Source organism: Actinia tenebrosa, unplaced genomic scaffold (genome assembly GCF_029948245.1).
Source record: "Actinia tenebrosa isolate PJP-AT-01 unplaced genomic scaffold, QUT_ActTen_1.0 PGA_scaffold10__47_contigs__length_13832649, whole genome shotgun sequence".
NCBI lineage: Eukaryota > Metazoa > Cnidaria > Anthozoa > Actiniaria > Actiniidae > Actinia > Actinia tenebrosa.
In genome coordinates this window covers 6931936-7004024 of record NW_028292570.1, presented here as the reverse complement: position 1 = coordinate 7004024, position 72089 = coordinate 6931936, and the positions used below count along the sequence as shown (strand labels likewise).

The 72089-nt window shown below is 36.5% G+C and overlaps 4 protein-coding genes across 7 annotated transcripts; 1 reads left to right on the top strand and 3 right to left on the bottom strand.

Annotated features, from left to right (window-relative positions):
* Window positions 1–17314: 17314 nt before the first annotated feature.
* Window positions 17315–20371, bottom strand: LOC148912900 (uncharacterized). Of its 2 annotated transcripts, XM_089026268.1 has the most exons (5): window positions 19806–20371; window positions 18540–18880; window positions 18350–18447; window positions 17859–17968; window positions 17315–17767 (listed from the first exon to the last, which is right to left on the bottom strand). In XM_089026268.1, the coding sequence occupies exons 2-5, from the start codon at window positions 18563–18565 to the stop codon at window positions 17411–17413; spliced, it is 591 nt and encodes a 196-aa protein (XP_088882394.1). In that variant the 5' UTR covers window positions 18566–18880; window positions 19806–20371; the 3' UTR covers window positions 17315–17410. The 2 variants fall into 2 exon arrangements, with proteins under 2 accessions (XP_088882394.1, XP_088882393.1); XM_089026267.1 differs by having other exon boundaries at window positions 18350–18880.
* A 21931-nt stretch (window positions 20372–42302) lies between these two features.
* On the bottom strand, window positions 42303–59549 carry LOC148912897 (uncharacterized). The gene is made up of 12 exons (XM_089026337.1): window positions 59453–59549; window positions 59335–59364; window positions 58298–58342; window positions 57644–57706; window positions 44818–44874; window positions 44465–44506; window positions 43963–43995; window positions 43610–43676; window positions 43499–43523; window positions 43102–43395; window positions 42603–42695; window positions 42303–42330 (listed from the first exon to the last, which is right to left on the bottom strand). The coding sequence occupies exons 1-10, from the start codon at window positions 59547–59549 to the stop codon at window positions 43141–43143; spliced, it is 714 nt and encodes a 237-aa protein (XP_088882463.1). The 3' UTR covers window positions 42303–42330; window positions 42603–42695; window positions 43102–43140.
* Window positions 47749–49180, top strand: LOC148912899 (uncharacterized). The gene is made up of 2 exons (XM_089026690.1): window positions 47749–48001; window positions 48325–49180. The coding sequence occupies exons 1-2, from the start codon at window positions 47749–47751 to the stop codon at window positions 48804–48806; spliced, it is 735 nt and encodes a 244-aa protein (XP_088882816.1). The 3' UTR covers window positions 48807–49180.
* On the bottom strand, window positions 48330–57355 carry LOC148912898 (uncharacterized). Of its 3 annotated transcripts, XR_016119161.1 has the most exons (17): window positions 56279–57303; window positions 55956–56193; window positions 55626–55734; window positions 55372–55475; window positions 55174–55289; window positions 54911–54990; window positions 54079–54359; window positions 53709–53857; window positions 53262–53343; window positions 52639–52826; window positions 52387–52479; window positions 51896–52112; window positions 51722–51808; window positions 51271–51597; window positions 50740–51033; window positions 49092–50489; window positions 48330–48654 (listed from the first exon to the last, which is right to left on the bottom strand). XR_016119161.1 is itself a non-coding variant. In XM_089026689.1 (16 exons), exons 1-16 carry the CDS (start codon window positions 57218–57220, stop codon window positions 50098–50100), a joined length of 3696 nt encoding a protein of 1231 aa, XP_088882815.1. In that variant the 5' UTR covers window positions 57221–57355; the 3' UTR covers window positions 48330–50097. The 3 variants fall into 3 exon arrangements, 2 of the variants coding, with proteins under 2 accessions (XP_088882815.1, XP_088882814.1); XM_089026689.1 differs by having other exon boundaries at window positions 48330–50489; window positions 51274–51597; window positions 56279–57355; XM_089026688.1 differs by having other exon boundaries at window positions 48330–50489.
* Window positions 59550–72089: the final 12540 nt, after the last annotated feature.

Below are 72089 nucleotides of genomic sequence, written 5' to 3'. Positions count from 1 at the left end.
AAAAATTCCCCACACCACCCCCTTATTTATTCATTTATTCACTCATCCGATCCATTTATTTATTCTATATTCTATTCATTCACTCATTTACTGGTCTACTTACATATTCATTTTTTTTATTTATTAGCTAAGTCCATTAACTTTTGATTTGTTCATTCAAACAAATTCGGAATTTGTTTGTGGGTTTCCTGTGTTATTCAAAATGAGGGATTGATTGCCTGGTTAATTGATTGATTGATTGACTGAGTGGGTGAGTGAGTGAGTAAATAAATGACAATGCTGAAAAAGGAATAAATACACAAATAGAGTGTATGGATGGATGACTGGACTGATTCCGTTTTTGTCATTTATTTGTTTGTTTATTGAATAAATTAAAAAATAATAATAATATGTCTATGTATTGTAATGGGCTTCAAGATTTGTCATTTAAAAAAAACAATAACTTTCAGCTCATTATTATAAAATAATTTGAGCTCTGTTATTTTTTTAATACCTAATTTTTATTTTAAAATAGTATTCAAATTTTTATTCGATGTTTAAAAGTCATGTCGATGACGCAGTAGAAATTCCCGTCATGGGCTGTCATTCAAGGGTTCGGCATGAAAAACCTTTTTTTCATGAAAAAGATTTGACTAGAAATAAATATGACGGCTGACGCAGTAGAAATTCCTGGCCCGTCGATCTACAAGCTTTTATTTAAGGCGCTGAAATACGAGACACAAAACGTCTAACTTGTCGCGCAACATTGTTGCGGTGCAAGTTCGAAAACAATGTTGCTCGTTTTACACACTATGTTGTGTGACAAGTTGGACGAGTGATGAAAAACGAGCAAGGAATCGCAAATTTGTTGCAGAAAGTTGATCTACGTTCTACTTTTCGCAACACGTTTTCCCAACCTGCAACAAAAGATTTTGTGACAAGTTGGATAGATAGGGTGTAAAACCAGCAACATTGTTTTTGAACTTGCACCGCAACAATGTTGCGCGACAAGTTTTTGTGTCTCGTATTTCAGCGCCTTTACGTACAAACTATTAATTGGAGTTGTATCACATACGAAATTGAAAGAAAAATCGCACTTTAATTTTCTAATATAACTCCAGTTTCAAATTATTTGCTTCGAATACTAAAGTAAGAATTTACGGCGCTTATACCTATAAAAGAGCCTCATATAATATTCAGCCTTGACATTCAACTTCTTCGTGTCCCAATCTTGACGTGCATACTAGAAATAAATACGTTTTGCTACTCAAGCCAAATGTCATTTCTAGAATTTATAAACTAGTATAAAACTCGTGTGAGTACTCTTTTATGTAAATTATGACGCAGTAAATTCCTCGCCCACCCTCATTGAAGGTTTTGGCATGAAAAGCTTTTTTAAATAAAAATATTCGACTAGAAATACCGATGTTTTGCTAATCAAAACAAATATCATTTCTTTAGTTAATAAAATAATATATAACTCGTGCGAGTACTATTTTAGATCAATGACGCAGTAGAAATTCGTGGCCTGTTCCCATTCAAGATTTCGGCATGAAAAGCCTTTTTTTAATAAAAATATTCGACTAGAAATACATATGTTTTGCTAATCAAAACAAATATCATTTCTTTAGTTGAAAAAATAATAAATAACTTGTGCGAGTACTTTTTTACATCAATGACGCAGTAGAAATTCCTAGCCCGCCCCCATTAAAGGTCTCGGCATGAAAAACCTTTTTTTCATAAAAATATTCGACTAGAAATACATACGTTTTGCTAATCAAGCCAAATATCATTTCTTTAGTTAATAAAATAATATATAACTTGTGCGAGTACTATTTTAGATCAATGACGCAGTAGAAATTCCTGGCCTGCCCCCATTAAAGGTCTCGGCATGAAAAACCTTTTTTTCATAAAAATATTCGACTAGAAATACATACGTTTTGCTAATCAAGCCAAATATCATTTCTTTAGTTAATAAAATAATATATAACTTGTGCGAGTACTATTTTAGATCAATGACGCAGTAGAAATTCCTGGCCTGCCCCCATTCAAGGTTTCGGCATGAAAAACCTTTTTTCATAAAAATATTCGACTAGAAATACATACGTTTTGCTAATCAAAAGAAATATCATTTCTTTAGTTAATAAAACAATGTATTAACTTGTGTGAGTACTGTTTTACATCAATGACGCAGTAGAAATTCCTGGCCCACCCCCATTAAAGGTCTCGGCATGAAAAACCCTTTTTTCATAAAAATATCAGACTACAAATAAATATGTTTTGCTAATCAAGCCAAATATCATTTCTTTAGTTAATAAAGTAATATAAAACTCAAGTGAGTACTCTTTTATGTCAATGACGTAGTAGAAATTCCTCGCCTATCCATTTACAATCTTTTGTTTACATAACTAATTCGAGTTGTATCAAAAAACAAAAATCGCACTTTAAGTTTCTACTTTAGCTCCAGTTTCTAATTATGTGCTTAGAATACTACCAAATTAAGTTTAAAGTAAGGATTTAAGGCACTTACCACGAAAACAATTTATGTTCAACCTCGCTCAACTTCGTTCAACTTCTCTGTCTCGATCTGACAGATCTTGACGTGCATTTTCACCTCGTGCTGCACCAACGTCAATCATGACGAGGTCCACCAATGGCATCTTTGATATAACTCACGTGTTCGTAACCCAAAATTCCGATCATACCTAACTCATCAAAAACAAATGTACTGTGTCCATAGGCCCAGCACAAAAAGTGGTTACTAAACAATAGAAAACAAAATATCTAGAATAAATTAGTACTGTTTACTATGAAATAATGTTCACATGTTTAGAGTGAGCACTTTACCATTGCATTTAAATATAAGTATAAGTATGAATACAAGAAATGAGTCGAATACAAATTACTTTATTTCATGAACAATCTAATGTGATACATAGTTATTTTATATTGAAAAATATAATTAAAAATGCATTTAAGACATACAAATATTTAGCATTTATTAATTGTAATGATTTGTGAGTCATCGATAAACAATAAATTGGAAAATCTTAAAAATCAAAGATATAACATTTGTTTTTGATTGCCAATAAATTCATTAAAAATCAGTTTAGCATTTCACTAACATCATTCAAGAAACAGTGATTTTATTTAAACTGATAGTACTGCACTCCAAACCCATTGTTTTCTTTTTCTCTTGAATGATTACTACAGTTGGTCACAATTCTTTCACAGTTTAAATACAACCACTCTATATCATGAAAAATTACTATTAGCAGAATATTCAGAACTATTATAGCAGTATAGATATATAGTCTTCATACAGATTGATTATCACTGAAATGTGAAATAGTTTCTAAGCTAATAAAGATGCTAATATACCATAGCCAAATCCATTGTTTTCTACTGTTGATTTATGACTATTGCACCAAATATATCTAGTTTTGATTTCATTGGGAGATGAAAGTCACTCTATTATTTATATTCTCCCACAATAATAAAGTTCAAGATCATTTTTTTTTTAGAAATTATGTTTTCTAATAAGATCTAAACACTGTCTATTTTTATAAATGATATTCACAAAAATTATCAAATCAGGAAGGTTAATACTTCATTCCTACACCTACTGAGTGCCCCCTACTACCTTCAAGAGCTTTTTAGTTATTTTCTTACTGGCTACAGATGAAATAATTTCTACCATTAATTCATGTTTACAATAAAAACATTTTTCATCATCAGGCATTTTCTCAAAACCACAATAGCATACCTTCTCTGTGTCTTTATGAATTCTATCTGGAATTACACTATCATTTGTTTTGTGGTATTGAAGGATTGATGGTGTTTGGAGGGGGAGCCACATTTTACTGATGTAATCATGCCTTAATACTTGAAACCACCTGAGGTTGTAGTTAGTTTGTTTAGCATAACTTGCTATTTGCATGTGCTTAGCCTCCCTGCCCTGCATAGAATTCATCCCCAGACCTGTCCCATATTTCTCAAACATCCACTGAGCATGAACTGAAACCACCTTACCAATACTCCACTCACTAGGGGATGGTGTACCTGGCTGAAAAAGAACTAGGGCAATAAAATAGTCAGAGGAACTAGACTGAAGCTTGAGAAGTTTCTCTTGACTGAAATTATACATTGAGAAGAGAGAAACTGAATCTCTTAATTTAATAGCAATAAAGACAAGTGTCAACAATCTAGCAACCAGTGCAGGGCTAGGACTATTACCTCTGATAGCATCAATTAGGTACATAAAACCATGCAAGATCAGCTGCGAGTCCTTACCGGTAAAACGATAAGAGAAATTCTTATCTTTTTTTAAATTTTTTATTTTTATTTAAACATATTTATCATAACATTTGCCCCAAAAGCAACGAGACTTAACAAGGGGGCTTACGTCTATTTTACAATATAAATAATAAATAGCAAAAGCGGAAATTAGAAAATAAGTACAATAAATACACAATAAATACGAACTAAAATTAGTACAACAATCTTATAATGAGATAACAATAGGGGGGAAAAAAACTATGTAGCATCAAAGTCGGATTGAAAACGATTAGTAGCTAGAATATATTTTTGAACTTCAGAAAATAGTTTATAATTACTTTTTAAGTCTAATTCCTTAAAGCCATAAAGTAAACAATTTAATTTTTGCTTTTTTGAGAACAAATTTGTCCACAATGATCCACAAATCTGTGCAATTGAGGTAAGAAAAGAAGAACGTTGAGCAGCGAATCGAGGACATACAAAGAAAAAGTGCATTACTGTTTCATTCGAAGTCCCACAAACACATTTCGGAGAAGGCGAACAATTGATACGAAACAAATACTCATTTAAAGCACACGCTTCTAGTCTAAGCCGGGTGTGTAGAATAGACGCTGTTCTGGAAAAGGAATAATCAAATAATTTGTTATATTTTGGGGAAAAGAATTTGTCACAAATCTCGTTTTTAAAAGTTTGCAAAGATCCTATATTCCTAGTTTGTAGATCCAAAGAATTCCATAATTTCACAACCGACGGAAAAAAAGACTGTGCAAAACGTTCTGTCCTACAAGGAAAAAGACAGAAATTAGAATTTGATCTGAGAGCGCGTTTTGATTGCTGATAAACTGTGGAAGGAAGTAACTCGGAAAGATAGAGAGGGGTCGCATTTGACACAATTTTATAAAAATGTACAAGTTTATGAACTTTACGTCTAGAGCTTAACTCATCCCACGCTAATTCCTCACGTAAAAGTTTAGAACTAGTTCCTTTAATTGCACCAGTGACCACTCTGGCAGATTCGTACTGAATATGTTCTAACAATTCCACTTCAGCTTTAGAGCAATTATCCCAAATAACGTCAGCATATTCCAAAAGAGACCTAATTAAACTTTTATATAAACAAATGAGAGTTGATCTATTTAGTTTATACTTTAAAGATTTCAGTAAATTAAGTCGTTTATATGCTTTGTCACTTTTCTTTACAACGTGCTCTTTCCAAGTCATATTACTAGTCAAAGTTACCCCAAGATGCTCATGGGTTTTGACATCGTCAACCCTTCTTCCATCCAAAAAAAGGTCGGGGTGAGGGTCATTTTCACGTTTCAAAGAAAAAGTGATACACCGTGATTTAGAAGGATTTAATGTAACTTTCCATTTATGAGACCAATCACTAATGCTGGAAAGATCACGGTTAAGTCTGTCAGCTGATAAGTAGGATTTATCTACAATTTCAAAGAGAGTAGTATCATCTGCATATATATAAGGAAGAGAGTTAAGACCAGATACAATATCATTTATATAAACTAAGAAAAGAAGTGGGCCTAAGACAGATCCTTGTGGAACACCTGCCCCAATAACTCTCCAAGCAGAACATTGGCCCTCTATTACAACACGTTGTTCCCTCCTATACAAATAACTCTCAATCCACTGTAACAACATACCTTTAACACCAAGTGCCTCTAGCTTACAAAGTAAACCAGCATGCCAAACTTTGTCAAATGCCTTACTTATATCCAAGAAGACAATTCTGACATCTTTCCCCTTGTCCAAAGCTTGATAAATTAGATGTACAAGATGAGTAAGTTGATTTACGGTTGAATCACCTGGCCTAAACCCGGATTGATATTTGTACAAAAAATTAATATAAATTAAATACTCGTAAAGACGTAAAAACACAACCTTTTCACATAGTTTTGATAAAGAAGGTAAAAGTGAAACTGGTCGATAATTTATTTTCAACTGGCGATTATCTTTTTTAAATAGGGGAATGACGTTTGCACGTTTCCACTCCTTGGGATATTTACCTAGTGTAAACGACAAATTAATAAAACCAGTAAAGAAGTCATGGAAACCATCAGCACAAAGTTTTATAATTCTATTACCGATGCCATCATGCCCACACGCTTTGGAAATATCAACACTTTTCATTAAATTCAAAACTTCATCTTTCATTGCTATAACATTGGAAATCGAAACACCCGCCAAAAATGGCGGTAATGAAGGTGGTAAACTAACTATCAGAATCTGGTATTGATGTCTGGGAAACAAAAAAATCGTTAAACAGACAGGCCTTGGCCTTAGGATCAACAATAGGAACCTCATCTTCCACTATAGTGGGAATTGAAGAGGCTGTGCTACCACAAAGACGTTTAGTAATCGACCACCATTTCTTAGCATTAATCGCAGGATCACTTAGATCCTTGTTTGATTTTACATAATAAGATTTTTTAACAAACCTTATTAAAGACACGGTATAATTACGTTGACGGCGGTAGCGCTCCCAAGAGAGATCTGATTTAACGCTGTTATGAATACGAAGTAATCGATCACGTTTTTTGATAGATAACCGTACCTTATTATTCATCCACGGTTTATCATTAGGCCTAATTGTGACAGATTTGAATGGAATATGCTTTTCTACAATAGAACGAAATCGAGCAAACCAATTACCATAGGCTTCATCAATATTAGTAGCGTCTTCTAACAAACTATGCAAGTCAGCACGAAGCAATTCACCAGTAAATCTACGAGTATCAACATTACTAAAGTCCCAAACGTCTCTTTTAAAAGAAATAGAAGCGTGATTTGCGATATTTATTTTGGCAAAAATAACAGAGTGGTCACAATTAGACGGTGGGCTCAAAATTCCAGATTCTGTAAAAGAATTTGGGCAATTTGTAATGAAAAGATCCAAAATTGTTGAACTATTATGAGTCACCCGGGTTGGTTCAGTAATCAATTGTGTAAGACTATTTCTTTCAAGAAAGCTGCGAAGTTGAAAGCCTATACTAGTACTTTCTGATGAATGTACAACATCATAGTGAGCATTAAAGTCGCCAAGAACTACAATCTTATACCTTTTTGGCATTTGGTTTATCCTATCCAAAACTGACTGGAAATGATCGAAAAAGTTTGTTACAGAGGCAAGATCATTATCTGGCGGTCTATAACAAACTCCACACAAGAAATCAAATTGTTTCAGTTGGAATTCGATCCAAAGACATTCAAAACCGGCAATTAACAAGTCAGCTCTTTGTTTAACCAATAGAGAGTCAGATGTATAAAATGCGACACCGCCCCCTATTCTTCCGTGTCGATCAAGTCGAATAATTGTATTGTAACCTTGAATAAAAAGGTTGTCATTAGAAATACGATCGCTAAGCCAGGTTTCAGTCATTCCAAAAATACTAATTTTTTTGTCTTTAAGTAGAAAAGATATCTCATCTAGCTTATCTCCAGCTAACAAGCTCCTAACATTCAAGTGGCCCAAATTAAACAGATTAGAATAATTTGGACCCGGATTAGTTTCGATATCATTCGCCAAAATTAAACTCAGGAAAAAGAAATTAGATAACAACATACCTAAAACAAACACACATAAGAAATTTAAATTCAATGCAAATCTTAGTTTCGAAATTTTTAGTGCATTAAAGAAACCTATCGCTGCTCTATAAATTTCAAGATTAACTCCCATTATCAAGAAATAACAGAAAAATATAAATAAAACTTACCTCAAACTGCATCAGATTTCGTAAAATATAATAACTAGTAAAGCAAAAATAGAACACACAAAAAGAAGCTAATGAAATAATATAAAGAAACGAATTATAATGTTCTATAGAGTTCATAGTGTCAATAAGTTAAAGTCAGCGAGACTCATCTGGTAACCAAGACTTACTTGGGCATTGGAACACCTACATTATACTTGGTGAGATCAAAAAAAGAAGAGACCATGTATATTTTATCATCATCTTTTCGCTTAGCAAAGATTTTGCCATCAATGGTCCAGGCACTCTTTACATTTCCACTCCTTCTAGCTTGAGAGAATAGCACCTGGTTTTCTTTTGTCAAATCCTCATTGACATAGAAATTAGTTCCCCTCAGATTCCTTCTGTTCTTCAATATTGCAACCTTATGACGATGTGCCTGTAAGCGGACGATAATTGCTCGAGGTTTATTGGACTTTGGTTTTCCCACACGATGGGCTCTATCAATGTCGTTCGAAGACAGTTTTAATTTTATTTTTTCGTTACAGAAATTGATAACCTTATCGACGCAATTCTCGCCATCTTCCTCCAGAAATCCAGCTATTCTAACATTATGCCTTCGACTGTATTGTTCGTTGTCGTTTGCTTTCAGAGATACCTTATTTTGCTGTAGCGACAGCTCAAGTACTTGTGCTTCCAAACCATCAATTCTCTGTTCAAGACTTTGAATTTTCTCTTTGTAGGAATTATTCACCTCCGCCATAGCTGTAATAATCGCATCTCTAACGGTATTCATTATTTCATCCTTGAGCTCCGGAGAAAGTGAATCCATAACTCCTTCGGATCTAGCACAGCTCCTCGTGGTGATTCCTTCGCTCGAAGACATTTCAGCAAAAATTCAGAAGTTAACACCAAGTGAAACAAAATAACTCCCCAAGAAGCACTCAGCCACCAGAAACGAACGTTTACATAAACATATAAGTGCTCATTCAAGGGAAAGAAAACAGAAAAAAACAGGAGCTGAGTTAAACACGTCCGTACGCTCTGCTAGTCTGCTTCCAGTTTGGAAGTATATTCTCAGTTGGGCCTGTCTTCTACCAGCCATTTTAATAGCTGTTTCTTAAGCCTTGTAGCCTTTACTTTATGTTCCATTGCATGGATGTATCTACTAATGCTACTCTGTGGAAGTTCACCTGAAAGGGAAAGCTTAGTAGGGAGGTTGCTAGTACTTAGGGCAAGTTCTAACATGTAACTATGGAGTTTTTGGACAGCATTGTTTTTTAGATGCAAAGGCTCCAGTACTGCCTTCTCACACAGTTTACCTATAGGAGGCTCAAACTCTTGCCTTGAATTATTTTCAGCAATAAACTGTGTGATTTTATTTCGAAGAGTTGAGGCAGCATATTTCTTTTTTCTAAGAGTATTTTTTAAATTAGCGACTTTTTCTACCATGTCAACCCGGTCTCTGTATTGCCAGGGTTTCCACTTGTTGCCATCAGTGGTTCCAAAAGAGCCATGCAAGCTATCAAGATCATCAGTGGAAGCATTGGCAAAGCTAGAAAAAAACTTAGAAGAGTTAGATAGCTCACCATTTAGAAAAGCTAAAAACTTCATATGTGAAGGTAAAAGCTCAAAGGTAAAGGTTACATTGATCCCACATACAGAATAGCTTTTTTGTTCAATAGCAGAACATTGGGTCCCTAGCATCTTAGTATACTTAATAACTGCATCGTGGGTTTCATTGCAATTTGCCCCAAACAACAAGAAATTGTCATTTGGGCTAGCAACCCTAGGTCCTACATTCAAAAAGCTAACAAGCCATGCCATTGAATAAGCTAATAGTGTCTCTAATTGCCTTCTGTACCTACTTCTTTGGGGTATGTTGAGGTTTCCTTCTGCTGACAACTCTGACGGTGACTTCTTACGTGAAAATGCTGTCTTTTTAGAGAGAGAAAAACCTGCCTCTGGGGTGGAAGGTGGTGTTGGCAACTGTAGAGAGCTTAATCTTTCTATCTTTAATGAAAGAAGGATAAAAAGATAACATATATTAGTGAATATTTTTTAGTAAATAGATCTAAAGTTAAATAGAGTAAGAGTAGAGTGCAAACACCAAAAGTGTGCAACATAACTAGTACAAAATAATACAAAGTTTTTTTCTTTTCTATTGTTTTATTGGCACTACATAGAAATTGAAAGTAGTAGTGTTTGTACTCCTCAATACTAGTGTATGCATTACACATTTTTAGAGGCGCTGCTAAATAGCAATATAAATTTGAATACAAATTTTTAAGAGCATCCTAAGCCTGATTTAATAAGAACCATTACCGTGGGACTTTGTAATATAGTGGATCTTTAATGGAGTTTTTATTGTAGTAAACGAAATTATGCAACGAAGCAAAAATCTCCATGACTATGACAATATTCTTCGATTGCACGTTACGTCATCGCGGCCATGTTGGTGCCATTTAACAAAAGATTTCTCATTAGCATCTAAAGGCACCACAATGGCTGCCATGTTTTTGTCTTTTGACTATCTTGGGAATGCTTGCAACCCATCAATAATAGGGCAATACTGCACCAGATAAAACTTGTCAGTGTTACATGTCAAGACAATAAGCTTACTTGCTCGTTAATTCGCCTGGCTTTATTCCTTAAAGCATTTAATTGCTTTGATTTTGCTAAAAACTCTTCTTTTAATTCAGACCTCCTTCTAGCAAGATCACCTAAGGGAAATCGCGATTTTTGTGTAGTTTTGGTCTGTCTTCGCGGTGCTCTTCGCTTCTTGCTCCCCATCAGCCGCAGCAGCAGTGGATGTCACCTAAAAATTCACCAATTTTGTGACAAATTTTCAATTCCAAATAAATAACAGTCAATGTTCTCGAGGTTTGAAAAATATTAAATGGAGTCAAAGGTGTGGTTCTATGGTTTTAGTTTGTTCAAAAATCTAATAACAAAGGCAAAAAAATAAGGGAAATAAGAAGATACTCACCCTTCACATTGATGCTAGCTCCTTAGCTGTCTCTTCAAACTTTGTTCAAGGATAAAAATGCGAAAAAAAACGCAAAGATATAGCAAATTTGGTACCAAATAAAAGCTCAGGAAGTGAAGAATCGATTCGCTTTTGGCGTGAACTCAGCCATACTAATTACCAGGCCTCTATGGGCCATTAAAACTACAGGTATACCAGCTTTGGAATGATTTGACAATGGCCGAGGTCAATTATCTCTTCGAAAGACTGGGATCTAGTGTATATTGTTTTGGCTGATTCAGGCGTATCGATTTCCCAGCGTGTCTCCTCCGTTTCCAAACCATCAATCTTGAAGAAGAAAGTTGGGGGAATGAATATGTCATCAGTTTTTGTTTTGTTTCTTAAGTTTGCTTGCAATCTAACCAATTTTAAAACAACAACCCATCATCTGTGTAATGTAATGCTTCAGATCCATATCTCGAATATCCTCATTGGCAATGGTAGGTGGTCGTTCATCAACTTCATTTGACGGGTGACACAACAGTGCACGATGGCTGGGGAAATTCCATGGAGAAAGGGACCGTTGTGCAGGGCTGAGTGACCGATTATTCTACCAGTAGCCTTAAAAGTGCCTGTTACCTGTTACCTGTAAAGCTTGATTGTGGACGGGAATACAGTGATCTTTCTCTCCCTCAAAAAAAAAAAAAAAAAAAGGAGGCTTGGAAGTGGTGCGCATACCTTCATCTATTGTCTTGATAGCAAAGTGGCCTGAACGTGAGGACTTATGGCGTACCATGCCTCAGTGTTTCCAATTTTCGTTTGGAAACAGGACAACAGTGATTATCGACTGTTTTGAAGTGTTTATTAACAGACCTTGCAATCTCATGGCACGAGCTCAGACCTATTTAAACTACAACACTGTTAAAGTATTAATTCGTATAAGCCCACAAGGCACCATTCCTTTTGTTTCCGAAGCATAGGGTGGAAGAACTTCTGATAAGTATTTGACAGAGAAATGTGGCATCTTAAAAACTTTTACCAGGTGACTTGGTGCTAGCTGACCGAGGGTTTACCATTCAGGAAGCACTTATTTGTCACGGTGCACAACTTGATATGCCAGCCTTTACCAAGGGGAAGGAGCAGCTTCATCCTGAAGATGTGAAGCGCACACGAGGAATTGCCAATGTGCGTATTCACGTGGAAAGGGTGATTGGGCTACTTAGACGTAAATATCTTGTTTTAACTGGACCTTTGCCTATAGACTTTTTATAGTGCAACTGCAATGGTTCTCAAGAGAGAAAATACCAATGGTTGACAGAATAATAAGAGTCTGTGCTGCTATGACGATCCTGTGTCCAGGAATTGTAGCATTTGATTGATTAACACAAGTGTCATTTGCAAATTCAAATTTATTTCATTTTTAGATAACATGCATTCATACTAGGCTATCAATATACTACACTAAAAAGCTTAAATCATAATTAAAAATCAATCTATTACTAAAATAACTTTTAAAACGTTCTGTAGAGATCTTTGGTCTTGGACTAGAGATATTTCTAAGACTGTAATGAGTAATCTTGGACTCAGGCCAAAGGGTGAGCTTTGGTATTTATAATCTTATCTAAAATTTGCTTATCACTATTTCCTAATATGTCATAAATATTGAAATTAGTACATCTATCTAAAAAAATTCTTAATAATAGTTAACTCTGGCTTAGAAGCCCCATAATCAGAAAGTCCGTATCTTAATTTAGGTAGTACTATTATTTTAAACAAATGGTCTACTTCACCTTGATTAAAACCCCCTTTTCTAAGAGATCTTATTACAAAAAGCGACTTATTTAAGCTCTTTAAAACTGTTTTGACATATTCATTATTATTCATATTAGGCCCATTATCACTGACTAGAGTTTGAGGGACCCCATACCTGCCAAAGATTTGTCGGAGCTTCTCAATGGTTTTTTCTGTTGTCGTAGACTGCATCACCTCCACCTCAGGCCACTTGGAATACGCATCGACTACAATCAGGAACATTCTGTTTAGGAAAGGACCAGCAAAATTTACATGTATTCGTTGCCACGGTCCATTGGGCCATTCCCAGGGATGAAGTCTTGTGATTGGTGGTTCATTCTGAATCAGTTGGCAACCAGAGCATCCCTTAGCCAAAGTCTCTATCTGTTTATCTAATGTTGGCCACCAGATCAAAGTTCTTGCTACTCCCTTCATCTTTCCGATTCCTAGGTGCCCCTCGTGCAGTTCTTCTAATACTTTATCTCGTAGTTTGCTGGGGATGATTACCCTGTTTCCCCATAGCAAACATCCATCCTGGATAGTTAATTCGGACTGTCGTGCGTGGAACGCCGCCAACTCTGGTGGGTACTTCGTTGGCCAACCAGTCTCGGTGTACTCCCTGACTCTCGAGAGCAACGGGTCCCTCCGAGTCTCCTTCTTAACATCCTCCGTGGTCACCGGAAGGGGTTCAAACTGCGTTAACTGGAGAACCGTTACCGGATCTATGGCATCATCTTCACTGACGTCCTCCGCTTCTTGTACAGGCAAGCGTGACAGGCCATCTGCGTTTCCGTGTGCTTTGGTGTTCTTGTACTCGATGGTGTAATTGAATCCTGATAAGAACAAGGCATATCGTTGAAGTCGCGCCGCCGTCATCGCTGGGATTCCTCTCCCTGGGTGAAATATGGAGGTCAGCGGTTGATGATCTGTATACAGTTGGAATGTTCTTCCGAACAAATAGGCATGGAATTTCTTTACCCCCCACACGAGGGCTAGCGCTTCCTTGTCTATTTGCGAATAATTTCGCTCGGCCTTCCGTAGACTTCTTGACGCAAAAGCGATTGGTCTTTCTGTTCCGTCTTTAAACACGTGCGATAAGACAGCTCCAATTCCCACTGGTGACGCATCGCATGCCAATCTCAATGGCAACTTGGGGTCGTAATGCGTCAGCACTTGATCCGAGGTGATCATCTCTTTTGCTTTAAGGAATGCTATTTCACAGTCTTTCGACCATTTCCATTTGGTTCCTTGCTCGAGCAGTTGGTTCAAAGGCTGTATCACTGTGGCTAAATTTGGCAGAAATTTATTGTAGTAATTCACGAGCCCTAGAAATGAACGGACTTCCTTTACATCTTTAGGGCGGGGTGCTTTTAGAATGGCCTCTACCTTGTCTTTCTTCTTGTGGAGACCTTGAGCATCAATCTCGTGGCCGCAGAACTCAATCTTGTCTTGTAAGAAAGCGCACTTCTGTGGGTTTGCTCGTAGACCATGTACGCTCAGCTGCTTCAGCACCTTTTCCAGGTTCTCCATATGTTTCCCTTCAGTTGGGCCTGTAATCAGGATATCATCTATCAGGCATGTGGTGTTTGGGATATCTCCTACTAGTTGATCCATCGTCTGTTGCCAGATCGCTGGGGCCGATGTTATCCCAAACACCAGTCTGTTGTACTGGAAAAGACCCATATGCGTATTTATCGTAAGAAGCTTCTTCGACTCCTCCTCCAGCTCCATTTGATGATATGCTTGCTTTAGGTCGATCTTACTAAATTTCTGGCCACCTGCTAAGTTTGCAAAAAGATCTTCGATTCTTGGTAGGGGATATTGTTCTGCCTGTAGCTGCGGGTTTACTGTGACTTTGAAATCTCCACACAGTCGGACGGAGCCATCCGATTTTAGCACGGGTACCACGGGTGTCGCCCACTCGCTCCATTCGGTTTTGGTAAGGACTCCTTTGTTCTCGAGATCTTTGATTGCTTCCTCCACCTTGGGCTTGAGTGCGTACGGTACCTGTCTCGCCTTGCAAAACTTGGGGGCGGCCCCTTCCTTCAAGGTGATCCTTACTTTCCGGGAAGTTAACTTCCCTAACTGACCTTCAAAAACATCTGCATACTTCTTCCGAAGATCTGTCACTGTAATAGGAGTGTTGGAAACTCCCCTCGCTTTGTTGAGTACTCTGATATTTTCCCAGTCAAGTGCGATCTCTTTCAACCAATCCCTTCCAAAAAGGGCCGGCCCCCTTGTCTCGACTACATACAACGGCAGCTGCTTCTCTTGTTGGTTGTATGTTACTTTCACTTGGGCCACCCCCCTTGGGGTGATCTTCTCCCCGCTGTATGTCTTGAACTGAACCTTAGTCTTCTTCAATAATCGCTCTTGGTAATGCTCTCTGAACATACTCCACGGAATCACAGACACTGCGGCACCTGTGTCGAGCTCCATCTTGATCTCCTTGTCTTCTATCTTCGGTGTTACCCAGATAACGTCATCCTTACTTGTGCCGAGATCATGTAACTTTAAACTGCCAACATCCTTGTATTCGTCATGGTCTTCCTCGTGTAATGCACGCACATTCTTGTCGTTCCTTCTGTTTCTCTGGCTGGCCTCCTCGGCCTCCTTGCTCGATGGTTTGGATTTACAGACTGGCCTGATGTGCCCTTGTTTCCCACAATTATAGCAAGTTGCGTTTCTAAAACGGCAACGGTTAGCATTGTGGTCTTTTGACCCACATCGATAGCACTGTCGATCCACTTCATCTTGGTGTCGTACTATCTTATGTACCTTGTTCTCCTTCTGTGTGCCCTCTTGTAGCTCTAGAGTGTCCCTAGTTGCTGTTTCCATGGCTAATGCTATATCCATTGCTTTAGCAAATGTCAGCTCCCTCGTCGCTAGCAGACGTTTCTGTATTTGCTTATTTTTTATTCCACATACTAATTTATCTCTCAAAGCTTCATCTAAATGTCCTCCAAAATTGCAGTGCATGGTTAGCTTCTTTAGCTCTGCTATGTATGCTCGAATATCTTCATCGCCAGCCTGGTTCCGTTTATAGAATCTGAACCTCTCAGCAATTTCTAGTGGTTTCGGGTTTAAGTGGCTTTTTAAAATCTCTACGATCTCGTTTAAGTTCTTCTCCGCTGGTTTTTGTGGTGCTGTTAAGTTTTTTAACAGGGAATAGGTCTTACCTCCCATTAAACTCAGTAACGCTGGAACTTTTTTATCGTCTGGTACTTCATTCACGACGAAATACTGCTCCACTCGCTCGACATAAGTCTCCCAATCTCCGTCCGTTTCGTCAAAATTCTCGAGTTTACCGTATGTTGCACAGTGCGAAATCCTCAATTTCAGTCAACGGAAAGCTGATGGAATCGTAAGGATAAGTTAACGTTTCCGTTGCTTATTCATTTGTATAAGTTGACGTAAACGTGTCGTAATGTCATGTTTCCGTTTTACCGTAAACTACGGAAACGCACTAAAAACCGCACTCTGTTTCCGTTGAGTTTAAGTCATCTGAAACTCAAGTATACGAGTAACGTATACTCGTGTTTTGGTAGCTTATACTCATGAATAAGAGACTTATACTCATAATAAGAAAGGCTTATATACGCATCAATAAGAGCCGTATTGCTTTTTTATCAAGCCGCTACTTTTCATGATTGTGTGGTTTATATACTTCAATTCACTATTCACTTTACTATTCACTTCATTCATATCCTCACGCAACTGCTGCAATCCGTATTTAGACATTTATCCACGACGGGATTTAAAAAAAATATTTTATTACATTTCATTTTATATATAAATATTACAATTGTATAAATTAATAGTCAATCAATAATGCAATAACTACTTTAGATTTAGCGATAACTACAAATCAAGCTTACAAATTATAGAAATCAAAATTGAAAACGAAAGAAATAATAAACAAATACGCGATATAAGTACAAATTGCATTAAAGAAAAAATGAACAAAAAAAAAGGAATCACAAAAGCAAAGTATGCGAGGAGAAAAACGGACAATTCAATGCTGATGAATGGGCTGAGTTTAGCTTCTCTTATATAGTGTATGTCTTCTTAATTATGACAACATACTCTGACATATTTAAAGTATAAACATCAAAAGCGTGGATCATAAACAGTAATGTATAGTTATATTTTATGCCAATTATTTGACTAAACCATTTAATTATTTGACTGTGGACATCTAGTAATTTGAAGATCGCGTCCGGCTGTCGAATGTTTTTTCACTTCGTAATTATTTTGTTTTCTATATTTTAATTTGTACCATTTGTACTAAATAGTGAAAAAATTTGCAAGCTTTTAGGGTTTGTACATGTACTCTAATACAATAGAAACAATACAATAGAGCGATATCACATAAGCAATGTTTACATGCAAATGAGCTGCCCTGTGAAATAGCATGCTAATGAAGTGTGCACATGCTGTTTGCACTACTGAGCTTGTGGCTTTTATGGCCGAGAGACGTGTTGAACTTTTCTAACAAAAATGATAATGAACAAAAAACGGCTTTACACTGCTATATTCAATTTTGATTAAGTCCTTGAAGCACAGCTTACAAAACTCATCTGGTTCACTTCATTATCATGCTATTTCACTGGGCAGCTCATTTGCATGTAAAACATTGCTTATGTGATATCCCTCTTATACAATCGTAAAGGAGAAGACAAATCTGCCTTCATTCATTGCCTTCTCTGGCTGCCCAAGAAGGTATTTCCTTAGGCTTTGTGCGATTCGATTTCTCAGTTGCAATGATGGTCCTGGAATTAAGCCGTTTTTGCGCCGCTGTTAGATTCTTTTTGATATGATCATCAATCGCTTTTTTGATGTTATGCAATCGCGATCTTTCCCAGGACAGCCTACGAATCTTTCGAGGCTTGGGACCTGGGCCAGCTTCCACTTCCTCATCGTCACAGCTCTCCTCGCTTGACATGCACTCAAGTGCGAATGGCCCCTCTATTATCTCTTTTGCTTTTTCACTGTCGCCGGTAGACAGCTCAACGGAAGCAAGAGCTTTTCTTCGTCTTTCAAGTTTCTGTCAAAGGAAGTATAGAACTATGTATTAATAAATATCAGCGGTGTTTTCAGGCAAGACGAAGGGAAAACATCTGATGGCACTCATTTACCCGTTTTTTTCGTTGTTGTTGTCGTAGGTTATTCCTATGCTCCATAAACTTCTGGTTTTTCCGTCTTGTTTGATCGTCCCTCAGGGATTTCCAGTACCGGTGAATAGAATCTGAACATATTATGAACAGCAACTGTAAGATTTACAATTGAAACACATATATATCGATAATTGTTAAAAATTCGCTGGATCCAATGCATTATACTGTAAATTAAATTGGCATTGACCCTCAGTGCATTGCAGTTGAATAGGATTCTATTGGAGTTTGAAATGGACAATGTTTCGCCAGATATAAACACTTTCAAAAGTTGTGATTTTTTAGATCATAATGATAAAAGTAATTTAGGTTCGCGCGGAGTTAAAAATAGGGATTTCTTATCTGAGGGCAAGGAGATGTGCTTTTTAATTCATAGCGTCTTGTTTGCACTGCATATTTTCAAGTACCTTGAACAGAATTGTACAACTCGATACAAATATTAACATTAAATTAACCTTTTAAAGCGGATTTCTTCCAAGTACCATCTCCGTACAGACCTCTCACTTCTCTTCTAAGTTTTCGCGAGGTGTCCCTGTTGCTATCAGAGAAAAATCTAGGGGGAAAAGTACACGGAAAGACAAGAGAACAGAATTCAGCACAAAACATGCAGGCAACGTAAAGAATGAAAATGCACAGATGACTTACCGGAATCGTCGATGCTGTTCTGCCATTCAAAGACGGCTGAACTGCACCGACTAGCTTTCCGCTCAATGACGGATGGCCTGTCGAATGAGACGAACTATGCAATCTATTGATGCCTACATACACATGCTGTTCAATTAAAATGTCTCAATGCTGTTCTGCCATTCAAAGACGGCTAAACTGCACCGACTAGCTTTCCGCTCAAAGACGGATGGCCTGTCGAATGAGACGAACTAACTTATTTCATATGATTTGTTGAAAACGGTACTATACCCTTCTTGAAAGCTCCATTCACTAAAGTCAGCATTCTTTAAGAGCTGACGGTACACTTTGTGTACTGCTTTCTAAAAAATAAAAATAAAAAAACAAATAATTGAATGACATAATATAGGAATAAACACCTTTTTTTGTTTTGGGACAAAACTCGCTTAGTTTTACGCTGAAAAATGTACGAGATGGTATACACTCTAGCGTGATATGCAATATTTTATTTTCAAGAAAAGCGTTCGTACTGTCAAATATATGTCACATCCATGATAGTGACTTTGCAAAGATGCAAAAATTATTATTATGTTTTTGGTAAGCGTCTTGGCAAAGAAATATATTTTAATTTCCTTTCATCGCATATCCGACGAGACTAAAACCTCATTTCATTCCAAATATTCGACATAAAAAATCATATTTTCGTTAAGTTAGTAACAACAATCAGTGTGATCTTAAACTTTGCAGTCTTTTTGATGTCAAAAATTTGATATCAAACTGATTTTCTCGAAGACAAAAGAAAATTAACGTGATATAGAAATTATGACATTAATCTTGTTGAAGTGATGAAAGACCGTGTAACAGTCGTCCGTAGGTAATTGACCACAGGAAACCCAAGTATAAATACTCTATTCTCTAGGTTGACATGATTATATTTGTACGCCAGTCATAAGAACTATGGTTTTTACTGTACTGTTTGATTGTAATGATTTCTATAGCCTTTCGAGATTTTATAGGCCCGAATTGATGTCAAACATTGATTACTATTGACTTTAGTATGTTCATAATGTATGCGCAATTGAAACGGCTACTGATTAATGCACTGCATAAATTATAGATCTTAAAAAGCGCGCGAAATTTACCCAAGTAAGCACATTTTAATTGTAATCTAAAATAAACTCACTTTCCTCCTTAGCATATGTATCAATCGCAGAAATATAGACTGCATACAAGATAACCAATAAATTAGTCCTTCCACTAAGTATTGCAACAATTTAATTTACTTACAGAGCAGTCATGGTCGATGTTTTGCTTCTTGCTTGTTGTTTGCCTTCGCGATCGTTGATCTTCTATTCTCGATTCTTTGAGGGCTTTCATCTCTCCTTTTAGCAATTCCATCTCTCTCCGTAGTTCTTCAACAGTTGTTTCATCCTCAAGACCAATCATTTTGACGAAAGATAGTTTTAGTACAGAGAAATATATTTAGAAGCACGAATAAGATATTACCGGTACGTTGGTCTGAAACAACTGCATTTCCCGCCTTTTCTCGACGTTTGACGTCATCGGTTGTTAGAGGGTGGTACACAATTCCGGATTGAAATAATGCCCAATTACCCTATGCGTTCTCAGATGATTTACTAGTGTTATCATGAAACCAGTCAAGAAATACACGCGTTCAAAGGAGAAACGGTCACTGCGCCGAAAAAATTTAAGGAAAAAGCAGGCGTTGCGACGTGTACAGGAGAAGACAGCTGTCGTACAAAAGAAATCTTCAGAAAACATCAGTACACATCAAAGCGCACTGGATACAGTACAAGAGAGTGAAGACAGCGTGGTATCCACAGCAAATAGTACTACACATCAAACAGATAAAAAAATCAAACCCGACAAAGGTTTTGTTCTCAATCCGAACAATAGCCGTTTATTGGGTTCTACTTACGCAGGAAAGGTTTTGTTGGCAGCTAGACCAGAAATTGGACAATCATCGGCAAAGCTGAAGAGAAACTTCCGTTTGAATGAACCTCATCCTACTCAGCCAAACCCCACAAAGCCAACATCTTCGCTGATCAGCCCACGTACGACAGACTCATTGAACCCCACATTGTTACAAGAATGTGACGAGAATATTATTTTAGGAGAAGGAAGATTTGGTATCGTTCGACTGATGAGGTACAGAACTAATTTAGTAGCAGTCAAGACAATAAAGCAACAAAAGTACTGCTATTTGATTGAGAAAGAAGCGCAGTTACTTTCCAACTTAGATGATCATCCAGGCTTCCCGTACTTCTATGGAATTTGTGAAAAGAATGGAAATATACTGCTGGTCATGGAGTTTTGTGGAGAGAATGGCAAAGTGTTAACTTTGAATGGGGCTTTGCTAACAAGATTAATAACAGATGACAGTTGTTGGCCTACAATTATTTACTCGTTAGCAATGTCAATAGCTCATATGCACTCGAAAGGGTTTATCCATTGCGATATCCATGGCAGTAACGTATTAATGTTTCGAAGAAATAATGTGTGGTGCCCAGTTGTTGTAGATTTTGGAAAAAGTATTCACACACATTCAATGCAACCACGTTCCCGTAACACAGATAGGGATCCGGAAGATAAACAAAGATATCCTCATATTGCCCCGGAATTGTTAGATGGCACAGCAATAGCAACTGCTATAACTGATGCTTACAGTTTTGGACGGTTAGCTAGTCGTATATGCCGTAAGGTTAGATCATGTAAAGTGTATGAAAAAATTGCTAACGAATGTTATACCGATGATGCTGTAAAGAGGTTATCAATCCAGGGTTTTATTAACAAATTCGATTCATTGCAAGAGAAGTAAACAGAACATTCAGACAGTTCTTTACACAGAACTTTGAACTACTGCATGAACTATATTAGATTTTCTACAAAAAAAAAATTATTTTCTTTATTGTAAACAGTCATTGCTATATGAAATAAAAGTAATATATATTTTTTTAAATTAAACGCGGGTGTGTTTATCTGGCAAATATCAAAATACTACACCTTTTGCTGTTCCTTAACCGCAAAGGAATATTCATTGGAGCGAAGAAGCATTGTCATTAGAGCGAACAGGCATACAATAAGGCGAACGGAGGTGGGATGGAACTTTCATTAAGAAATTTAGCATTGAATTTGACAATCATGAATATGTTTGCGTAAGTTCATTAACGTTTTCAAACGTTCATTAGCGTTTTGGTGCAGACAATAAAACACAACACACATTTAATACAGTGTTTTGGACATTTATTTACGCAATACAATATAAGTATATTTTCCACTAGGAATTTTAGGATTTTAACTGTCCTTTCATTTTATTTTTTTTTACAAGCCGTGAATATTATTTCGTACAAACAAAGCGCCCTTAGGTATAAATATCAGTCAGTTTTGAGTTTTTTTATCCCTCTTTTTTGGATATTGCAATGGTTCAACAAATAAACCAAATTCCAAATGAGTCAGACTAGCGTCTTTTGAGTGCCTATGAAGATCCACAGAAATGCATACAATGGTACAACCACATGTAAACATATCGTCCAAGATGTTTAAATAGAGAGCAAATTCACTTTTTTGTCTTTGAAAATCTACAATCGTAAAAGCACAATATACTTATTTGTATTGCGTAAATAAATGTCCAAAACACTGTATTGAATATGTGTTGTGGTTTATTGTTTGCACCAAAACGCTAATGAAAGTTCAAAAACGTTGATGAACCCACGCTAACATATTCATGATTGTCAAATTCAATGCTAAATTTCTTAATGAACGTTCAATCGCACTATTAAGACTCCGTTCGCCTTATTGTGGCTGTGTTTTCACTAGGACAATTTAAACTAGCTTAATTACGACACCGGAAATAAGGCAAAATTAAACTACCTAGCAAGATGGTTTAAGTTGTCCTACCAAATAAATGGGCCAATCACAGTGTTATTCTTGAAAGGTGGGAGTCGGATTAAAACACCTCCAGGAATTTTACGCAAGTTAACATTTCTAGTGAAAACGCAGCCTGTATGCCTGTTCGCTCTAATGACAATGCTTCTTCGCTTCAATGAATATTCCTTTGCGGTTAAGGAACAGCAAAAGGTGTACAGTGACATTTCTGTCATCACCTATGGGTCAATAGAACATGTATTTAAAAGTCTTTATTGTATTTTTGGCGTGTTGTGAGAAATTTTAAATCGAGCTCTGTACTAGCTTTTGATTGAGATTCGCTAAGAGTTTTTGACTTCTAGCTTTAAGTTCCATTACGTATACACATAAACCGAGCACTAGTTTAACCGATGTCCAGTAGAGCTTCAAAACGCCCTTCCTCTAGAGGTGGCCACGTGCAAAATTCAATTGATTCCAAGAGACGCAAATGTGGACATTGTCAAAAAATTCTCAGCAAAAGACAGTTTTTTGAACATAAGCGAAGATTCTACGACTATGCGAAAAACATTTGGACGACGGACGTTGAAGAGTCAGCAGTAGATAATGAGGGATCTTCTGGGGCATCTAAAAACAGCGAAGGCTTTGAATGTCCTCATTGTGGACAACGGCTCGGTAAGAGTCAGTATTATGAACACAAAAGGCGTTTTTACGATGCCAGTAAGAATATGTGGAATTTACAAAAGCAAGCAGTCACTAGTGGAGTTATTGAAGATTTGCCTGGTAGCTCAAGTGAAGGTAATGATTTTGAAAGATTGCGAGATCGATTTGCGCGGAGCTGGCCGAGCGAGTTAATACTTAATCTATCAAATGTATCGTTGTCAGTAGTATATCATTAGGCCGGTATTGGGGAAGAAAAGAGAGGAGAATGATTTTGGATTGTAATCAGGAATTCCGATTGAATGATGTTTCTTTTGAAAAGCGGGGTACGGACTCTGTGTACTTTGAGAAATCGTGTTATGTTCAATGCTGGTATAAAAATGCCAAACTAAAAAGTAATTCAATAACAGCAGTTCATGAGTGTCAGTGTTGGACTACCCGTGGAGTACGTAGAATCAATTTGAGGAGACTTTTCATAAGTTTTACCACTAACAAATTCTGGGGGGAAAATGCGGAAATTTTAAAGGTAAATATATCTAAAATCTTTAAATTCTTCTTTCTCAATCTTCTTTCAATTATTTTTTGTTTCAGATGAGACTTGTACACTCCCAACAGAAAATAATGCTTCTAATTACGACCGGACACTAACTTCAGGTATATTAGTATATTCTATTCTATTCTATTCTATCCTATCCTGTCCTGTCCTGTCCTGTCCTGTCCTGTCCTGTCCTGTCCTGTCCTGTCCTGTCCTGTCCTGTCCTGTCCTGTCCTGTCCTGTCCTGTCCTGTCCTGTCCTGTCCTGTCCTGTCCTGTCCTGTCCTGTCCTGTCCTGTCCTGTCCTGTCCTGTCCTGTCCTGTCCTGTCCTGTCCTGTCCTGTCCTGTCCTGTCCTGTCCTGTCCTGTCCTGTCCTGTCCTGTCCTGTCCTGTCCTGTCCTGTCCTGTCCTGTCCTGTCCTGTCCTGTCCTGTCCTGTCCTGTCCTGTCCTGTCCTGTCCTATCCTATCCTATCCTATCCTATTATATATTATATTATATATTATATTAGTAATATCTTCATTTTAAGCGGATTTAAATAAATCATGCATTACGTGCGTACATGCCTAAGAACGGCCAATTTTAAGACCACACAACATCCGTACAGATTCAGGTACTGATAGATAAACTTTTGTTATATGGATTTGGAAAAGAATCGAATCATTGATTATTCATGTATCAATTATTTTTGAATACTAAACCAGATTATTTTAATCATTAGATCAATATATGACATCAGGATCAGTCGCGGCATCGGACGACTCTTCAAGCGAAGAAGAGGTTTGTTATACAATGAAACACCTTCGCCCATGTTGCTATTTAGCAAATTATTTAGAAAGTGAATTAAAAATAACATAATCAAAACGGAAACAATTTGCAAAATGGAAGTTTCGCTCTGTTACTTGCGAAACGGTTATTTTTAAGTGAATGTACACAAATTAGTAAAAACTCTTGTTCCGAAAATCGGACGAAAATCTTGATTTGTGTCATATACAAGCTTTCAGTCATTAGACAATTTTCGAAGGCTTCATTGAAAACGTCAGTTCATTTTTACCTCAGTGATGACTTTCTACATCCAGTTCTGAGATTAACATTCGATAATTTTGGCTTATTCAACATTCATGAAACTAAACTAAACGGGCTGATAATAATAGAAAAAACGTTTGTTTTACCTACTTTTAGGACGAGAGTGATGAGGACAAACTTGATTCAGACTCGAATGCTGATGAAACGCCTGAACATTGGGATGAATTAAGTGAAGAAGATTTGCGCGATATCATTGATGAAGAAAATTCCGATGGCACTGTAAATCACGTCACGGAGGAGCAGTTTAGTATCAACAATAGGCAAAAATCACGCACATTTCTAACGTGGCTCCTATATTTTATTTTTCTTTGGCAATACTACAATCTTATCAGTGACAGAGGTATCGAAGGTCTTTTGAAGTACCTAAGTGCACTACTTTCCAAAGTAGGCGAAGGATTACCAGCAAATGCAGGATCTGACCTATTGATTTCCTTGGCTGGACTTATACCTGTAACAATGTATTCTCTGAGACGATATCTAGGTATAGACAGGGACAACTTTCAAAAATTTGTGGTTTGTGGAAAGTGCACAAAGTTATTTAAAGAGCAGGACTGTGTCAAGAAGGTAAATGGTAAATACCAAGCAAAACTTTGCGACAATGTACTTTTTCCACACTCTTCAAGACGAAAACCCTGCGGAGGCCAGCTAGTTAAAAAAGTTTTCCTGAATAATGGTTCAGTCAAATTTTACCCAATATATACTTATTGCTTTAGGAGTGTTATAGATTCGTTAGAGACGATATTGAAAAGACCAGGATTGAAGGAAAAATGTGAGGAATGGCGTGAACGAAATGTTAATGAAGATACATATGCAGACGTTATGGATGGAGACGTTTGGAAAACATTCCTAAAGTATAAAGGACGAGACTTTTTAAACCTTAAACACTCTTATGGTTTAATGCTGAACTGTGACTGGTTTCAGCCATTTAAGAGACGCAGTGATTATTCTATAGGAGTTCTGTATTTGGCTTTGATTAACTTACCAAGAGCTGAACGTTTTAAGAAAGAGAACATAATATTGGTAGGAATAATACCTGCATTAAATAAGGAACCAGCAACGCTTATGCATTTTTTGAAACCTATGGTGGACGAGTTATTAGCTTTATGGAAAGGTGTAAAAGTCAATGCCCATGGTGCACCAGAAGGTGGAATAAAGATAAGAGCTGCTCTTCTCTGTTGTGCATCTGATATTCCTGCTGCTAGAAAATTATGCGGATTTCTATCACACGCTGCACACAAAGGATGTAGTCATTGCCTAAAAACCTTTCCTGGGGGTTTTGGAGAAAAGAAGGATTACAGCGGGTTTACAGATCGGGACAACTGGCCAAAAAGAACAGATGAGCAGCATAGACGAGATGCTCTTAAAACCACTAGATGTAAAAATAAGACTGCACAGAAACGAATGGAAAAAGAACTTGGAACAAGATACACCGAATTGTTACGACTTCCGTATTACGGTAGTATCACAATGTGTGTGATTGATCCGATGCACAATTTATTTCTGGGTACTGCTAAGCACCTTTTTAAACTCTGGAGCAATAACGAGCTTTTTTCAAGAGAGAACATTATTGAAATCGAGCGACGTATACAAAACATTAATTCCACTTCTGATCTTGGTAGATTACCACATAAAATTACAACAAACTATGGTGGTTTTACAGCTTCGCAGTGGCAAAACTGGATTCTTTATTATTCTTTGTATTGTCTCGAAGGAATTCTCCCAGAAGAACATTTGAACTGTTTACAAACTTTTGTAATCGCCTGTCGGCTACTGTGCAAGACCTCTATTTCGAAAACTGATCTCTTTTTAGCTGATAGAAAACTACTAGACTTTGCAATAAAATTTGAAAATCTTTATGGAAGAGAAGCCGTTACTCCGAATATTCATCTACATATGCATTTAAAGAAATGTGTTGAAAACTATGGAAGTGTTTGGTTTTTGGTGTTTCAGCTTTGAGCGTTATAACGGATTGTTAGGCAACTTTCACACCAATAACAGGTTCATTGAATCACAATTAATGAGGAAGTTTATTTGCATGAGCAGCGCTGCAGACTTGCAGTATACATTGCCGAAAGAGTACAGCGAAGTTTTCTTTCCATTTTGCAAAGCTGTTCTGAGGGATGCTATAGTGGATAATATTCAGGAGGAAATTAATCAAGATAGACTTTCTAAATTTAAAATCGCAATACGAGGATCAATAGAAAGCCTTACAGATGTGTGGACAGATTTTAGTGACGTAGCATTGCCAAATAGCTTCGTGATCTCTTCGTTTGACAACGACGACTTATTCAACCTAAAAGAAATGTATAGGAAACTTTATCCAACAGTGAATTTTGACCGTCAGCGAGTGAACCGAGCCTTTAGAAAGTATAAGTCAGTTACAGTATTCGACGAAAGACTAGGTTCAAGATTTAACACACGTCTTGATTCTTCAGGAAAGATCATGGCCTCATGGGCAGGTAATGGTGGAATAATTGAGGCAACATCTACTGGCAGACCCGGCTTTGTTTTGTTTTATTTGTGCCATACTATTGTGATCAATGGAGATCAATTAACTCATATTCTTGCAGCCGTTCAATGGTACCAAAAGAATAATCATATCACATCATATCGCAATCCATTAAGTGTTTGGGAAGCAAAACATTTTGAGGAACCAGGGCCAGCAACATTCATTCCAGTTCAGAGAATAAGCTCAAGGTTTGTCTACGGAGAACACAGAAGCGAAAACCAACATGTAATCGTTGTCTCACCCCTGATTAGACACATGTTTCAGTAATAAAAATTATTCAAAAAAATACAAAATAAATGTTTTATTCATTAATTTATTATTCAGTCTTTCTTTCTTTCTTTCTTTCTTTCTTTCTTTCTTTCTTTCTTTCTTTCTTTCTTTCTTTCTTTCTTTCTTTCTTTCTTTCTTTCTTTCTTTCTTTCTTTCACAAACTGATCCATGCCTCAGAACACTTTGTTTAATTTTAAACATACTTGATTTACGTTAATCCAAAGGTGCAAGAGCGGATTGTTATAAGCCGCTTGCTTCGCTTTTTCGGGAACTAATTTAGTTGGAAATTATTTTTCAATGTTCAGTAAATCAAATCAAAATTAAAGAAATAGAACCTCTGATGCTTTTTTATGGTATATACTATCACTTCATTTGTTCTTCTTTTTCGAATAAAGGTGAAGACCTAGCATTTGATAAATATTGCACCGAACTTCAAATCCTACACCACTGAACATATTTTTGAAATAGCTGCAAATTATATCTGTCAAAATTTGTAATTTCTCTTGCAAAAATATAACCCTTTCCTCGAAATCTAATATAAAGAAAAACTTAATTAAATGGCAATGACACAAAATAATGTGTTTTAAGTTGTAGTTCGCATAAACGAAGTTAAAAAGACAAACTCAAATAGGACGAAACAGCGCTGCTGTTCACCAAATACTGGCTATTTCTGCATGGCTTTTTGGCAAGCCGTTTTAGTTTCTGCCTAGTATGATTCAGTTATTCAAAATATTTTATGATTTTCACTTTAGCTGATTAGATCTTACATAGATCCTTCGTAGACCTTCTGCATTTTCTTGCACGATATCGATCCATGCATATTTTATATTTACATTTAACTGTTACATTTTTTCTAAGTGTTCACAATTATATTCAATTTCCGTGTGCCTTAAATGGAACGGAAACATGTAGCAATGTGTATACGGCGTTGTTTCCCTTAAACGCTTAACGGAAATGTGAAGGAGGACTGGCTTTCAGAAAAGTGGATTTCCGTACCCGTAAATTTGACGGAAATTCCAAACTATCAAATTTCCGACAATATTTCCGATTTCGGAAATCTGTAATTTCGCACTGTGTTGGCATCTTCTAAATTCTTCCTTGGCTCTTTCACTCCCTAAACAAAAACTTTTCCTGGTCCAAATCCTCGTCGCCACTGTGAAGAACTCAATCTAACTTCTTTATTTCACTGATAATAAAACAACATGGCGTATCTCAACGCTGATCAAGACAACTCATTAATATGCCATGCGGTTGTGAAACCGCTGGCCACGCATACGTTCATGCTCAATCTATTACATATACGTTAAATGGTCTGCTTCGTTCTACATTCTACAGGTTTCTCAATATACGGCTGGCACTATTACACTCTGCCCGCTCAACAAAAAAAAAAACAACAACAACAAACAACCAAAAAAAAAACACAACACGACCACAACAAACAGAAAATATTATTGGGACATTTTCAACGAAACTTGAGAACACTCAAAACAGCTCTTTTGACGTCTCCCTCCCAAACATTCAGCTCCCAGCCCGGCCTAAAACTACCAAACACAAAGACAGGAAACTAGTGTCAGGGCGAGCCATAATATGAAAACAACAACCACAGTAATGTACCTAGTTGTATGCCATTACGCACATGCGTTCCAGAAAAGTGGAGGGAAATCAATAAATATATATAACTACTTGCAAAAACGTTGTCATAGAAAAACACGACATAAGTAATGAAGTGAGAAACTAAATTAAAAGACAAAAGAAGATCAATGAAGCGGAATTGCAGTACATGCCTCGGATAGCCTGTTAACGAGGCTCTCCAGGGCGCGGACGAAAATATATAGATTACACTTGCTTCCTCAGCAAACCCGTAAAAACATGTTTGTTAAAGCATTCCAGTAAAAATAAATGAACTAAACCCCAGTTTCGCAATTCTGCAGTAGCCACATGCGCTCATCGAGCGTCTATTTTTCACATATCCGCCTGACTATTGTATAGACCCAGATTTTTGAATGGCAAAAAGTATGATTTTATTAAACAAATAACGAAATGCGAATTGTGGGCATAACAGCTGTTTCTGTCCCTCGGTCTACTCTCAATGTCTGTGGTAAAACTGTTAAAAAACAGAGGACCATAATTAGCAATTTATTATATGGCATCAATGTTTCGCGCGCTCTGATTGGCTGCTTAGCGGGCAAGATTTTCTTGTAATGACCGGTCATTACGGAAATTGTTCTCGGCTTCATTCACGGCTCTTTTCAGTTGCGATCAAAAGCTACGAAACCAAACATTAAATCAACCGAAAACATAAAATACATTTATCTTTTCAATAACTGAAAAAAAATTATTGTATAGCTTAGAGATACTTCTCAGTGTACAGCGAGCGACGAAGAGAGCCACAGCGAAAGCGAATTTTACTATCCAGAGGAAGAAGAGGCAAAAAGTGAGCAAAAGAACATGGCTGAAATAACTAATACCGGAGACGACAGTATCAATAACAGTCAAGAAGATTTGCTAAAGTTTGCGCAAGAACAGAAAAATGAGAACACTGTGAAAAAAACGGCAAGTGATATGAAGTGTTTTTACCGTTTTCTTGGGGAGATAACCAAGACAAATGTTCAGATTTTGGACTTGGTACCAAAAGAGCTTGACCACCTCCTTGGAAAGTTCTTCAAAAACATCAGGAAAGTTAATGGCGAGGAATACGAGCCAAGTAGTTTGACTGGGCTGCAGAGAAGCATCCAAAGGTTTCTGTCAGATTCCAGGTCAAAGATGAACATCCTCAAGGACGATGAGTTTGCTTTCTCTAGAAAAGTATTGGAAGCCAAGCCTCTTCGCCTTTGACTTGACTTCCCTCAAACGTTCTAGAGGAGCTTGACTGGCTAAAGTCGATCTCGACAACTGGAAGGCTGCTTTCGTAAAGCTTCTGTCGTTTCTCAGCTGATTCACGTTCTTGGCGTTCGCGTGCAAGCTTTTCCCGGTTCCTTGACCTCTCGTTTCTCTTAGCTTGAGCTTCGAAGTTGATTTTAGTTCCGTATTTCTTTTTCCCGAGAATTGATGTAGGTACCCAGTCATCGTGGTACTTGTTCCAGAAAGGAGCTGGCTGTCCATTTACGAAATGTTTGCCACAAACACGTTCGGAAGCGAGAACTTGCTTTGTGTCCGTGTCGCCTCTACCGTTTGCTTTTATCCACTCGTTTCTGCGCTCTGTAGTTAGTTCTTCCTCAAACTCTCCTTTGTTAGTTATCACTGAAGGTATGCGATAATATCCAATGCCTTTATCTCGTTCACTTCTACTTCCACAGCCAGGAACAACGCAAAGAACCATCTCGATTTTCTACCTCTGGCGCTCTGCGCTAAGGATTTGTTTACACTTACATGAGCACCAACATGGCGGATAGCAACCGTTGTCAAGAAGGAGGTCATGTAAATATGCCGTCTGTTTACATGTGAGGTAGGGTGCCCCTAGTGGTAGGGCTACCCTATCTGGAAGGTAGGGTGACCCTGTCTGGAAGGTAGGGTGACCCTACCTAGTAGAGGCGAGTTTTACTGACATTAGCTCATGTACACGCAAAACATAGGGCTAGCGCTGGGGGGTAGAGCTGTGATTGCTCCTACACCTGACACCGCTCGCAGGCGTCGTGAAGCAAAATGGCGGACAGTTCGTACAAACCTGGGGAATATTTTCGACGACACCAACTGAAAAACCTTGCTCCTAACTAATTCCGTTACATAAATTGAGCCACCACTGCTCAGTGCGGCCTGGTCTACGCCAAATCCTTCCTTTGCGGCATACTTGTTTTCTGAAGTTACGGAGTTGATTCATGGCAATGTCATTGTGTCGCAATTTGCTGGCCAACCATTCGTAATCGCTGTCTCTCCGTCATTAAGAATATTAATAACTGACCACACAGTTGGGACCACAAAAGCAAAGAAGCGAGTAAAGTAAAAATCGAAGTTACCGCCAAAAGTCGTTCTCCCGCCATTTTGTTTGTTTTACTTGCTAAGCGGCCGCTAACCGGGGTTAACCCTAGGCCTAGGGTTGCAAATTATCATGTAGACGCTCGGTATCTTCAGCCCTACCAGGTAGGGTGACCCTATCCACTAGGGGCACCCTTTTCCCATGTAAACAGGCCCTAAGACGTCGTATGCACTATGCATACATTGGATATTACGAAATCATACAATCTAAAATCTCTTTTCGTCTCAGGTTTTGTTGTACAAACTTCTCAAGATCTTCCCTAAGCTGTTCATCGTATTCCCACTCGGGATTTCTTATGCGTTCCGCCATATTGTTTTCAAAGGTTCTGGTTAATTTTCAAGATGGCGCCTCAAATGCTCGTATGGAATTGTGGGCTATGGCCCTCATAGGCCATGGTACTAGTTCAGTTTAGTTTGTTTGTATTTCATTTTACTTTTCTTTAGTTTTTAAAACGTTTTTCTTTACTTATGGAAAACTAAACTGATCCGAAAAGGTTAAAACCCATACAAAACGAAATCAAACAAAATTATTATGTTTTAAAAAATAAAACTAAATGTGCTTAAGGATACACGGAACACAATCGGGTCGGGTTTTTTGAACGCTCATAGCGCGTTTAGTTTATATAAATTTCTCCATAAAGTATACATTTTCTAACAGCTTAAAGTTCAAATATTCCATATTCGATTTTACTTTTGGACAAAAATAATTCATTTTGGGCACTGATTGCAAACGCTATGGTTCGACGCGAGATGTTTGTTCTCCCTCTGGTTAGCGTAAACGGATCAAATTTTTTTTGCATCTTTACACGTATGTTGTTCTACGAAAGTGTGTCATCGTTTTTTCTTTTAGCGCTTCTTTAATCTTTTATTCAATTCCAAAGTTATAACTACATGTTTTTAAGGGCATTCTTGAGAAAATGGCAAATATCTGACAAAAGAAAATGAAAATGAAAAAAATCAGACACATTTTAAAACTCGAGCATAGAAGGAATCCACATGCCAAGTTTCACGGTAATTGATCAAAAACCGAGGGAGAATAAACCTTCTGAAAATGTGTATTTTACCAAAAACTACTTTTGAGAAAAACACAAGTTTAGTTTAATGGGATTATAAGTTTATTTACTCAATGTTGACAAGTTTCTGCACAGTACGCCAATGAGCGTAAAGTAAGTGATATGATACCGGACCATGGCCAGGACAGCGGGTATACTGTACTTCCGGTCTCAAGCTTATTGACCTTCGCGTCGCGGTGTTTACCTAAATCTTGAAGTTCGTTTCGAGTTCATGATGGTAAAAACCAGAGGTCGAACATCTAGTTCAACTGAGGGGGCCGAGGAAGAGGCCGAGGCCGAGGGCGAAATGCTGAGCAAACCAGAGAACAACAAGATGTTTCGTCCTTCTTCTTCTCCCTCTTCTTCCTTTGATGCCTGGTTCAATTCTTCGTCTTCGCTTCGAGCTAGAAGCTTCTTGGCACTAGCACTGGCACTATCACTTCGCTTAAGAAGCTCTTCTTGATAATAGTAAGAGCTTTTGTCGCTCAAAGAGAGTGATTTTGCATTCTCATGACAGAATGCTACGTCTTCTTTTCCTTTTGTTAGAACCTCCTCAGAAAGGATTTCCATTTTTGCTTACGAGGCATCTACCAACCCTGATATGCCACGAAAGAATTAAAAACAAAACTGAAGAAATCTAGTAGAAGTAATTAATCTTGATAAATAGCTAAACTCTGTAAATATGATATGATTTGTTCGATCGTTCACTTAGTCACGTCCTCGTGTATAGCTCGATATGTTTTCACTGCTATGTCAAACTTACTTGGATCAATCGACTTCCGGTGAATAGTTAAATGAAAGTTCCTGTCAACAGCGCAACACCTACTGGTAACTTCTAAAAATGCCTTTTTACGAATATCTCCCTTAATAATAAAAAAATTAAGAAAAATTTAAAGATTTTACTTTTATATTTGATATAGCATGGTTTCAAAAAATATATATATTTGACGAAAATTGTGTTCCGTGCATCCTTAAAACAAAAATAAAATAATGTATTATTTGAAACTGAAGTAAAAAAAATAACGATGAAATTAAAACAATAATAATAAATAAGTGGATAGAATAAAGGAGACAGTGGAAAAGAAGCCCAAAACAGTACCATGTTTTTGGAATAGCAGTGATACCCAGGCATGACATATGGAACTCTCCTATCGCACAATCAGGGTTGCAGCATTTAACAACATCCTCCTCACTTTCCTGTCTGCAGTAACACACAGCATCTACTTGCGCTTTGTTGATATTAATATTTCCCCGCCTGGTATACCATCTACCAAGTACCTCGGGTAAGAAACATTCTCCAGAATTTCTCAAGTTTAGGTAAAACTGCATTCCAGTGGTCTATATCAGGAGTAATCCTTTGTCCAACAAGACCTATTTGTTTGTTTTCTCCAACTGCACAAACTACAAAATCACAGTAGTTCAGGTTTGTTGTGAAAACTTGTTGTTCCACTTGATAATAGTATTGATGGTTTTTCAGTAGCTCAAATTCATTGTTATTGTTTTTTTAGGCATGATGATGGGTGTTTAACATAGGCATCAAAATCAACATTTTCAATGCAGAAGGGACACTTGATTTCCCTACACCCTTCCCCACAGCAATCACAAAAACATAAGAAGTCTGGAGTGGCATGCATTCATGGATGATCCTTATTTATGAAAGTACCACATTTTATAACTTTATAATTGATGTGTTTGGTTTTCATAAATTGCTCATATGCATGGATTGCCCCTGCTTCATGTTTACATCCGTGTCGCATGGCCTTGTTTGTAATCTAATTCAGTTCTGGATAGCAAACACTTTGTATCAGCGACTGTGAAGGGAGTGAAGGGTCAGTTTAGGCAGCAGCCTTACTCTGGGATGCTCCAATCCTTCCTGCCCTATGTTTGAAAAAGTTATTACCCTTAGCTGTTTTATGGTGTAAACTTGAATTTGATCAATTTGCCCTTTTGTTATTCCTATCTTGATATTTTGGCAGACTTTCAGTAAGTCACTGTAAGGCAAATCTAGGTATTTCTTGTCAAGAAGGATCCATTAATGTTGGTATTTTACGACTTGGTAGCACATAGCTTTTAGCATAAGGAGAGATAAATGAAAGTATTACTGGCTTTTAGTTACATTCACTGAGTTCAGACCACAGATCCTCCATTTCGGGTTCACATTGCACAGGCACTTCGAATTTGCGAGCACGTTTTTCACCCGAGTTGGTCTGAGTTTCTGGCATTTCAGGTAAACTTTTGATAGATGCATCAAGGTCGGTTTTCATTTTTGAAGCCGACTTGAAGTCAATGTCCCTAACTCTAGCGTATTCGACATCGTTCGCGAAGCTTGGTAGGATCCATGGGCACTTATTTGAGTACAGGAAAGCTTTCAATTTACCTCTGTCCATGCTTCAAAGTATAACAACACACTTGCAATACGTGAGCAAGATTCAGCTAATTCTGCCTTGCACCCCAAACAGTGAGCGCAATTAATGGTGCCATCCTTTTCAGTAATGAAATCCGATTGAAATCAATGCATCGTTCATGCGCTGGGAATGTCGCACCTTAGCCAACACAACAAACTTGTCAGCAACTGCGTGTCCTTGTACGTTTGTTATAAATCCAGAGACCATTTGATTGTATGCCTCAAGACTTCTGAATGCTTTGAATTGCTGCTGAGTGTGGAAACTACTTTCCAAAACTAGATAGCATAGTAAATCAGTCGACTCGACAGGAGGTAGGCAGTCCGGCTCGAAGCGTTTCCCTTCCATCAGAACAGGATCGATTCCTATCGTCGATATTAGGAGGTAGGCAGTCCGGCTCGAAGCCGTTTCCCTTCCATCAGAACAGGATCGATTCCTGTCGTCGATATTTCATATTATTTGGACCAGCTGTTGCAACCAGCCCCTTTTCATTGAAAGTAAGACCACCTGAGACTGTGGTAGAGTTGGCAAGCCAAAAGGTAAGAAAAATGACATCAAGAGGCACTCCAACTGCTATACAAATTGGACATCTTGGAACTTTTTATGTGAATGGTGTTTATGCATTGCAGAAATTTTGTGAAGCAAAAAAGTTGAAAAGAGAGTTTGAGGTAGAAAAAGAGTGGTTGCAGCATTCAATAGACGGCATGCAAGACGAAGAGATAGACAATATACAAAATGTGCTTTGGAACAGCAATATGGGATCTACTCTGGTTAAAATTGAAAACAAATCCAACGATTTAAAATCTTTCACAACATTGGTTGGAGAAAGATATCTAGATGATTTCACGATTGATTTTGTGGTGACCAAGTTAAATGCAGATACACACCTGTCTGGTAACCAAAGAGTGATTTATTTACTTACAGAAAGTTTGACTTGGCTGACATGCAAGGATAAATTCATCAAGAAAAAGGTTGAACAGTGTATTGACACCAAAGATATCACAAAAAGTGAATTAGTGCTGTTGCCAGTCAATATGAACAACTGTCATTGAAGTTTGATCGTTGTGGATGGCAAGAAAACACAGCTATTTTTTGATGATGGGCTCAGAATTGATCCAAGTATAAGTGTCTTACCAGCCTTAAAGAAAGCCCTGAGTTTTATAAAAGTGACAGGTTGGCAAGTGGAAGATTATTGGAGTCCAGCTAATAGCTTTAATCGGTTTGGAATGCCTTATCAAGGTAATTCTCAAGAAGGTTCAGGCAGTTGTGGTGTTGGGATGATATTGGCTTCCAGGGATTTCATTTCTCACGGCATCAAAATAGCTGGAGATTTTCGTTGGAAATTTAGTGACATGAAACGCTTAAGATTGGAGCTAACGCTTCAGATAATTACTTGGATGCAATCTTGAAGGGAAAACAAACAGGATTATTTAATTGCGTCCTGGAGACAGCAGGGTAACTTGGCTGTTTTGAGCTGTTCCCCTGTGTAGAAGTTGTATTCTACTTGATGTCTTCCTGGAAACCAAAAAATAAAAAATAAAATTTTTTTAGTTTGATATATATTCTCATTCAATTACCCTAAAACGTAAATACTGTAATCATATTATATCTTCAACTATAAGCTTACTCCCTTCTCAAAAATCAATCAAAAAACATAAATTTCATTAAAAGTTAATATTTTCGTTGCAAAAGATACTGAAAAAGGCAACTTGCATCAGTTTCTATTTTATGTACACTTCTCTAGGTACAACTGATCACCTTAACATACCTACATATTTCCACCTCCCTCCAATCTCGCTTGCCATATCCCAAGGGGATTTCTTTCACTGCTACCTGCGTGTTATTCCACATTTCTCTATAGACAGTTCCGAAATTTCCCTTTCCAATTTTATCATTGAGATGGACATCAGATTCCTGTATAATGGTGTTCCAGTCAAATTTTGTTTTAAGGCATAAAGCATTCTCTGTTGTTTAACAGTTGCAGCAGAAGGCTTGCCTCTGTTTGAGCATTGCCATCTCACATCGGCCACTTGGAATTTGCAGAATTGGGTTTGCCAAGAGAATGTTTATTGCCAGCAATTCCACTAGCAGCGTTATCCAGAACATTTACTAAAAGGTTGTCGTCATCTGTTTCATTATCTGTTTTATCATCGAAGACCCCACCATCATCTTCAATTTCATAGAATATTGCTGAAGCTTTAAAACAAAAGATTGGATTAGAGGGAGTTGTTATGTGGACATCATACAATCTTATCTTCAAGTTTCAAATTTATCTGTGCAGACTCTATAAAAGAGATGCATTGACTTGTTTGAAGAATTATGTATATTGTATATATAAATACACTATATTCTACATCTATAGATAAAGATTGAGGAATGTGAAAATGTTACCAACATGTACAAATATCGTAAAGTAAAAATGTTTCTTTCAAAACATCTGAATGTCTTAACATGGATTATCACATTAGCTCGACAACATCCATGTTTTTGATTACTTGTATTAATAGGTTTTTAAAACCATATTTTGTTTTTGGAATGAGTAAGTATATATAGTTCTGTTTAGCCCAGGGGCAAAGCAATACTGTACCCTATTTTAATCAGATAATTATCACTTAAAACCATGCTTTTTATCACCAGGGTAGTCTTCGCAAAAGTAACACTGATATAGATAATGTCAGCTTACATTTACTGCTTTTGGCCCTCAATTTCTTTACTACAACAGGCTTTTCTGTTAGAAATTAAAGACAAAATTAATTACAAATAATTAGTTATTAGCCAATACTGTATTTTGATGTAGACTTTCGTCTTTAAATCTCATGATCAGTGATTACACTGCTATCAAAAAATGGTACAAATAAGTGACAATATATGTTAACAACTGAACCAACAGCAAATGCTCATTAAAACAGCTACCGAAAAGCTGTTAGATTGCTGTCGTGCAGAAATTATTAAGGCAGGCCATAAGTTCATTAAATACTATTAAATCCCCAGAGAGGAAACTCCAGTTGGCAATGGGTGGGGATGATCGTCGTATCGTTTAGGGATTGAAAACCAAGGATCTGGTATCTTTTAGGGTGTTTAAAAGGTTTTTGGGCCACCAAAGGGTATCTTTTTAAGATAACATATTGCATAACAATAACGACTAAATTTTTAAAGCAGGTGTTTAAAGTGCCCGTAACCTTTATAGGATTAGGATCAATTTTGATTTTCTGTGTGTTGGAGATGAACTAAATATTCTCGGGGATATAACGCCCTAAAGTACGCAGTTTTGCCACGCCCCATCGATTTGGACGGGATCGCGAGGTCTGGTACCTCGGCAATGGCATCTTTTAAAACCTTTGGAAAATAGATAATAAAAACCGTTTGAAAACCAAAATCAGAGAATTAGGACTATTGAACAAGTAAACATTCCTGGAGATTTGACCAGCGACACTTACCTTTTGGCGATTACGATCCGACAGTTTGATTTGCTCTTCATGGTTGCTGACATAAATCCTTGGATGGCAACAGTCCCAACCTCATCTTTAACTAACTGAGGACGATTTTTCGAGGCAATATCAAATCTTTGATTATAATCCTCTGGTAGGAAGTGTGTAGAACATATGACGGAGGTAGCCGAGGAGTTGAAATTTGCTCGCTTTCTCTTCACAAAATCAATCCATTGCTTGCTCCTGGACTTTGCTTCTGGGCCATTGTTTTGAAATGGGATCTTATGCAAGTATATACCTTTCGTAAAATCTGGGGTGTTTGTGCACTCAGCAACAACACATCTAGTCGGCATTTTCTCATATTCTGACCGAAGAACTAGTAAGAATCTTTGCTTATCAAAACATTCGTTCTTGGTGTGACGTCACCACTCGGCGAGACTTTGCTTGTCCCAGTTTCCCTCTATTCCGTCCAAATCGACGGGGCGTGGCAAAACTGCGTACTTTAGGGCGCTATATCTCTGAGAATATTTAGTAAATCGAAATTTTTTTTTTGTTTATTCATCTCCAACACACAGAAAATCAAAATTGCTCATAATCCTATAAAGGTTATAGGCACTTTAAAGAACTTAAAAGGAAATACCTTTCGTCCTGTTTGTGTGTGAAGTCGCCTTTCAGATAAAGCTTAGATGCCTTGAGATATTCTACCACCCGACTCTCCCATTCCTTCCCGGGATCAAGTTCGCAGATATGGTGATATGGTGTGAGTAGGTCATCGAAGGCTTGAGCGCCTTCCGCGGCAAAGTAGTCTAACCCTTGAAGCGATGCTCGAACAGTTGCACTACATTCGGAAAAACTCTTAGCATCGTACGCTCTCTGAAAGCTTTGAATCCAGTTTCCTGGCAGTACTGTAAGTACTGACGTACTATTCCCTGGGGTATAAGGGTGCGAATCACTTTAGGTACTTCAACAACTTGTCCTGAAGATAATATGAGGACTGGTGATAAAACAGAGAAAATGATCAAGCTGTTGCAGGTCTATTCGTATTCTTGTTGTTGCTATCTGATGTGGCACAGGTGCACCAACAACCCCGTACTGCTTTCCGTGTAGGTTGGCCAGAGTATAGCGGTACTTGGTGATCCCTGGCAAATACCTTTAAATGGTCTGAAAGTCAGCTACACCTGAAAATATCGAAAGTATCTGCCTACGAGTGTCCCATCTCTCAGCGTTATTATAAGCTTCCGCCAAGGCTTCTAAGTAGTTCTGGGTTGAATGGAGCACATCATCAATTGCCAGCGCCTTGTTCATGTCAGCAGAAGAAACTAATGCTAACCAGAGAGACGATGTATCATTGGGATTAAGAGTTTTCAACACCGAGGACAAATCGACTACAAAAGTGCATCTTCAGAATCAAATGACTCTACTCCGTGGATAATGATAGATGTAAAAGTTTATAAGCTTTTCATGTACAATAAAATTTACTCCTGTTTTATTTATACTTTGGATGTTAGGCCCTTTTTTTTTTTTTTTTTTTTTTTTTTTTGTCATTTATATTCTCATTTCTGGCTAGTAACAATGCGCCTTATTATACATTTGTATAAATTATCGGAGTAACAGATACTGTTTGTAATGATAATTTCCAAATGTCATATATCATTCCTGATAGCCAATGAGCCATTGAGCCTGCTTCACCTGGTTTAGCATAAACTTATCAATGCCCCATAAAGGTTGTGATAATGTGAATCAGCTATCATTGTTGAGCCATCTGCATTTACAATAAACAAAAATGAGCGCTCCGCCGTCACCACAACATTACAGTTAGGCCTTTCTCTTTTTGCAAGATCATCGAAGATGGAAGATAGGGATCTCTCAAGGATGCTGGGAAACGAGGGACGTTTACGGCAACGTCTCTCGATTTCCTTAACGTCCCTCGTTTCCTATCGAGAGTGCTCCCACGATCGATGGGTGCCTACGATCGAGGGAAGGTTAATCGAGGGTGCCTAAAAATTAGTAAAAAGCAAAAAGGAGAAAAATAAGAAAAGTGTTTATTCGTGATAAATAGCCTGAAAATCCTGTGACTTTGCGACAAGCAATTACATAGCTGTCCTTTCAATGACAAAGTAATTCAGATTAGTATTACTTTTTTTTTTTTTTTGATATCACAATATCATTTAAAAGAAACCATTACAATAAAGTTCGCACGGCTTGTGCAAATGCAAGCAGTGGGAAATTTTACTTTTCATTCATATTTCATACATAATTTTGCCTAAATTTGTGTATGGTTTTGATTTTTTATTTGTGTATGCACCGTACTTTCTTCTTCGAGAAAAGCTTGTAAAATATTGTGCAAATGCAAGCAGTACTTCGAATGTTGAAGAAATAGAAAACGCGCGCGCGTGCTGCATGCACGCGGAGGTTGGCAGAACACGAGAGAAGTGTTAGGAGAAGCACAACGCGTAGTGGAGTGCTTCTGGAAACTTCTTGAGTGTTCTGCCAATTTTCAAGTGCTTTATGACTGCACATAGCACATCAAGCAAGTTTATTTCTTTTATAAAGTACAAATTACAATAATAGATAGGAATGACGCAACGGAAAGTGCGCACGCGTGCAATGTGCTCTCATAAAGCACGCGCTCCAAACCAATCAGAACGCGACATTCATAACAGTTATTTTATGTCTGTTCGAAGATGCGTTTCAAGATAGTTTTATAATTCACTAATCGTATACACCGATCATGTCCTTTTCCACACATTGCAATTGGATATCATCACAATAAGAAATAACATCTTTTATTGGTAGCAGTATGTGTTAACAATGTATATATACAAATACTCACACACAGAAAATGATATATTTTACAAAAGACGTCAAACCAGAATATTATCCAAACAGGGAACTTACAAAATCTATCTTACAAATTTCAATAAAGGTAACGAACAAACGCATAAACTTCTATACCAACAACACTGGTCCAGGGGAAGAGGGAGAGTCAACATCTACCCCAATTGATTTTATGCCGGCAAAAAGTAAGTTTTAATCGAAGTGAAAGGATAGTGCAAACACTATTCAGTGTTTTCCAGAGTGCAGTCAGTAAACCCGTGAAATATACGCGTAACCGTAAGTAGCATTAGTTACAGGCATGTACGGCTAAATAACTACGCGTATTTCACGGGTTTACTGAATGCACTCTAGTGTTTTTATAGTGCTATTTAGTGCTAACTATATAGATCTGTTTCATGGATATATTGTCTTCACTCCATTTTTGATCATAGTTTCATATCTTTCATATGCCATTTGCACATTTAAATATTTGCATATTATTATTTACTTATTTACATATATCTATTCTTCTTGCCAAAAATACTTGCTTGCTGGGGTCAATCTGAAATGGAAAAGAAGGAAAAACAGAGCATCATATTCATTTGATTGGGTTTATGTGTAAGAGGCGCTAATATCAACCCCAATTACATATAATCCCCAACGCACGGATGTTCAAAACAGATTTTAATTCATTTCAAAATTAATCCTAAGCACCTTCCGGGTCAGACATATATGCCCTTCCCTCGCAGATGCCATAACTAAGCACCTTCCGGGTGGTAGGCATGGAATTACCATGGCTATTTGCCCTCACAGATGCGTAACTATCCTAAGCACCTTCCGGGAAAGCATGAGAGCTCCTAGCATGCTTTTCCCTCGCAGATGCTATAACTAATTAAAGCACCTTCCGGGTGGTAGGCATGGAATTACCATGGCTATTTCCCCTCACAGATGCCTGGATCATATGAGCAACGCAAACGCAACATACGCAGACTCAACAAACGCAACATACGCAGCCTCAGTACTGCAGTTTTCACTGAGGTGAGAGAAAAACAAGTACTGGCAATGGGCAGAACACTACTGAATCTACGTATGTTGTCTGGGTTGGCATTTGTTTTTTGTTGCTTGTGTGAACCAGGCTTAAGATGATGTCCCGTAAGTACAACAGTACTTACCTTTAGTTAAAGTCTTTAATACACTGAGCTGGAAAACATTATATTGAAAATTGACATTGATAAGATATGAGAAATAATAAATTGAAACACAATGTTAATATAATCGTGTTTATACTAAGAAGTATTGACAAATGAAAACCCAAACACAATAACTATCTCTATGGCATTCAATGCTATCAACATGGATTATTTCAGTCTTTTCTTTTTTTCCGTTCATTTTTCTTTTTCTTTGATATTTGGTTCGTTGAGTTGTTATTGTTTGGATTTAGTTGGAAAAGAAAAAAAAATGCAGGAACAGACCTCTCATTTTCTTCCTTTCTTCTTCATTTTGCCTTCTCCTGATCCTCCGCCTCTTATTTCTTTCTTGTTTTTTATTTGTCACCAGCTTTTCTTCTAAAAAAAAAGAGTATGTCCTCATGATAGATATAGAACTTTTGTTGAATTTCATAGGTTGGATTAATAGTAGATTATTAAAGGGTTTTTGTTTCAGATCAAGATGCCAAACTTCACATAACCTAACGCAAATGAATCCAAACAATGGTTTGAAATGGAATTTCTAATGATGTGCATGAATGAAAAAATGGTTTTGTCTTATATAGGCTGACTGTATATCAAAATTCCTTATGTACAGCATCTCATATAGCATAGAAACAGTCTAATTTACTGGTGCACTTACCTAAGGTTTGCAATACCAGTATGCCAATTATATACATTTCGGTGGGTAATCTAACGCAGCAGTATCAGCATTTTTTATTTCACCAATTACATTACATGCATAAAATTTATACTTTCAACTAACCATTGTCAATTACTAATGTTGAGTCATTCCCATGAGCATTTAGTGGTGATGTTGGTGGTGCTCTTGGTGTAGTTGCTGTTGCTGCTGCTGTTGGAGGCGCTCTTGGCGTAGTTGCTGTTGCTGCTGCTCTTGGTGGTGCTCTTGGTGTAGTTGCTGTTGCTGCTGCTGTTGGAGGCGCTCTTGGCGTAGTTGCTGTTGCTGCTGCTCTTGGTGGTGCTCTTGGTGTAGTTGCTGTTGCTGCTGCTGTTGGTGGTGCTCTTGGTGTAGTTGCTGTGGTGTGTGTTGCATGGATGACTTTGGTGAAGAAAAAGTACAATTAATATACACAAGATGAATGGAGGTAATGTAAAACAGAAACAGTAAAACAAAAAAAGTGGCATCATCATTAATTACTTACATGTTTTGAAAACTGCTGGCTAATGCTAAGGTAAAAGAAAAGGAAATGGTATGAATTTGCATATTTTAATTCTGATTCAGTAATCTTAATCCAATAAAATTGGTTTCTTACCTTAACATCAGCTTGTAAACGGTAAGGTCTTTTTGACAGATGTCAATGCCACTAAAAAGTTCTTCCACTGTAATAATAAAATCATGTTAGAATTACATAACATACTAATGTATAGCTACACTAAAAATCTTTAAAATGTGGATATACGATGGGTGGCGCACTGTGCTAAAACATTGCCATTCACTCCATAAACAATACAATGCAGGTTGAGCTAGAGTTGTATTTATAAAATATTTGATTTCCAATAAGGAACATGTATGGAGGATACTAACATGGCCCCACAAGATTCTAACTTTAAAGCCAACTGTGCACAATAATTAAAAACAATCATTGATAGTTATTTGTTATTTTACCAGGCTCTTCTTCACCGCGGCGAAACTTTGCAACTGTAAATAGAAAAAGCTAAATTAATTCAATGCAGTAAATTCAATTTATTGCATGAAATAGAATAGAATATAATGAAATAGAATATAATGAATTAAACTTAGATCATAAGAAAATAACAGTGGATAGTTTCAAGAGATCTCTTAAAAATATTTATTAGCTTTTTAATATTTTGTATATATCATAATACTTTTTAGATTACTCTTTTGTATTTCATAACTTTACATTTTTCTTATCTTATCGTATTTATCTTTTTATCCATATTTTTGTTTATTCATATTTCTTTAATTGTATTGTCGTAAAATTAGTCATTGTATATCCTTATTTAGGGCACTACTGAAAACCATGCTTAGTGAGTAGGTTTCCCTCATTAAAAATTAAAGATTATCAACTCAAATTCAAATGATTATATTAAAAAGGGCATGTAAAAAATAAATAAATAAAATTAACAATGAAATAAAATTTACTTACCTATGATTCCACCACCTTCATGAAATGAAGTATCAACCATTGCTATAAAAAAATTTTTAAATATAAATCAACATAATAATAATAATAATAATAATAATAATAACTTTATTTAAACTGATTTAAGACCAGTCAGTCAAACAATTTAGTGAAAATGTATTAATTGGTGACCAGTATACAATATATAAATGAATATATTTACTTATATAATGTAACAGCTAGTCCTGTGCATGTGAGAATATATTGATAGTTATTGAACATATAAAGAAAAATTAAAAATAAATAACATCATGATCATATATATATGAAACCGAATATCATCTTGAACACATTAAACAGTTTTCCATGCAACTTACATGGTGTGTGCTTTATAAAAAGCTTTGGTGTTGATGCTGATGCTGATGCTGATGTTGCTGAAAAATATATTCAAAAAATAGGTTGATGAATGGATATATATATATGGTTGGACGGAAAGATGGATGGATGCATGGGTGGATGATTCACAGTGGCATTCAAAACATACATGCACGAATACATTTGACACTGTACATTTCATGCGACTTTGTGGTTCCACTTGAGTTTGGATTGTTTGCTGACATTCTGTGTTCGATAAGATCAGAACACAGACACTTTGATTTGTTAGAAATCTCACAATACTCAGGAATGATAAATGAGCAAAAGATAACAGCACTCATTACACACTTTTGCATGCAATGTACAGTATATGGTGTGTGATCCTTGGTTTTTTGCGTGTGGGATATATATGGCAATGCTGCTGCTTCTAAAAAACAATAACAATAATCATATATATAAATCATAACTGCATTCATACACTAGACATAACGAGCTGCAAGGCCCTCGGATTTGTACGCGTTTCCAATATTTGGTGGCTTCTTTGAATTCCTTAGCCGAACTAAACAATAGACGACGGCATTTCTAAGCAAATAACCTTGAGTAGGGTTTGATTGATATGTGTACTAACGGGGTCCAGCGCTGTCTAATTAGATACCCTAAACCCTCAGTAAATTCCCGCAAAAAATTACGTAACAACAAAAACAGCAACAATCCACAAGTGATATCCGAGATATATTTGAAAAGAAAAGAAAAAAAGATAAGCTATCTGTATACAGCTCTTTCAAATAACAATAAACGTAAAAATGTCTAAAGTGAATGAGTTAATATTTACTTGGGTTATACTTTTAGTGCTCACATCTGAAACAAGATATATACTAGCGACATCTTTAGATCTGTATATTCGAATGAAAAGACCTATAATGCCCTTAATCTTTGAATACATTCTTCAGTATGCATTATGGTATATTCATTCTTTTAAAGCTGTATTAATTTTGATGCGGAACAATTATTTTCATGTATTAGCGCAATTTCGGCTGGAGAAAGCATTACTTAACCATTCATTAATACTGTTAGGTTGTTGGATATGCAGGCTTAATGAGATAATTTAAGTATTATAACAATTAAAGTATAATGATTCAAACAGTCATTCAGAGACTGGCTCCCATAAAAATGAAAAGCTGCATTACTTGAAAACTAAATCGAGGACATTTTTCACCTTAATTTTTGCCTCAATTAAACAACAGAGATAACTACTCGTAGTTCAGTCTGTGCTTTGCTATGAACTTCTTCACAACTCCATATTCCTTGGCCCATCGAATTCAATTGTACTTCGTGGGTTCGAATCCCAGCGAGGTGGTCGGAAATTGATTTTTCCGAATTTATTTCCAAGGGTCTTTCGCCCGGAATAACCTCCTTTCTAAACACTATGACTTATCATTATTTCTAGTCCATGTATTTCATAGTGCCACACGGTCCACATATTCAATTGTACTTATGTACATCCTAATTGTTACTGTGGTAACTTCGTGAATTCGTGAAGTTCTCTAGCGACAAATTGTAGTGAAGGCCTGTGAGAAGGAATGATGCTCATACATTTGTTGTACAAATCTGAGAAATGTGCACTGCGGCACTCAGCGACCCTGTGGGCTACGTATTTCATAAGATATCCAAGAGAGAAAACATCTCCCTCGATGCTCTTTCTTGCTTCCCCCTTTACGATTTCGGGCGCAATCCAAGGATAATCTTTGGGACACCTTTTCATTGAGGTTTTCCTTGCATCTACAAATTTCAAGCTCTTTCCAAAGTCAATCAGAACCGGCTGCCAAATTTTCTGGGATAAGTGACAAACTACATTATTGTGCTTAATATCATTATGTAGCCATTGTTTAGAGTGCATAAAAGAAACTGCCTTCACGAGCTTTTCAAGGAAAAGATACCACTCCCTGCCCGATTCCAGTAGGGAGGCCCGGATTGCACTTGATACAGTGTGGCTTGTTTGCCCATTTCCGTGAAACTGAGTCACAAGGAGGTATGGCTTATCAGCTACATGGATTCCCAGGAGTAAGGGCAAGCATGGATGAGGGCTTGGCTTTTGCAATTCCATGAGTGATGAAGCCTCTGCATTTACTTCATCCCGGGAAACGTGAGACTTGTACGATTTAACAACCACTGGAATATTTCCTCGATAAAACATGAACTCGCATGTACCGAAGCTCCCCTCGCCTACCGACACTGGATATCCCTCCGCGGGCTTGGTCAAGTCTTGGTTCCTTATTAGTGGTGCACTTTTATACGCCGGCTTTGAAACGACGACAGGCTTTGCTGTTTGAGTATTTACTTTTCCTACGACGTTGGGATTTCTTTCACGGCTCGCAATAACCATTTGTGCACCCCTCGACTTAATTTGACTTGACGCTACCTGATCAGTTTGAATGCCAATGCTACTCACTAGTTTTGACTTAAGCTGAAGACGTTCTCTCCTTTCTTCTTCTCTTTTTTTCGCCTTATGCCGGACTTTCTCTTGTTTTCTTTCTTCTTTAGTGTGTCTCCTGAATCGCTTAACGGCTTTATCGCTTTGCACAATATCCATAACTACTTAAACAGAGTGGAATCGAACGAGAGATCTAGCATATAGAGAACTTGGATTTTGATTTGAACAAAGTTTTTATCTATTTGTCAAGGCTCTAATTCACCAAGTGGGGTTAGTTTACACTAATTAACTGATACACTGTTATCGAGATAATTAAACACGTTAACTACCGGCCTAATTTGAGAATGGCTGTGAAAACAGATAAAGGCGTTAAAACTAATTACAGACCACCCGCCTCTGGCCGCAATCACTGGCCTATGAGCGCCCTGGCTTTGAGCTTTAACAAACGCGGCAGTTTTCCCAGCGCTTAACGCTTGACTTTCTAACTTTTTCACGCTACAAGATGTCCTTATCAGTTGCTTGTGATGTTTGTGAACGAAAGTTTTTGAATACTAAGAGCCTTAAAAAGCATCGATTAGAAAGACATGGTGTTATCAATGCTTTCATTCCAAAATTTCTGGATGCCAGTGGATTGACCGCTGCTATACCTACAGCTGAGTTAATGGCGAAGGACTACGCTGCAGAGGAACATTATCATCAATGGCTTGCTTGCGTCACAGAAAGGATAAATGGGGCACATAACCCAGGATTCAAAGGTGAGTCTATTTTTTTCGCAGGCATCTCACTCTTATTTGTCACTAACTAAATCTAGTATGTACGTAGGGGAGGGACATGAAAGTAAGACTTGCTAAGGAATTTTAAAAACAAAGGAATTCTCGCAGCGATTGGCCGCCCTCGGCGCTTCAAAGATATGTATGGGATTGTATTTACATGCTTGTTGCTATGCACGTTTTATTCCATCTTTTATCGATATGCATACCTGTAGGTGACTCTAAGTTAAAGAGTTTATTCGGTAGTCAGTATTATCCACTCTCTTGAATTATAGTGACCATGACCGTACTGATATTGTTGTTCACAGGAAGATGGTTTAGAGTTGACGTCAATCAAACGCCAGAAGTTTATTTCAGACATGTCATCAAATTACTAGATGTACAACTAAATAGCGTTCGTAAAGCAAGCCACAAAAGACCACCAATTTTATGTAGAGAGTCTTTAAGGTATTCCTATAAACTATATGACGTTCAATCTTTAGCCGATCTCCTCAGCGCCCAAACATACGTACCTTTCAAGGAAACGGCTACCTTCGTAGATGATGAGGAAACTAATGACTTTCCTGTCGAGAACGTGGGTGAATTTGACGCAAGAGCAGCTGTAGAAGCTGCCAAAAGACGAGCGTACCTTCCTAATCCTAAAAGACCAACAGCTAGAAGTAAAATTGTTGTGAGTGAAGGTGAAGGACGCGCTACGAGAGAACTTGAACTACAGTGGTGGCCAAACCTTTATAAGACCAATTTCGGGAAGCTGACTTTTCGTTTTTTTGTACAAAAGAAAGTGTATTGAATTGAGGAAAAGACCTTTGTTTTATCTGAATGCTTATGCTCAAACTTCTTTCCATTTAAGTGATAGTTGGGAAAGAAGCTTATCTTGATATTCACGAGTATAATTAGTATTATTCGTTCCTTTGATTTGTGGAATTTTACTTGGTTGTAAGGCTCTTTCAATAGTGATTTAGCATCGATAACGCGAGCCTCAAACACGAAGGCGCGAGTGCATGTCTTTCATGTGCGCGATATGTCCTAACGTGGTTGACGTTCATATGTTCATTATGTGTGTAACGATACTTACTGTACTTTGTATCAGCTAAGATGTCACTTTAGTAATTCCTATTTTAAAAAGAAAGAAATAGAAAAAAAAAAAGGTTATTGATGATCTCACTGTTGTAGCTGTTAAGTCTAAACATATGTGACCGCCAGCCTGCATTTGTTGACTCCAAACAGAGATCATAACACCACCCACCACGTGAAGGAACCAGGTCTGACTTTGCCCAATAAGAGGCTTTTATTTGAGACGCATATTTGGGCCATTTTGGGTAGTTATGAAACATTCCACAGAACTACGGGCGAGTCACCTAGTAATCCTGCTGCCTTCGGGCGAGACACCTGGAAGGCACGAGGGAATGTTTCACATGAGAGAATCTTCTCAAAGAAATACGGGCGAATCACCTAGTATTTCTTCTGCTTTCGGGCGAAACACCTAGAAAGCAAAGGAAGTCTCTTTTGAAACATAATTAACAATTTTTCACAGAACTACGGGCGAGTCACCTAGTAATCCTGCTGCCTTCGGGCGAGACACCTGGAAGGCACGGGGGAAAAATTGATAATTAAAAACTGTTACTTTGAAAGTCCGAGTTGTTACATTTGTCTACTTCATCCACTGGATAATTTTAAACAGTATCTCCTTTCGGTGTTTTTCCATTTCATCAAATGTCCAGAAAAATGTTGGCAATGATGTTCTTTGAATGAACATATCTTTAGCTGCCAAAATTACTCCAACACCACAACTCCCAGAACCAACACCAGTTTTTGGTTGGTCTGGCATCGCAAATCGAGTAAAAGAAAGATCCCACTTATCTTTTTCGAAATCCTGTGTGAATCCTGTCTGAAACTCAAGGGACATCTCCTTTAGTGCATCCAGAAGTTTCTTGGTTAGCTCGACAGCCTGATTCGGTGGTGCCCAATGAAGACCATCGTCATAGAAGAGCTTCTTGGAACCCACATCAAGACACAGTAAGCCCCAGTGGCATTGCTTCACGTGTAGTGGCAGTAGAACTAGAGACAGATTCCTTAAATCCTCAATGGCTATGTAGTTTATCAGCTTCTCTCGTAGTTCCTTGGAGGTTGCAAGTGACAATATCCACATTTGTGTCAATGTGGGTAAAAAACACCACACCAGTATTTCCATGCAATTTTACCTCTTCGAGAAACTTAAGGCACACGACACTTAAGCAAAATCCAGAGACATACCTCTCCCCAACAAGTGAAGACACATCTGTGGCATCGAGATTTAAATGATCATGTTTCAAAACAGTCTGTTCTGGGCGTAAATTTCCAAGGACATTTTTTATAGCTAGTGTTTTATGAGTTGAAGCACTAAGCCACTGATGTTCATAATTAACCTCACGGGAAATTTCATCAACCTTAAAAGTTTTGTCCCACAAATCAATGCTTGCTCTTGCAAATGACCCTAGAGATATAAGAAATGTCAAAACTATCATGTTACTTTCCTTAGAAAGAGTGTAATTATTTCATTGAGGCCAGAATGACTAAAGATTGAAGAGAAATATTTTTTGATATTTCTGCTTTCTAACTAGTTTGAGCCAAAGACAATATCTTTAATAATTTACAATTTTTTTCTGATTTCATTTTTCACTGTAATAGATGATAATTCAAATGTTAATTTGAGAAAGTCCTAACAAATAATATTCTGAACCCACCATGAGAGCCAAGGTTGACAGCACAGACACAGGAATCATCATCAATGACACTTTCTAAGTCAGAAATCATGTGAGTGAGAGCTGTAACCACAGTTTTTGGTGGGCGAAAGTCAAGATCCCATGGACATGTAAGGTTCTGCGGGTCAACAACTTCTGTGACTGAGTTCAAATCTATGGCTTTGATGGGAGGTAAAGTCAGTGTAGCCAGTTCCACACGAGTCATGTTGTTTTGAGTCCATAGCTGTTCCAGATCTGGGAAGCAACTACTATTTATATCTGTAGGGGTACTGGTATCTTAAAATTGAAAAAAATAATTGTATTGGCATGCACAAAGGTTCTAGTTACAGTACATTAAATGTTGGAAGTGTGAAGTGGAAGGATTCTGCTTTCAGAATCAGTAGGGTAATCTGAGGGCTGCTAGCAAAAATCTCCTCCCCCCCCCCCCCCCCCCCCTCCCACTCCCCCTCCCAACACACTACTGGGTTCTTTAACACATGTCTGTTTTGGTTATAATTACATAATGCTGCATACCACCTGTGAAGCTCATGCTTTCAGGAGTACATGGTCCATCCTGCTGATCCATGCTGTCACTGCATTCACTGTCACCGGAGAAGGCAAAACTGTTTGGCAATTGACTAATTACATGTGGTAGATTTTTTTCCCATGCTTGGTGATTGTAATTTCCATTGGGCTCATCTACTTTGCAGCACTTGTTTTCATAGATGTAATTTGTGTAGTCTTCCCCCAGAATGTCATTGAGCAGCATATCGATTGCAAAAATAATTTTTTTGTCATCTACATCCCAGAAATCTTGTTTTGGTACCTGCCAACCACATCCTCTGAAATGAAATGGCTTGCCTACAAAGAAGTTGTGATAACTCCCATTAAAGTAGTTTAATACACCACTTAATAAATACCCACCTGCAAGTAGTAATGAGCAGAATCTCAATAGCAAGTATTCATATAATCAGAATTCAGTTACCTTTTTCAATACTAAGTTTTGCTTGACGAAAACAAAGCCGAATAAAAAGCAACTTTGCTGCGTAAGTGTGCACCAATACCTGGAAAACTGCAACAAAGAACAAAAATATCAAACTCTGCTTAAGAAAACGAATAAGTTTTGAAAATTCTTCAAAGAAATTTAAGATAAACGTACTTGAAGTAGCATAGCCTGGACCATCATGGGAAGTAGCCTTTGAGTAGATGACTTTTTCAAGAAGATGAGCTGCTTCTAGACCTTGGTTTGAATAGTTTTTCAGGGAACGAAAAACTCTTAAAAGCATGGGAGCATGCTCTATGACAATATGACCATAATCACCACAGCCAAGCCCACTGTTAAAGAGAAAGTGCAACAGAAAGCCCCATTCTTTACACTGAAAACAAAAAAAGGAAATATATCAAATTATTTTTGCTAAGCAAATTAAGCTTAGCAAAAAAATCTGATTTATGAAATGAGGTACACTATGTACCTTTTCATTACTAAATTTCCTATTCAATTTGTTTTTCCCATTTTCAGAATTATTATTTTTGGAATACATTTTTTAGAATCAAATGGTTTTCCTTTATGTTGAATAACTGATCTTCCAATCAATTTTGTTTAAAAATCTTTAAAAATATTCAGTTGCAAATATTATTGACTGGATATACCTGTAGATCAAAAATATCAATTAGGTGTTCCTCATTACTATCAAATGATTTACTTCGCATTGTTAAGGCAATCTCTTTAAAGCTGTTTGCTACCTACAACACACAAACAATCAATTAATTAATGAAAAGGTCAAGCAAAATAAAACCAATTGTAGTTGATTATGAAAGAAAGTCATAACTGACCTATTCAACAACAGCACAAGTCAAGTGCAAAAAGATTATTTTTATATTTTTCTGATAAATTAATAATACCTTGGTATAAAGATAAAGTTGAATTTCAGCTGCAAAGCTGCTTAGTTCATAACAATAGCTGGCCTCCAGCTCTGTCCTTTTGTTTTTCTTGTTTTTATGGCTGTCATGAATTTGTATGAATCTCTCTTCTATGTCTGCCTTTTTGTCATCGTAATACTCAATCAGCTCATCTATCCTTTTTCCAACAGCTGAAATTCAGCAAGACAATTAAAGTAAGAGAAGTAAAATATTTATTAACTAAAGATCCATACCAGTACCCTAGAAAAAATTCATGAAGAACTTAAACAAGCTTTTATTTTTTGGACCATGGAATGAAACGTCATTCTATGCATGCATGCTTGCTGAGTTAAAATTGGATGCACCAATCAGTGGACTTCCTTGTCATTAACAAGCTAGATTACCTAGCTATCTCACTAAAGCAACAGTGGCAGATTCAGAATTTTAAGAGAGGGGTTCATTTTTGCAAATCTCGACACACTGGCCTAGGGGTACCAGCTGGTTGGGGGGGGGGGGGGGTTCATTTGCACCCAATGAAAGCCCCCTAAATCCGCCACTGAGTAATGTTAATATTAGACAATCATTGCTTTATGTTGCCTAATTAAATGTTTGATTATTATGCTCACCAGAACCCTCTATGGTAATTTCTTCCTCATGTGTGCCATAGTCACGTACAAAAATTCCTTTCGTCTTTAAGCCCTGCATGTACTGAAAGTCATAAGGTCACAGCAGTTTTAGCAGTATTGTTTTATATAAGTATAAATTGTTATAGGACTCCATGCTGTCCAATTAAGACTGAATTGAGTAATGAATTAAACCCATATCAAGAAGGCCTGTCCAATTAAGAAACTAATTTAACAGTTACTTATATGGGATTCCTTAGAAACTATATATAACTAAAAAATCAAACAATAATCTATTTTACTTGATACAATTTTACAGCAAACCACATGCACTTTTGTCTTGGGATAATTTAGTTTGCAGTATTGAAACCATTTTGCAATTCCACTGTCTACTTTTTATGATACCTTTTCTAATAAGATTTACCAAATGGATATTGAAAAAAGACTTACAGCCAATCTTTTTTGAAAAAAAGTTATGCTGTCAAGTATGGTATCCTTTGCAACTTCTTGGTCTTGAAATGATTGTCGCAGCTTTTCCTTAGGCAGCCCAGCAACAACAATAGACTCGAAGTTCTGAAGAATTTTTCTTCCTATGCCACCTAGTTAAAAACAGATAAAGAAGCGAATGAGAATGATAGTGAGAATGATAGTGAGAATGATAATACATATATATAAATAATATATATGTATTATCATAATATATATGATAATATATATATAAATATATATAGCATCTGCATGCTAGGAAAATCTTTTATTACTCAAGTCATGCAGATATATCCCAAAGCTATATAAAAGCAATAGCATTAATTGAGCAAACCTGAAAATGATACAACTTTAATTGAGTTTCTGTCTTCAGCCATTAAAGCATCTTGACCACGTTTAGCCTTTATCGAAATTCTGTTACCAGTAAAGGTTTCGGAACTATATTTTTTCAGCTCTTGGTTGTACTCATCCAGGGCTCCAATTCTATATGACACTAAACCAAATGACTTCAACAGCTGTTCTGTGTTTCTTAGCTCACAGTGCAAAGTACAAATGGTTATTGATGTCAGTTCTTCATCCAAAAGAAACACCAGATCTTCTCGAATACCTTTGAACCTATATTTGAATGACATTTGTAGTGTAATGTATAGAGTAATACAGGCAAGGGATACTGATAGTTGTAGTAAAGGATGCCATAATGCAAATGACCTATTGCAGAGTTTCCATATAAACGCACAAATATTGAAAAGAACGCAGGCTCTGGGAACTCTGTGCGTCATTGGGACATGTCAGAGAGTCCCAAGGACCCCTTGTCTCAAAATCTAGTGGGAACTCTGTATTGTATATAAGCTATCAATAAATGGGCAAAACCTGGACACCTGAAATGGACCCCCCCTTTCTGGACCCCAATCTGGACCCTATTCTGGACCTCCTAGAAAATAAATTTCCTGACATAAACCAAACAAAATCATTATTATTTCATCCTGATCCCGATTGAGTGGGGATTTCGACTTCCACCAATAAATGATGAAATCAGATAATTTATTATAGATATTTGTGTTTTATCCAATGTTATACTTTGTTTGTACTAATTCAAAACAATACAAGGCATATAACCTCATATATATGCTTATGAAGTTTACTGATATTAGATATAGCATACATACCCTCCAATGTTTGCTTTTGATCCCTCAAAATGGTCTGGGCAGCATTTGCTATTTTTCATCTTACAATCTGATGGACATCCCTTTAGATCAAAATATATAAATAGAGAAGCACACTCACCTAAATGGTACATGTAAATAGTCATCAATAGAAAAAGGTATATTTCAGTTTTGACTCGTAAATTAGCCATTAATTTACTTTAAATATTAGAAATATTGCTCTTTTATGCAAAAAATTTGAGTTGATAAAAATGGTTTTTGCCCACCCTAACAGCTGGACATAGAAAGCAGCACTCTACATCAAGACCTCTACCACCCAACTCAAAGTCATCATCATCTTCTTTCTGAAGTAGCACATAAAGAGCCTTTAAATCCAGTGTGACTAAAAATGAAAAAATAATGTTTATTTTCATACATACTATCATAATGTCATAATTACAACTTTTTGAAAAATATATCTATACCTTTGAATTCAACCTGCCAATGTTTCCCATCAACATGAAGACCATCTTTCTTCAAAGCTCTTTTTTGATGGTTGAGGTCTTGAAGAAGTTCCTTGAGATCATTTCTAGTATAAACAAGGAATTTATTTACTATTACTATTTGTATTATTAAGGTCCATAACTTTCTGTATAGATGTGCTGATCATAATTTATGAACAAATTTTCAAGGGCTGACTAATAGTGACTCAAAAACATCAGAAACACAAAACTTTTACCTGTCTTCTTCACAATTAGATATTGCTAATGGGTATATGGCTTTGGAACTCTGAACAGGAAGAAGTGGAGATTGTAGGGGTGATAAGGCAACCAAAACCTGCCTTCGACCTGAAATATTAGAAAAATATTATTAGAAGAAATAGGAATAATTGAATTAAACTCCTATACGCTGTATTATTAATCACCAATAGCAAAGTGCATTTAGAGCTTGGCAGATTTTTAAAAAACCTAACAAACATCATATTAACATTCAGTAGATGTACATTGAGTATTTTGCAATAGGGTTTTACCACCCTTGTGTTATTAGATACATCTTGAATAAGGCATACCATAAAAAGGACGTCCATCTAGTTTCAAACTGAATATAAGTTTGTCTTTTGAGGGGCATCCATGTAGTCTCATTTCTCTGGCACACCAAATAAGTACTGATCGAAGATCAACTTGGTAACCACTGACATTGGCAGGGATCTCCTTTAAACCAAATAAATCCTTTATGCGTTGGAATATCATCGAGCGATAAGCTTTTATCTGATTTTTGTTCAGAAGGATTGGTATGTCTAAAGAATTCTAGGCATAGAGGGAAAAGTAAAAAAAAATGTAAGGTTTTTTATGTAAGTTTATATTAAAGCCTTATAAGCTTAAGATACCTTACCCCAGATCGTCCAAGCTGAGTTAAATTGGTTAAGGTCTGCCAGCCATTGTCAGAGATTCTTGCTTCGAGTTTCAGTAGCAACAGCTTCCAATCTGCGACTCTCATTGTTTGGATCAATTCATTCCAAGCTTCGTCAGAAGTTAGAAGCTCAAATGCCTTTCGTATACCCTTTTTAGAGCAAACTTTATCAAACGCTCGCTGAACATATTCTCGGGCATCTGAGTGTTGGGTTGCAGGATCACTTGCACAGCATTCAGCAAGAATATCTCCAAGGCTCTCGTTATTCTCTTCACAAACGTTTTCCACCTTAGCCATTACATTTCTGGCTCGTTCCCTTATCCTTCTCTTCTTCGTGGCGGGAAGCAGGTCCTCTCCGTTTTCGATTGAAGAAATGTTTGTTAATTTCGGTCGTGGTCCTGTCCTCGAATTCTTTGGAGTAGAAGTTAAATGTGGCATGAAGTCATGAGGTTGACCACTGGTTACGTGGGGAGAAATCGGAGAGAGAGGAAGACGTGTTTTGCCGGGAGATGAAGAGCCGCCATTTTGTAATGGCGCCTGGCAAAGGTCTATTTTATTAATTTCTTCCAAAGCCTTTCTAATTACTGGCAAGTCCTTAACCACGGACAAATGGTTTTGTCTCAAGAGACCTGACACCAGCCCAAATGCAGAAGCGACAAATACTTTTTTGGGCTGTGTTTTTGATTTGTAATAGAAGATGGAAGGAGGTAGTGCGCTTCCGCTGCTGTCGTACAATTCATTGAGGTCGATCGCCTTGATTTCAGCAGCAAACTCTGAAAAAATCGAATTCTCACTGAACTTTGAAGGAGTTTTACAACATATATCCTCCGTTAACAAATACCAGTCTTTTGAATTGTCTAATTTTTCACTGAAAACCCGAAAAACTGCTGGCGACTTTGTTGATGATCTGGCGCCGATCATCATGCTCGCCTGAATGAAGCCCTTTGGAACGAGCGCGAAGCATTGTACAAATTTGCCGCCAAAAGAGCATCCATTCCAAATATGGAATGACTCAAATTACGGATTATCTATTTTGTGTTGACGTTTTACTGTCATTAAGCGGGTCAAATCTCTAGACCTTTCGAAACCGCAGCCTATTGTCTTCTCTCAGCTCGAGACATTGGAATGCGTACAAATCCCAGGGGCTTGCAGCTCGTTATGGTTAAATACATTTCTTTTTTTGCATCCATAAACTTACATGGTGTGTGCTTTTTGGTTTTTGGTTTGATGGATGGCGATGCTTCTGCTGCTAAAAAACAATAACAATAATCATATATATATATATATCATAACTGCATTCTTACACTGGAAGTTAAATACACTCCTTTTTTGCATCCATAAACTTACATGGTGTCTGGTTCTTGTCGGTTTTTGGTTTGATGGATGGCGATGCTGCTGATGCTGCTGCTGCTGAGGAAAAAAAAACAACAACAGTAATTGTATATATAAATCATAACTGCATGCATGCAAAAGTTACTGCAGCCAGATCGAACTGATCGATTTATAAAACATACCTTCTCGCCATACACTATTGCATGTAAGCTTTTTTGAAACCAATAATAAAGCATGCAAACAGTGGTTTACCCTTAGATAATTAATAATATTGATGATTAATTAATCTTTTAAGAACTAGGATATGGTCAGAAGTCCTGAAACCCTCTCTGAAGCCAAATTTGTTCCAAATATAAAGTGTATAGAGTGCAATTTACATTCATGATATTACAATAATTTACAATAATATGAATGTGCTGCTTGATGATATACAATATGTTGCTGCATGGTAATGAAAAATTTCATGAAGCCTCCCCTAATAGATAGAGCACATTATTCCTTCAAGGGTTTTTTTTGGAGGGGACTGCACTAATATTGTCTCCTCAAAAGTGAAGCAAGAGTGTGAGCCTTTAAATTCTCAACCAATTTAATGACCAACTGGATTACAAATCAAAAACTAAAAATGGTTAAGAAGTCTCAATATTTTGACAATCAAAGTAATATACTCACTAATTCCTAAGTCATCTCCAGACTGATCCTGTTCTTGCTGCTCATCTGAAAAATAAAGAAAAAAGTCCATAACCAAATTCAACCTGATTTAAGAACAATAATTATTCATTCCTATACTCCCCCATTAGACTAATTAATATGCAAGCTTATAGGCCAGCCAGATCAGACGTCGAACTTTTTGCTCCGAATCTAATGTCCTTTGCGTTTGTTTGCCCTGTAACTGCTAGAAGTACGTAAGCCTAACACATCACATGACATCTCCTATCTGGTGCAAAGCAAAAGAGCTGATTTAATTCTTATATTGTAATCCTTGCTGTTTTTTTAGCTGCTGGATGCAAAGGTAATTAGGCTTGATGCAGCAAACATGTGACATCTGAACCTAAGCTAATGCATATATTCTTATCAAGTTAATGTATTATATAAAGACTTAAACTTAGGACATTATGAATTATTCTTCAAAGAGTTCCTGCAACAACTGTATATATGTGATTGCTTTCAGACTTCGGTTGATTGAAAGAATTACTGATTTTATACTGCAGTCCATTCATCGCATAGTATCCAGAAGACCGTGTTGATAACAGGTTCAGTCCTTGTTTACAAAAGGTAACCCATATTTACTGACTCATTGAGCTGTGACACAGGAAGCCCAAGCAAAGAAATCTTGTACAAACAATAAAGAACGTCAGGAAAATATTAAATCACTCAAAATCTTATGACGTTTTTGATCAAAATTGCTCTGCTTTACTTTTTTATTTCGTCCTCTTTGGGTTCTCTTTTGGTTATGCACTCAAATTCAAGACCAATTGAGGCATTTTTTATTGTTAGGGAAAAAAGTCTTCAAATGGCTTGCAATCGCATACAGAACCCAAAAAGAACATGAATACATGAGAAAAAGCAGAGCTTTTTTTTAAGATTTGGAGTGTTTTGATATTTCCCTGACATTCTTTGTTGTTTCTACAAAATCTCGTTGCTTGGGCTTCCTGTGGTAATTAGTCTGACGTCACTGCGAACTGTAACACGATGCAAAATACCCATACCTTTGCCTCTGGATAACCTTTTATTGGAATCTGTAACAAAAAACAACAATTGCTCGTAAAGGATCATCTAAACAGTAACCGGCCCACATGGTTTATTATTTCCCCATGCATCAATTACCTTTTTTGTGAAACAAGAAAATCTTCTTGGATTTGGTTCCTTTCATTTGCGAAAGCAGCTCATTCGCACTAGGGAGAGAGTCTGCTACTCTTTCCATCTTCGAGCCTCTCGAAGTGGATCTAATCACTTGCAATCTGGTGAATATAATTCGGACAAATACGAATATTTTAAGTGCACAAACAATAAACAATTTAATGCATGTTAGTTAAAAAAATGGTTTTGATAATGATTCTTTGTTTATTGCTTAGCTTAAATATTAAGTTACAAGATCGGAGTTCTATTCGTCTAATAATGTTCGTTCGCAAGGTCACTTACCGGTCTAATGACACATTAGCCAGGCGGTGCATTGAAGATTTCAGGAGATCCCCCAATTGATCTTTTGATAACTTTGGGGAAAATGAAATCCACTTTGCCCTGCCGGAATTCTTCAATTCTTTCTCTAGTACGCCTCTGGGTATACACTTTACCCGATATACACTTTACCCGATGCTTTAAGAGCCAAAATTCTCTCTTCACAGTCCTGGTTCTCAGGGGACTTCGTTCTCTTTCGCTCTCACTCGAGCTACCGGAGCTGGAAGAGCTCGAAGACGTTGCTGGGTTCATGGTATTAGCAGTAGAGTTAAGAGTAGAATCGATGTTTTCTAGATGAAGCGAAGTTTCGAAAGACTGTTCTACAACAGTGACAAAGCGTTTCAAACGCCGCCCTAGTAAAGGCGTATACCTGCGTTTCCTGGCATATAAGGCATCTCATATTACGCTGCACAAATGCTATCCAGACATGATGACTACCGTAAAACAATTCATCAGTCTCAACAAAAAGCAAGAATGCATTTCATGATGGCAAGATATAATAATATTATCATAAAATTATTATATATAATGTAGTGATATGTAATGAAGAATCGGCTTCACATCAAAATACAGTAGCTGCCAATCCCATCTGGATTATTTATTCTATTCATTGACAGTTTCAAAAATCAGGTTAAACCGGAAACTGTCGTCTCACGAATGAAGCCTCCTTTAGGCCTTCAGAATAGAATTGGAATTCTAAAAATTAAAATTTATTCAGAAAAGGAATGAAAAAGCATAAAACAATACAGCAAAGGGTAAAAAAAGAACTATTTCGTGCGGGCTGGAACCCACCCTTGCTTTGAGGCACTTCCATTATGGCGAAATCATATTACAGGGACGGCGGAGCAGTTTTTTGATTGGAGGACTCAATAGTGACATTGTATGACAAGATGGGGGGGGGGGGGGGCAAAATTTAGTGAAAATGTATTAAAATTTCACAAAAAGTGGGGGGCCTAAAGCTCCTCCAGTCCCCCCCCGGGTTCCGCCGTCCCTGTATTAGGGTACAAGAGCGGAGTCTGGACCTCCTGTGTTGTAATCTCCGTCATAGACCTGGACTGGTCTGTTGTCAGTTCAGTTGTAGTTAATTTATGCCTGATTGATGGTCAAAATGGAACGAAAATACGTCGAATGTCCTTTTCAGAACGCCAAGCAAGAAGCCCACTCGAGCGCATTGTGAGTATAACCTATTTCTCATATATGTCTCAACACGCAATCCGGTTGGCTTTTAGTTTGTAAACACAAATGTAATGCGGTAAATGTTGATCTTCAACTGACGTAAATACAACTTTTCATAAATGAACCTTACCTTCTATATTATTATATTGACGTTGACGTTAGTGCTTCTCGTATGATAAATAGCTCTCCGTTATATCGTGTTGTACAAACGAACGGTTTATTATTTTATTGCTTCATTTTTTTCAATTTCTCTGCCATTCTTCTTATCTTCCTTCTACTCAATGTCCCATCCGCTTTCATGTTATTTAACTTCTCTTCCATTCTCTTTCTCCTTTCTTCTTCTTCCTGCTTTCTGCTTTCTTCCTCTCTCTGCTTTCTCCTTTCTTCCCCTTGCTGCTTTCTCCTTTCTTCTTCTTGGTGCTTTCTCCTTTCTTCGTCTTCCTGCTTTCTCCTTTCTTCTTCTTGGTGCTTTCTCCTTTCTTCTTCTTCCTGCTTTCCCCTTTCTTCTTCTTGGTGCTTTCTCCTTTCTTCTTCTTCCTGCTTTCTCCTTTCTTCTTCTTCCTGCTTTCCCCTTTCTTCTTCTTGGTGCTTTCTCCTTTTCTCTACTTCTTCTTTCTTTCTTTTTTCTTTTTTTTCTTTCTTCCTCTTTTCTTTCTCTTCAACCTTCTTCCTCTTCTCTTGCTCTTCTTTCTTTCTCTTTGCTGTCTCTTCTTTCTTTCGTTTTTCTTTGTCCTCTTTCCTCTTCCTTTTCAGCTCCTCTTCCGCCTTTCTCCTGACCACCATTTGCCTTCTTTTTATGTTATTCCTAATAGTTCTTTCTGCTTCCTGTTCTTTGCTTTGGTGGTCTGAAACATCATTGAATGAATATTGATATAATTATTAGGTTTATTATTATTAAATCAATATATTAACGGTATCTCTCTTCTTTACTGAAAAGAAGTATATATAGGGCATAATGTTTTTCAATTTCTAACCATGTTTCATTCCCTTGATAATTGGTTTATTTGTTTCCCATAAAGCTTGCTCAATACGATACATTTATATGAATCAATATAAGCAAAGAATCGATCCCTGGACTCTCAACCCTTGTACATCACCTCCTTTTCGAAGGTGTTCTTCAAAGACAATCCATCCCAGATACAGAGGGTACATTGCTCCCAAGCATTCCAACCTCTTTCAACCAGAACTAATGAACAATGAAGCTCGCATCACATACACACTTAAACACCCTATATATTTTCCCTGGCAATATATTTTACCTTTATCATCTTCAATGATAATGGTGGAGTCATCCCCTTTCTCGTCGTAACTCCCACTTCCCTTGAAAAATACCTGGAACGAAAAGAAATAAATGGGAAGTAACTAGGTTTTAAATTGTAATTTAATTTCAAAGTTTTAAATTTTGTACCACTCTAGGGAGCCTGGCACTTTTTAAACCTTTGAAATTAAACCTAAAAATAGCATATATTACATTGCTTTACAATAATAATATTGATAATATTAATAATATATATATCAATATATTATTATTATTATCATATATCACCCTCCTTCTTTGCCAATTAGCAGAACATCCTAGTACCCAACACCCCTGGATTAAATATTAGCAACCTTCTTTTCAGACATGATCAATTCTGGACTACTGACTACTAATCTACCTACCACCCTCCTTTTCAGACGTTATGTACACTTGCCCACAAGTGCACATCCCATCGTCAACTCCGGGTGGACTACAGGCTACTGACCTAGCACCCTCCGTTTCAGACGTGATGCGCACTTGTGGACAAGTGCACATCCCATCGTCAACTCCGGGTGGACTACAGGCTACTAATCTACCACCCTCCTTTTCAGAAGTGATGCGCACTTGTGGACAAGTGCACATCCCATCGTCAACTCCGGGTGGACTACAGGCTACTAATCTACCACCCTCCTTTTCAGACGTGCTCTAAAAGGGTATAACAAAGCTTTCTGTTATGGAAAACCTTGATACTTTGTAAGCACATGATGTACTTACCTCAGTTTCGGTGAAGTCTGGCACATGTTGTGGCTGGCAAAAGGAATAATAATAATAATGTTAATTATGCAAAGGTGAAATAATGTACAGAACAAATATAGAAAATAACATAGTTAAAGTTGTTATTGTGATTGTTGTTTTATTTCAGATTAAAATTACTTTTCTTTAAAATTTATTGTTTTAATGCCTAATTATAGAACCCCTATAGTGAACAGAAACCTGATTTTGATTGATTACATATGGTATAGTCCACCCGAGTGTACTGTTTTGCTGGACATAGTCAATTGTATTGATTTCATAAATCTATATGATAAGTCATATGGGTAAGTTACTTACATCTTTTGCCATATTGTTTGTGTATTTCAAGCTAACAAGAGATGGTGTGGGACATAAAATTACATTAAAATGTTTTGAGCATACCAAATCATAATGTTTCACACAACACGACTAAAATGACTAGACCAAAATAACAGTTTTATTAGAAATCTGCATAGCATTTACAGCCCTGATAGTCATTTTGTTATAAAGCAGGGATATACTGCATCTGAGATTTATTCAACTTAAAATACAAGACTCACATAGTAGATAGTTACAGAATCATTTGTCTCACCTCAACAACTGTTTCTTTTTATATCTTTTCAGCATTTCTTTTGCCAATTCGAAACCAGTTTTGAGTTGATCTGTGTTGTAATCTTTATAATAAAAAATGCAAGAATACAACATGTGAAAATGTGAATTAAAATGTTAAAACATTACCCAATACTTTTTTTAAATTAATCCATTTAATAATTTGATAACAAGTTTAAGGATGTAGAATTTATTAACAATTTATTTGTGCTGAATTGACACTTACTGTTTAGTGATTTTACTACAGTTAGTTGTTTTCCTTCAGGACAGCATAAGACAATCTTTGAACCCCCTTTTTTGGAAAATCTGGTAAGTACTGCAGGATCAAAATAAATATCATTAATTTAATTAATTAAATGTAGAAACAAGTTCTTATAGCATACATTTGTTACAGAGTATCCAGAAACAATAGTATGTATTTCCTTAAAATTACTACATCATCTTCATTTTGAATATCTTAAACAGCTCTATTACAAACTGATCTATCCTTATTTGGCATACGCTATCACAGCATGTAACTTCGACAAGGAACGTTTTAAAAATCAACAATGGTAAAAAAACAACTTGCAGTAATTGATTATTGGCAACAAATTCCAAAAGAGATCAAACACCTTTTACTGTGAAGCAATAATGTACTATCTAATATATGACCAGGTTGACAGTTGTTGTTTGTCAAATGCTGTTCATAAAACTCACACAAAACATGACTAGTGTCTTGATAGGAAACTATATGGAAATATTTATTATTAATGGTCTGGGCATTTCCTTTCAACTTATATTTAGCTTGATATATTTGACTAAATAAGTATAATTTTCTTTCTTTTCAAATATCTAAATATGTAATTTGATGCAATTATATAAAAGGAAATGTGAATAAAAGATGCATGTCATTAAAAAAAAGGAAAGAAAGAAAAATAAGAATAATAGAGTCTTACTTTCTTTGGTCTTTAAGGTGCCAGGCTTCGACAGCACCAAAAGAGGGAATAAGATTTCCATGGACATGGCACTAAGGGACCTATATGTGGCAAATGTTATAAAGAATTTACTTCATAGTCTGTAATATGGGTTTGACTAGAACATATCAGAAAATTTACCATGAGGTGCCAGCTGACAGCAAGTTTAAAGGAAATTATAGTCCATAAAGGAGGATGTTAATTAACTATATAATATTCCAATGAGCTCAAAAGCACAGTGTAATTATATTATTATAAACTATTGTTTAAGAAACAAGCATCATTCATGCGTTATAGTCCTATTCAAATGCCGCAATGATATTTCGTGCAGAGTTCATTTTGGAATCATTGACACATAAAATAATATTTGAAATATTTATGTTAATGATTTTAAAATATATTTCAAGCTGATCAGTGAGAGCTAGTCAATCAGTAAAAATTTATTAAGGGCAGAACATTAATTAACCTCGCATGTACTGCAATATCATACTAATTGGTATAATATAACTCCCATCTTCTAAAACATAAATTTCAGCCACCTTAGCTTAATGCAGATACATACCTCAAAAAAGAAATGACTTCTTTATCGGAAGGTGTTCCCATGATGAACAGAATACACCGCCCAAGGTGAATAGCTTGTTGGCATGCCTGTGGAGTATAGATAAACCATTACATATATATACTATATATTATTCTGAAGAGGGCCATCACTTGTTATAGTCAAAACCTCATGTTTTTGAAAATATATATATTATCCGTTTTCCTACAGTTAACCTATTGACTATTAAGGTCCAAACTCGCTATTCTGCCTGTATTCCCAGAGCAAAGGTGACCAAAAATTGTGCTCACAATCATTGATATGAAGTTTCTGGATTTGAAAAGTCAAAGGGTTAATATGATTGCCCTATATATTTCACATAACAACAAAACAATCTTCAACAATCTATTGTTGAAATGGAAATTAGCCGAAAATTGTATTCTTTCATAAAGAGAAGTAGAATAGCCAGCAAACGCTAATAATATTTACATAGAAGTACATACATATTAACACATACTGTATTATATCTGAAAACCAGGCTATTTTAGATTAACTGTTTTGCTAGGACCAATTTTTATTGCATTTTCTATTGGATTTCGCATACTTGACATCAGAAAGTTAAAATAGGGCAATATTATTATAGAGATATTTCATAGGCATCATTACGCACATACATGGAAACAAGCACATTTGCTATTACCTCATCCACATTATATACATCAGGGAGGACAATAATCCTGATGCCCTCATTGTTCAGCAACTGCTGTGTTTTGGCTTTTTAAAATAAGAATAATATTTTGATCGGAATACATAACTATAATTAATTTTATTTTAAATTAATTTCATTTTAAATTTTATTATAATCCCACAACTTTATTGTCGAAATTAATCATTATTTAGATTGTCTAAGAGAAGTCAGTAGTTGCATTGTCAATTTTAGTTCCATGTGTGAGGTTCTTTTAAAAAACATTTTCAAATACATAATTAATTTAGAGATGTTGAACCAAATGTAAAAGAATGTTAACATTTCTATTATCAGAAAATTTATTGAAGAATCAGATAATATATTGAAAAGAACCAGTTAGAGTATAAAAGATAGTGCATGCCCAACTGTTTGGTTTACTCTCTTGTCTGTTTCCCGGGTTAAGTTCTACCTTAATCTCCCTTAACATTATTATCATCATTGTTACCATTACATTATTATGATTACTATATTAACATGTTATAATATTATATATACCTGAGTCATCCACAATGCTGATCAGTTCCCTTTCCTCTTGTAATTTGCCAACTGCAAAATATATATTTAAATAATTCAATACTTTTTACAACAGTTTTGCCACTACAAATGTATATGTATACAAGATCACTTTTAGGATCAGACATGAGCATTATTTTGTTATCCCTATTATATGTTGATATGACATATGGTATGACAATGTCATATATGGCAACATGGTTTTTACCACATTAATTTAATTTAATTAATTTGTTAATTTTATTGCTTTTTGATTGGTCTAGAGACTGTCAAGGGAGATAAATGGACATTAATTGAAATTAAATGAAAAAACACTCTTATGCTTGAAACCTTTGTTATTTCAAAATTTATCCTCACTTTCAATTCATAGTTTCATAATTTCCTCCAATTTTCTGTGGTATGTCCTAATAATTGTTTACTAACCCCAAGAACAAAAACTTATGTATTGGGACAACAAAGGAGGAAAGATAATACTTTTGAGCTTACCAACCAGTCCTTCTCCAATGTATATACGTTTGTGTGCTATTTAAAAGAAAAGAAGTGTGTTACATCAAATTGTGAAAGAAAAATTGAAAAATTTAAAAATTTAAAAAGAAAAAAAAAATTGTAATATGATCTATTTATCTCTTCTCTTTTCACTCAAACTGTTTAAATTTATACAAGTAAGTTTTTTATTAAGAAGTGGAAATATATAAATTGATTTCAATTGAGATAACAACTTCAATCTTTCGTTGCTGTTTCTTGAGGCTATACTCACAGGAAAATCGTGGAGGGTTGTCCTTTATTCCTCTTGATGGATTTGTGGGTACAGCTGTAGCGGTGAAGGAAACAAAATCTAAAACTCGGTATTGGGTCTCCTTTCACATATTACATACATGTATTGCCAAGAGTAATAATATGTCCATGCAGCCAATGTAGAATCTTTGCAAGTATATGGTTTTTTTTTTTGTCCAATAAAACCATACCCATACTACTAGGGGAAAGAACTAATAAAGCTACTTACAAGAAGTTTCATGCAATTTGGAGTTGTGTGCAAGAGAATTCCCAGTATAGCCTGGACTTGTGTGTATAGCTGTTAATGTAAATAATCATTGTACATAAATAATAGTTAATTTCAGACTGTCTATTATGAAAAAAAAAACATTGCCTCCTTTATCCGCCAAAACAAATGAATAAAGGAAGCAATGAATATGTATTTATCATATAATTATCCATAAAATACCTATTTTTCTCTTTTTCTATTTTTCACAGGTGAAAATATCATGACCGTTAAATGATTAGTAATACCATTACTAAATGTCCCGACATTTAATATATGCAACAGGGAAATTTAGTAGAAGACAAAGTATTTCTTTGTCTTCTAAATTTCTCTCGTGTTCTATGCATGCGGTAAATTCGGGTTTGTAAAGCCCTCGGAAGACAAAAGAACCCGAGAAGGTGATCATGGTATTATTACTACTAGTAATTTAACAGTAGGAATCAATGAATATTTAACTCACAAATTGATGAAGTGTTTTTTTTTAATTTTTTAATTTTTTCTTTCTTGTTGACATCTGCAAGTATATAAAACAAATGTTCACACATCAAGTTAAAAGAGCAGACATTTAAAATGAGATAATATATCCTAGCAGAAATGTAAGTTAATTATATGTGAAGTTATATTTTGGTGCATTTATCACAACAAAATAATTTTAAACAAAAGAACAGACCAATTTTTGAAAATGCATCTACAGCATTGGTAATGTATATAAAGCTACAGTGAATTGGGCTGTTACATGTATTACAAATCAGTACCTTCTCTAACCACAGTACCTTGCTCATGAAATACAATAGTTTGGTTCAATACTGGTATATGTACCTATTATTTGCATACAATTTTGACGAAATGGTTTGCAAATCAATTCTAGAATTCTTATTTTAGTAAACAGACAACTTACCAACTGGTTTAGAATGAGTAATTGAATCGTCACTGCTGAATCCTGCAATATTGAAACAGTATATAATAAATATACATGCATGCATTTCACATTACGTAAAGATTAATAGTGCTACACCGCAGTGTATTTGACAAATGCTGTACGCAAATAAAAGTATGTGCAAGGATATGAGGCAAAGAAATAAATGATGCAACCAAATTTCCTTAGTGTAACTCCCCCCCCCCCCCCCCCTAATCAATTATCTAATGGCATGGTCCATACTTAAACATGTCACCTGTTCAACAAAATATACGTGCTTACCAATTTCAACCTGATTATCATCTGAGTCGTTGTCTCCCGTTTCATTATCATAGTCGTCATCTGTAGAAAAATTCATATTCATATAAACTGATTACAAAAAGCAACTTGTATAGAAAGTTTTTTTTGTTTATAGTTCATTCAACAAAATTTCATTAAAAAATGTTTTTGGCCTGCATAAAAAACAGTTCTAACTGCTTGAAAATTTTATTTATGTTTTTTGAGTTTAAAATGATAGAAAATATTTGTTTTGGCCGTGTTGCCATAGCGACTTAATTCGGTACTAATTAACGCTATAATAAATATTGTACTCCTGTCGACCAATCAGAGTTGAGTAACTTTGTTGAGCGTACCATAAATCGAGTAATCCAAGCAGCAATATATCTAATTTCGACATATTGTACACACATCATTTTAAAAGATTATTATATTGTGAACCATAATTGATTTTAGAAATGTCATTTGCTATGCTATATTTCAAAAATCAAGGTTATGCATGTAGCTGAAAAATATCGATATTGGACTTACAAACTTCTGCAACAGCCCTTTTTCTATTGCTTTGGACATCTAAAAATATAAAGCATTATCTATTATTATAAACAACAATATGGGTGGGTAACAATTTCATTACATCAAAGTAATTATTTTTATTTTCTACGTACACCATTTATATAAATAATATACTTACACGAAGTCGTGCTTCTTGGACTTTTGCACTGGATTGGAGAAGATGAACCTGGAAAATATGCAAAAACCAATAACAGTTAAGAATAGACATTACAAAGTAAAATTATCAATAAAGCACAGAATAAGAAATCAAAATTAAAAATCAGTATAAAGTTAATCATGTATAGCAGGCTACTATAGAGACTAATGTGCGAGGAAACTAGTCACATGATCTTTGAACATCGTTTTTGTTTCCGAATACTTTCCGACCACTGTCCGAACTTTTATGTCCTCAAGAGGGCTAGCATCGGCTAGCATTGGTATCTAATACTACCAGCCGAGAGCGCGCATTGAAAGTAATAACCTTTTTGCTGCTGGTGAAGCTGGAATGTTTAAAAATATATAAAGTTATTTTTAAGTGTTGTTTCCGAGTTTGTTGGGTTTTTTTTTTTTTTGGCTTTTTTTTTCCCTGTCAGCTACCTTTACAAGCAATTGTAATTTTCTTTTATAAAGAATTAAATAATTATCTTATTTTCTGATGCAAAAAATAGCAGCTATACCAAAAGTAAAGGACTGTATATGTTCTGTTTTAGGGTGTCCCAATATTGTGCTGCGCAAAACTATTAATTCTGCTATACATATACCACATGATCATATGTTCGCATTTAACATTGTTTTTTCTAACCCGCTTCTAAGCATAGAAGGGCCTTTGTATACGATAATGTATGATATGTAATATATATTCGCATAATATAACAATATATCAATGTTTACCTTGCTTAACTAAAATAAAAACTCTCTTTGACTTCGAGCCTTTACATCGCTCCAGCAGTTGTTTAACGCTGGGGACTCCTTCAGCGATTTTTTCGAAGGAGCTCCCCCTGCTTGTTGATCTATACGTTCTCAATCTAAAAAAAAAGAAGCAAATACAATTGTTAGTCAATTGTTAATAACGCCTCTTTAAAAAAAATCGATGGAATAACTGGAATTGACTTACTGATTCTTTACGATGCCGTTAAGGCAAGGAAAGGAAGCTACAAGCTGATCCAACAACATGTCCTCTGACCATGCTTTGTGGATACGAAGCTTCCTTACCCTGCCTTTACGCTCGAGATTCTTGAAATCAGAACCCCTTGGAACACATCTGAGTTTTTCGTTTGTTACGATGAACTCTTTTAGGATTGCTCTTCCCGTGTTTGCAGGTGGACTACGCGGAGCACGTGCTTCTTCGTCAGTGGATTCCATTTTGAATGATAATCATGAGTTTATACTGTTAATAAAGTATCCAGTTGGCACGCATTCCAGTATTTCCTGAATCATATGACTGTCATTTCTATGCCATTTGCTGGTTGATGTAATGCAGGCCCGCATTCCAGCTATTATATAAAAACAATGGTGATTTCCGAGTCAGTAAACATCGGAAGGAGCGAGTTCGCACTCCTCTAGTTCGCTTATGGGTTCGGGTTGCAGTTTATTTATAAGCAAGGCTCGTTTCGTCTATTTCATCTTTTTGAAAATACTATAATAGTATTATTAAACATGATAATATCTTTTAATTCTTGTAATCCTTTACATTAGTTTTTTATTTTTTTGGTTTTATTTTTTCTTTCTTGCATGCTCAAACTGTTGGATAGTACTAGACTAATTATAACTATGTTGTTGACGTCAACTAAAATAGTAAAAGCGCGCCAAATAACGGTCATGCTAATCCGGGGGTTGTTTTACCAGAGAATGAGTGAAAAGACATTCATTTGTATCATCGTTTCTTCCCCTGTTCTCAGTATAGCAGTTTACTCATAGTTCCAAATTTATGTGACGTCCGCTAAAATAGTAAATAGCTTATCTAATTTAGGTGACGTACACTATTCAACAGTTTGACTGAATTCCCTCTAATTAGGGAAAACCGTAAAAGATGTTTAATTTTATGCATCCGGTTACCTGTCAAATCAAAAGCACTAACACAAGTATTAGCAAACTCACAACGTTTTGGAAGTTTTTATGGTGAATACCGCGTTTAACATCTCCTGCAGTAACAAAAAAAAAATTTAAACCGTAATGGAAATGGACAATATTTGCCCCTTTTTTAAAACAAGCGAAGAAAAACACACCATAATGTAAGTACCTTATTCAGCTGGTTATAAATACTATAATAGCACGCTATTCAAAATAAATTCCTTCAGCATACAATATTTAAGCTCGGTATGTTCTGCTTGCGAGCAATACGGGTAGACGGCCTTTTGTTTGTTGCTTACGGCAAACATAAAATGTCCGTTTCAAGGCCTTTGAGATATAATTCAAATTAGTGAAAATGACTCGGGTTTATTTAAACACTATAAAGCGTGGGAAAACATTCCTGAGCAGAACGATGTTCGATGAAAATCGTATTGGTGAGCAAACCGGAAAAATGCCATTTATGAAGCTATCCTAGAAGTTTAATATACATATATGCCTATCCCAGAACATCCATACATATTGATTTTATATAATTTCAGGTGTTTTCCTATGGAGCACATGACATATTGCGACAGCAGAGTGAGAAAATGTGATGTACCGTTTTGTGCCTTCCTCGGCAATAAGAGGGAAATGGTTGCCCACCACGAAGAAGACGTTGGCAATCACAATGCATTATTAACAAAGGCACATCGTCAATTGCTGAACGACGTTAAAAACAAGGTATATAAAATACTATGTTGCCTGTCTGTCTTATTATATCATTTAATTAGGCTAAATTGGTATTTATATGTTTGGATTTAAGCCAAAAGAAGCCGGTAAAGAGTACGCAAAAGAGGTCGTATGCGTGTGGTCGAAATCTTGGAAGAT

Bases quoted from the DNA above. Each gene is read 5' to 3' on its own strand.
- LOC148912898 (XM_089026688.1), bottom strand. From the start codon at position 57,220: ATGATGATCGGCGCCAGATCATCAACAAAGTCGCCAGCAGTTTTTCGG. The intron at 54,360-54,910 runs GTATGTATGCTA...ATTCAAATATAG, and splicing joins TCAAAAGCAAACATTGGAGG to GTTCAAAGGTATTCGAGAAG. The intron at 53,344-53,708 runs GTAAGTCTTTTT...TATGACTTTCAG, and splicing joins TTTTTCAAAAAAGATTGGCT to TACATGCAGGGCTTAAAGAC.
- LOC148912897 (XM_089026337.1), bottom strand. From the start codon at position 59,549: ATGGAAAGAGTAGCAGACTCTCTCCCTAGTGCGAATGAGCTGCTTTCG. The intron at 58,343-59,334 runs GTATGGGTATTT...TTTATTTTTCAG, and splicing joins AAGGTTATCCAGAGGCAAAG to ATGAGCAGCAAGAACAGGAT. The intron at 43,996-44,464 runs GTAAGTAAATTT...TTCTATTTACAG, and splicing joins TGAAGGTGGTGGAATCATAG to TTGCAAAGTTTCGCCGCGGT.
- LOC148912899 (XM_089026690.1), top strand. From the start codon at position 47,749: ATGTCCTTATCAGTTGCTTGTGATGTTTGTGAACGAAAGTTTTTGAAT. The intron at 48,002-48,324 runs GTGAGTCTATTT...TGTTGTTCACAG, and splicing joins ACATAACCCAGGATTCAAAG to GAAGATGGTTTAGAGTTGAC.
- LOC148912900 (XM_089026267.1), bottom strand. From the start codon at position 18,500: ATGTTTTGTGCTGAATTCTGTTCTCTTGTCTTTCCGTGTACTTTTCCC. The intron at 17,969-18,349 runs GTTAATTTAATG...TAATATGTTCAG, and splicing joins GAAGAAATCCGCTTTAAAAG to ATTCTATTCACCGGTACTGG. The intron at 17,768-17,858 runs GTAAATGAGTGC...TTCCTTTGACAG, and splicing joins AACAACAACGAAAAAAACGG to AAACTTGAAAGACGAAGAAA.